The 72089-nt window shown below is 42.7% G+C and overlaps 1 non-coding gene across 1 annotated transcript; it reads left to right on the forward strand.

Moving 5' to 3' along the window:
* The first annotated feature begins 9234 nt into the window (after nt 1–9234).
* On the forward strand, nt 9235–9309 carry trnag-ucc. Its single transcript has one exon. It is a non-coding gene; the product is annotated as a tRNA-Gly (tRNA).
* The last annotated feature ends 62780 nt before the right edge of the window (nt 9310–72089 follow it).

Below are 72089 nucleotides of genomic sequence, written 5' to 3' on the forward strand. Positions count from 1 at the left end.
TCATCATAGGTACACGTCAACCATTTTTTTTTCAGAAAATCACATTGTAGGATTTTTTATGAATTTATTTGCAAATTATGGTGGAAAATAAGTATTTGGTCACCTACAAACAAGCAAGATTTCTGGCTCTCACAGACCTGTAACTTCTTCTTAAAGAGGCTCCTCTGTCAAAGGACACCAGAAACAAAATTGTAGACCTGCACCAGGCTGGGAAGACTGAATCTGCAATAGGTAAGCAGCTTGGTTTGAAGAAATCAACTGTGGGAGCAATTATTAGGAAATGGAAGACATACAAGACCACTGATAATCTCCCTCGATCTGGGGCTCCACGCAAGATCTCACCCCGTGTGGTCAAAATGATCACAAGAACGGTGAGCAAAAATCCCAGAACCACACGGGGGGACCTAGTGAATGACCTGCAGAGAGCTGGGACCAAAGTAACAAAGCCTACCATCAGTAACACACTACGCCGCCAGAGACTCAAATCCTGCAGTGCGAGACGTGTCCCCCTGCTTAAGCCAGTACATGTCCAGGCCCGTCTGAAGTTTGCTAGAGTGCATTTGGATGATCCAGAAGAGGATTTGGAGAATGTCATATGGTCAGATGAAACCAAAATATAACTTTTTAGTAAAAACTCAACTCGTCGTGTTTGGAGGACAAAGAATGCTGAGTTGCATCCAAAGAACACCATACCTACTGTGAAGCATGGGGGTGGAAACATCATGCTTTGGGGCTGTTTTTCTGCAAAGGGACCAGGACGACTGATCCGTGTAAAGGAAAGAATGAATGGGGCCATGTATCGTGAGATTTTGAGTGAAAACCTCCTTCCATCAGCAAGGGCATTGAAGATGAAACGTGGATGGGTCTTTCAGCATGACAATGATCCCAAACACACCGCCCGGGCAATGAAGGAGTGGCTTCGTAAGAAGCATTTCAAGGTCCTGGAGTGGCCTAGCCAGTCTCCAGATCTCAACCCCATAGAAAATCTTTGGAGGGAGTTGAAAGTCCGTGTTGCCCAGCGACAGCCCCAAAACATCACTGCTCTAGAGGAGATCTGCATGGAGGAATGGGCCAAAATACCAGCAACAGTGTGTGAAAACCTTGTGAAGACTTACAGAAAACGTTTGACCTGTGTCGTTGCCAACAAAGGGTATATAACAAAGTATTGAGAAACTTTTGTTATTGACCAAATACATATTTTCCACCATAATTTGCAAATAAATTCATTAAAAATCCTACAATGTGATTTTCTGGAAAAAAAAATCTCATTTTGTCTGTCATAGTTATCGTTTACATATGCTGAAAATTACAGGCGTCTCTCATCTTTTTAAGTGGGAGAACTTGCACAATTGGTGGCTGACTAAATAATTTTTTCCCCCACTGTACCCAATACACTTACGTGTTCCCACTTCTGAAATCAATGAGTCCAGCTCAAAACAAACAGAAAGGAGTGTGACAGGACAGACTTCACATTTAAGTATTATGTGTGGATGCACTTATTGGGATCAGAGAGTGTTCTGATCAGCATATTCTGATTTAAGTAAGAAATGTAGACATAATACATAGATAGCCTAATCATACCTGTAGACGGCTGTTTGTCTTCATGAATGTCTTCTTGCAGGAAGGATTGTACACTCGCAGTCAGTGAGATGTTTGATCCCTCCGACTCTCCCCACTGTATCCCCCTATTATTATTATTATTATTATTATTATTATTATTATTATTATTATTATTATTATTATTATTATTATTATCCCCCTGCTCATTCATGGGCTGAGACTACACAGATAAACACACATACACATATACACACACATACACATTCACACACACACAGACACACACACACACACACACACACACACACACACACACACACACACACACACACACACACACACACACACACACACACACACACACACACACACACACACACACACACACACACACACATACACATTCTCCAGGTTTGCAACATTGTATCATTACTGCCTGGCCAGGACCTCAGTTCCTGTGTCTGTCAATCAACACACCAGGAGACTTGACAGTTTTGATGATGTTCTCATCAGGGCGCCATCCCATTTTTGACAGTCACAAAGACCTAGGTTCATGTACTAGTCAGGCACTAATATCTCATTAAGGTACAAAAATAAACTGATGCCTGTATAATTCTCTACAACCATCTTACTGAATGTATGAAGTAGCTCTATATGTCCCTAACCAGCCAAGCATAAATCATATTATAATAAGATAGAAAAATAAGCTAAAACAATGAATCATCTATACAGGTCCAGTAACCCATTACTAACCGTAACAATGATGATAGACAATCTGCTTGACTATTCTTGTCTAGTTTACATTACATGATTAATGGTAACACACTCCCGCTTTAGACCAGTACAGCAGGACTACAACTTCTACTAGTGTATCATCTGATTCAACCTTCAATGAGTGTACAATAATATCTCTATTCAGTCGTTTTGGCACATATACTGTATTTTGTCACAAGGGCTCAGTTGTGGTCAGTAGTTTTGTGGTTGTGGTCAGTAGTTGTAGTCAGGAGTTGTGTTCAGTAGTTGTGGTCAGGAGTTATGGTCTGTAGTTGTGTTATTGTACTCAGTAGTTGTGGACAATAGTTGTGTGGTTGTGGTCAGTAGTTGTGGTAAGTAGTTGTGAGGTTGTGGTCAGTAGTTGTGGTCAGTAGTTGTGTGGTTGTGGTCAGTAGTTGTGGTCAGTAGTTGTGTGGTCAGTAGTTGTGTGGTTGTGATCAGTAATTGTAAATGTGTTCATGCAGTTACTAAAACAGCTATATCGTTAGAATGGTATAATATACATTATTTTGGTTCCGCAAACAGATGTTAATAGCATAGAAGTAGACGAAGATGGTATACCCTCTAACTTTTCGTCTAACTTGTTGGGGAAGTGGTCAAACTGTCAGCTGTTTATAAACAGCTTGAGAATGTTGTTGATGTGGTTACTTAAACAGCTGTAACGTTTGATCAGTACCAGATAATTATGTTATTATTTCAGATTTGAATAGAAGAGAAGTAGAGGAAGATGTCATGCGCTCTAACTTTTTGTCTAAGTTGTTCGCAAAGTGGTCAAAGTAGCTTATTTGTGTGCAAAAATAAATTGGTTACAGTGAATGTTTGAAGGGATGATGTCACAATGGAGAGCTTTAAAATAACGAGGAAATCTCATGAAAGTGAATGAAGATGAACAAAAAGGACAAAACATGTATAACTTTAAAAAGCATAGAAGATATCAAAACGTTGTATACAAGATTTTCAATCTGGACCGGTCTACCCGATTAAAATTTTGAAGGAAGTTTCTAGCTCAAACGGTGTAAGAGTAGAGTGCCTAATAATAATAACTAGATGGTACCTTTACAAGTACAGTTGTGGGGCTTGTGAAAGCTCTTTAAACATATTTGTGTTGTAGTGGAGGATGTTTTAAAAGTGACATTTTTTTCAAATGCCCATCCCTAGTCACTAATGGTCAGTAGTTTTGGTCAGAAGTTGTGTAGTTATGGTCAGTAGTTTGTATCGTTAGTAGTTGTGGTCAGTGGTTGTGTGGTTGAGGTCAGTAGTTGTGGTCACTAGTTGTGTGGTTGTGGTCAGTAGGTTACTCAGTAGTTGTTGTCAGTAGTTGTGTTGCTAGTAGTTGTGGTCAGTAGTTATCATCAGTAGTTGTGTGGTTGTGGTTGTGGTCAGTAGTTGTGTGTTTGTGATCAGTAATTGTGGTCAGTAGTGGTGGTCAGTAGTTGTGTTGTTGTGGTCAGTAGTTGTGTGGTTCAGTAGTTGTGTGGTCAATATTTGTGTGGTTGTGGTCAGTAGTTGTGTGAATGTGTACTTGTGTGGTTGTGGTTAATAGTTGTGGTCAGGAGTTGTGGTCAGTAGTTTTGATCAGTAGTTGTGGTCAGTAGTTATGTGGTTGTGGTCAGTAGTTGTGTGGTTGTGTGGTTGTGTGATGGTGGTCTTTAGTTGTGGTTTGTAGTTGTCTTGTTGTGGTTATTAGTTGAGTGGTCAGTAGTTGTGTGGTCAATATTAATTGTGATCAGTGGTTGTGGTCAGTAGTTGTGGTCATCAGTTGTGGTCAGTAGTTGTGTGATGGTGGTCTTTAGTTGTGGTTTGTAGTTGTCTTGTTGTGGTTATTAGTTGAGTGGTCAGTAGTTGTGTTGTTGTGGTCAGTAGTTGTGGTCAGTAGTTATGTGGTTGTGGTCAGTTGTTGTATGGTTGTGGTCTGTAATTTTAGTCACTCTTCACCCTCGTCATAAGTTGTCCCTCTGCTGCCACATGCTCCTCTGCGTCTCTGAGTATCCATAGCAATGGCTCTGTTTGGGCTGCTTAATGATGAGACAGAGAGCTGTTAGCTGACGTTAGCTAGCTACTTTTTGTCAGTCAGACAAACAGCTGTAACTTCTTATTAGTAGAATATATTTCTGTTTGGATTTTTGATTTGAAAAGTAGTGAAGTAGACAAAGATTTCATACGCTCTAAGTATTTGTCTGACTTGTTGGGGGAGTGGTCAAAACGGCAGTTGTTTATAAACAATTTGAGAATGTTGTTGATGATGTTACTTATTAGTTGTGTGGTTGCGGTCAGTAGTGTTGCAGTTCAGTAGTTGTGTGGTCGATATTTGTGTGGTTGTGGTCAGTAGTTGTGTGGTTGTGGTCAGTAGTTGTGAGGTTGTGGTCAGTGATTGTGGTAAGTAGTTGTGGTCAGTAGTTGTGTGGTCAGATGTTGAGTGGTTGTGGTCATTAATTGCTGTCAGTGGTTGTGGTAAGTAGATGTGATCATTAGTTGTGGTCAGTAGTTTTGTGGTTCTGGTCTTTAGTTGTGGTTTGTAGTTGTCTTGTTGTGGTCATTAGTTGTGTGGTCAGTAGTTGTGCAGTTGTAATATTCTAACGTTCTGTCTAACTTCTTGGGGAAGTGGTAAAAATGTATGTTGTTTATAAAAAGTTACAGAAAATGTTATTGTGATTACTAAAACAGCTGTAACTTTTTATCAGAATAAGATATTTTTGTTCTCTGAAAATATTTAATATGTCTAACTTTTTGTCTTAGTTGTTAACAAACTCATCAAAGTAGACAACTTGTGCAAAATGCGCAATGTTTATCGGCAGAATGGGACCCAGCTTCTTCTGCACAAAAAGTACATAGAAAAGATTGCTCATGAAGGAAGTTGTGTTGCCTGCTTTCACACCAGTTTCAAGTCCTGTGACCCACACATTGAATTTACAGGAATGATTTTCGAGTGATTTTGTTTAATTTTTTAGTAGATTGATTTCCCCTTCTAGCTTAGTTTACGCTGTTTCCAGGTCATGGAGTTGCACATCTGTCACATTGGCCGTTGTCTCCTAATGTCTACTTTAGTTGAGTAGGTATCCACTTTAGCAGTGAGCAGTGCAAGAGATAATTTACTGGTTTTAATTGGAAGTTGAGGGCAGAGGTAATTTCCTCACAAACAATCTCTTAGATAGTAGCGGCCAACTCTTTCTGTTGTCTAGTGTTGAGAGCCGCCATGTTCCCACCGGTGAATTCTGGACAGACATGTTATAATAATAATAATATGCCATTTAGCAGATGCTTTTATCCAAAGCGACTTACAGTCATGCGTGCATACATTTTTTTTTTTTGTGTATGGGTGGTCCCGGGGATCTAACCCACTACCTTGGCATTACAAGCGCCGTGCTCTACCAGCTGAGCTACAGAGGACCACAATAGTGCTAGCTGCGGAACGTCCCACACCTTAATATTGTGTTAAATGTTGACAATTATTTGAAAACAAGTCCATTAATTCATAGTTATTTCGCAAAACAAAGCCACGAGAAAGTCCACACGTTTCAATGCATGCTACAAAAATGCAATGAATGCGCTCTCTCTCTCATTCTCTCTCTCTTACATGCAAACAATATTTTTTACTCTTTCTCTCTGAAAATGCTGTCTATTTTCATTCATATCCTACACACAACAAACTACTTGTGTTTTACATCATGAGGTCTTGAAACAATAAGAATCAGACAGAGAATAAAATAATCTGCTGTTTAACAAAGTGAGTAAACTGAACTATCTTCTCCCTTTCTCTTCACAGTCGGCCGACTCAGAGCAGGTCACAGATCCCGTGTCCATTAGACACTATTGACTGGTCCCTCAGTGAGTGGTATAAGCTGTGATTACAAATGGCATGTTGGTTGCACTCTAAAATGCCAGACACAATTCCGCCGCTTGCTATTTATCCTTAAACAGAGACGTAATGAGGATATGATAAACAAACAAAACAAACAGACCATGTAATTGAGACACTAGTTATCCAACTTTATACAACGGGTCGGTCTAATCCTTAATGCTGATTGGTTAAAACTGCATTCCAGCCCGTGTCTATTTCACAAGTTATCACCGGCTAAATCTATGACGTCAAAATGCCTATTTACTCTGTTCCATCTGACTGCGCAATCCACTGTCTCATCAGCCCAACCAAGCAATTTATAAAGTTGATCAGAAGCATCTAGACATTATCTCACATTTCTTTTAGACTAACATTTAGTTTATCAACAGCAGAGATTTGTATAGACCTTGCTGTCTGTCTCTCCGACATTTGCAACATTGTTTCAATAGTCAAATTCGATCTCCAGCTGTCCTATAGCAATGAAGGAGTCGGGACGAGACCGACAGGCAGGCAGCGTTTCTCAGCCAGTCGAAATCATGAATCAGCTGGCATAATTTTTATGGATATATACAAAGAAATGTAAATTTAAAAAAGGTCAAACGAAACGAAGTGCAGCTAGTTTGCGGTCTTTCCAGCTTCAGTTTGAAGTGATTGTGTTAGCTGTGTGGTTGGCTAGCTCCTCTGAACAACAGGGTCCTGAAGAGAGACCACATTTTCTAGGACAGGCGAAATCGCGCCTCATTAGCTCATTGTTATGGTTGTGTCCAAATCAATATCACTAGAAAACAGCTTAAACAAATGCAAATGCAGCTACGGTTGTTATTCTGGCTGCACTGTTTGAATTTACTATAAATTAGCTGTAGTTGGCTAGCTAGCAAGCAAGGGATAAGAACGTTGCCAGCCAGAATGGCAATGTAACATTTAGAATGAACGACTGGGTCGCATCCATAGATACAGAACAAAACGACTGAATGACTGGGTCGCGTCTCTGGCAACCGAACCGATAGAACGAACGACCAGCCGGCTTGGGTAGCAACCGTAGATTTGTGTCAGGACTATATCTTGTGGAAGGATGAAATAGTATTAATAAATTCATCAAAACAAAGTTTTTAATGAAAATATGTCAATCATTATTTGAATATGTTGGTAACCCGTTGTATAAAAGTGATAATGCCCTCGAAGGCGATGTTTGGAGGATATATTGGCATGGTTTGCCAATATATCCTCCAAACACCGGCTTCTCAGGCATTATCACTTAAACAACCAGGGTAGGTATTATTCCTAATCTCAGCTTGTTACCTGTATAAAGGACACCTGTCCACAGAAGCAATCAATCAATCAGATTCCAAACTCTCCACCATGGCCAAGACCAATGAGCTCTCCAAGGATGTCAGGGACAAGATTGTAGACCTACACAAGGCTGGAATGGGCTACAAGACCATCGCCAAGCAGCTTGGTGAGAAGGTGACAACAGTTGGTGCGATTATTTGCAACTGGGAGAAACACAAAAGAACTGTCAATCTCCCTCGGCCTGGGGCTCCATGCAAGATCTCACCTCGTGGAGCTGCAATGATAATGAGAACGGTGAGTAATGAGCCCAGAACTACACGGGAGGATCTTGTCAATGATCTCAAGGCAGCTGGGACCATAGTCACCAAGAAAACAATTGGTAACACACTACGCCGTGAAGGACTGAAATCCTGCAGCACCCGCAAGGTCCCCCTGCTCAAGAAAGCACATATACAGGGCCATCTGAAGTTTGCCAATGAACATCTGAATTATTCAGAGGAGAACTGGGTGAAAGTGTTGTGGTCAGATGAGACCAAAATCAAGCTCTTTGGCATCAACATGCCGTGCTTGGAGGAGGAGGAATTCTGCCTATGACCCCAAGAACACCATCCCCACCATCAAACATGGAGGTGAAAACATTATGCTTTGGGGGTGTTTTTCTGCTAAGGGGACAGGACAACTTCACCGTATCAAAGGGACGATGGATGGGGCCATGTACCGTCAAATCTTGGGTGAGAACCTCCTTCCTTCAGCCAGGGCATTGAAAATGGGTTGTGGATGGGTATTCCAGCATGACAATGACCCAAAACACACGGCCGAAGGCAACAAAGGAGTGGCTCAAGAAGAAGCACATTAAGGTCCTGGAGTGGCCTAGCCAGTCTCCAGACCTTAATCCCATAGAAAATCTGTGGAGGGAGCTGAAGGTTCGAGTTGCCAAATGTCAGCCTCGAAACCTTAATGATTTGGAGAAGATCTGCAAAGAGGAGTGGAACAAATATATATACCTCCTATACCTCCTCAGGACCAGCACTACCCAGGACCCCACCAGCACCAGCGTGCTCCACAGGTGGGACCCAAACCCAGACCGGCCCACTCCCCTAACCCCACTAATGGCAAGCCTGTTGACTTCAGCTCACCTCCCCAGATGTACAATAAACCAGGGCGATGGGGGGGCGCAGGAGCCAAAGCCTTCCCAGGGTGAGCCTCCACCCCCAGTCCCAGCTCCAGCCCCAGAGACCGATCGGGCCTCAGTCCCTGATCGACAACCCTAGCCTGGCCAAAGTACAGCAGTTCATTGCCCGGGTGCTTTTGCTCCATGAGGATGTGGACAAGTTTGTGGGTAAAAAATCGGACAAGAGTTACAGGTACCTAGAGGAACTGCTGACCAAGGAGCTGCTGGTGCTGGACTCAGTGGAGACTCAGGGACAGGAAGTGGTAAGGCAGGCCCGAAAGGAAGCTGTGCAGAGGATCCAGGCCATACTGGACCGGCTGGAGAAAAAGGCCTTCTGAACTGAACCGGTTCTGTATATGGACAGGTCTTACTGTTCTTTTTGTTGTGACATTTGAATCTTCCACAGTCAGGTTGTGGGCCTTATTTCAGATTTAAACTGGTCCCTTAGAATTCATTGGAGTACTAAGTCCTTGTTTGTTGACTACACCTCCCGGATCGGAAAGGTTTAGATAGGCTGATTGTCAACAAGGGCGTAGGGGTTTGGTTTGGTTTGGAATCGGGCCAGTTTGGGCTACTTTATGCAGGTGTGATCACAACATAGTCCTCTGTAGCTCAGTTGGTAGAGCATGGTGCTTCCAACGCCAGGGTTGTGGGTTCGTTTCCCACGGGGGGCCAGTATGAAAATGTATGCACTCACTAACTGTAAGTTGCTCTGGATAAGAGCGTCTGCTAAATGACTAAAAAATGTTTAAAAAAATGAGATGTGTGCAAACCTGGTGGCCAACTACAAGAAACTGACTTCTGTGATTGCCAACAAGGGTTTTGCCACCAAGTACTAAGTCATGTTTTGCAGAGGGGTTAAATACTTATTTCCCTCATTAAAATGCAAATCAATTTATAAAAATTTTGACATGCGTTTTTCTGGATTTTTTTGTTGTTGTTATTCTGTCTCTCACTCTTCAAATAAACCTACCATTAAAATTATAGACTGATCATGTTTTTGTCAGTGGGCAAACTCAGCAGGGGATCAAATACTTTTTTCCCTCACTGTAAAACAAGTTTGTATGTTGGGTTCTTATGGGGTACAAGCTATATTCTTCAAGAATCAATGGGATCAATTGGTATTCATAATTCATTTATGGATGTATCAACTAAATATTCTAGCTTTAACATATAAACACACAGACATGGATTTTTTTAATAAATATGGTGTCTCTCAAAAAGGCCTTTGCTTCTGCTTCTGCTGAGCTGCTTGCTGCCTGCAATGCCTGCCTGCCTGCCATCAGAGGAGTGGACCTGTGAACATTGAAAAGTTATTAATTCACAGCAGACCGTAAAGACATGGCGAGGCAGCTGAGAAATGAAGTTTTTTTTTCTTGTTAATTCCAGAGATCAGTCTCAAACCTGCCCCACCTACCCCATGCCAATTGCTGGACTTTCACATAGAGGTTACTAGGTCACACCCAGTTCAAACAACATTTCAAAAATAATAATACATTATTTTAAAACCAGCAAATACTTACATAGGTTTTGATTAATATTAAAAGAACAATGACAATTATTTTTTGTACTATAATGGTATTAACAAACATAATATTATTACTAAAATAGTTTCTAAAAGTGTTGTAGGCTACCCTACCCTAGAATTAGGGTTATGGCTAGGGTTATTGTCTGTTCAGGGTTAGGGTTAGGGCTAAAATAGGTTATACTTAACTTTTTTAAGGGATAGACCTAAGGTTAGGGGGTAGGGTTAGGTTTTTTCAGGCAAAAAACAGTATGGATTTATAGCTCTCTTGCTCTTCGCCGTTTCCATCTGCGGGTACTACAGACCTCTTTAACTACACTGGCTGGGCTCAGTTTAGAGGGAACATTGCTCATAATCTGAGGTAGCAACTGTGTCCATTTGGCTTGCAACTCAGTGAATCTCCCCAGCATATTCGATGCCTACGAACGAACAGATGTCGACGTATATCAAATGACCCAGCAGCCATTTTGAAACAACAAAATCATCCCCAAAATATAATCTGCCGGTTTAAATTGGCCACATCTGGAAGAAGAAGACAGGGACACACGTTTTGATTAGGTTTAACACCTTTTTCTGAAAATATTATTGTTAACCATGACCAGAATTTCTTTTCTCTTTTGATGGGCCATCTCTATCACTGTGGGTCACCCCAACGTGTAACCAGGTGAACAGTGATATTGTGCACCAAGTAGCCATAACCTTGTTAATATCAAGTCACCGGAGGTAAACCCACAAGGTTTATGCAGGTAATCTCATTACTAACAACAGCGAAGCTGGCATTGTGACGCAGAACAATGGGCTGGGAATAGAATGTTTGGAAGGCGAGTTGGTGCCACGGTGCTCAATAGAGCTAATAGGAGCTGGCAGCGTGAAAAATGCCCTAAAATATGACCTGATTATTTAAAAACTGGGACATACAGTGATATTATGAGACGCCATGGCGGATGCAATGAACAGATTTCTATCAGTAAAAGGCATTGTTAACAATGTCATGTGTCCAGCCTCCTAGTGAATCTGACACAGAACTAATTGATGAATCGACAAAAACTCACACACACATTTCATACTGAATCTCCATACCTGGTTCACATGGGCAAAAGGGACATCAGGGCCTGACGTCATCAATACTGTACATTAGCTGCCTCCCCTGTCAGAAGATGAAAATGAGAACTAGCTAGCCACCGAACTCTGGACACTGAATGCTAGCAAGGTGCTAACACTCAGAGCGCCATAACTACTAGAATGGCCATGACCGTTGATATTTCAATTTTATAAATATTACATAATAAATAATACATTGCTAAATTAATGCATTTATTGTTAAACTAGGTCACAAGAAACATCATGACACCAAATGCAAATTGTCAGAAAATGTATTGATTTATCCAGAAGCACATTTAAATACTAAAATAAGATGAGTGTATTTTCTGACTGCAGTTGCCCGCCCAGCTGGCACGTCCAAACTACGCCTAAACTACACTGATCAAAAATATAAAGGCAACATGTAAAGTGTTGGCCCCATGTTTCATGAACTGAAATATAAGATCCCAGAAATGTTCCATCTGCACAAAAAGCTTATTTCTCTCAAATGTTGTGCACAAATTTCTTTACATCCCTTGTTCTGAGGATAATAAAATGCCAATCTAAAATGTTTTGTCACACAACACAATGCCACAGATGTCTCAAGTTTTGAGGGAGCATAAAATTGGCATGCTGACTGCAGGAATGTGCACCGGAGCTGTTGCCAGATAATTGACTGTTATTTTCTCTACTATAAGCTGCCTCCAACGTCGTTTTAGAGAATTTGGCAGTATGTCCAAACGGCCTCACAAACACAGACCAGGTGTAACCACACCAGCCCAGGACCTCCACATCTGGCTTCTTCACCTGCGGGATCGTCTGAGACCAGACACCTGGACAGCTGATGAAACAGTGGGTTTTCACAAATTGTCATCAATCTTCTCAGGGAAGCTCATCGGCGAGCTCGTCGTCCTCACCTGATCGCAGTTCGGCGTCATAACCAACTTCAGTGGGCAAATGCTCACCTTCGATGGCCACTGGCACGCTGGATGGGGCAGATGGCAACAACTGTACCGGGAAGATGGCATCGTGTGGGCGAGTGGTTTGCTGATGTCAACGTTGTGAACAGAGTGCCCCGTGGTGGCGGTGGGGTTATGCTATGGGCAGGCATAAGCTACGGACAACGAACACAATTGCATTTTATCAAATGGCAATTTGAATGCACAGAGATACCGTGACAAGATCCTGAGGTCCATTGTCGTGCCGGTCATCCACCGCCATCACCTCATATTTCATCATGATAATGCACGGCCCGATGTCGCAAGGTTCTGTACACAATTCCTGGAAGCTGAAAATGTCCCAGTTCTTCCATGGCCTGCATACTCACCAGACATGTCACCCATTGAGCATGTTTGGGATACTCTGGATCGACGTGTACGACAGCGTGTTCCAGTTCCCACCAATATCCAGCAACTTCGCACAACCATTGAAGAGGAGTGGGACAACATTCCACAGGCCACAATCAAAAGCCTGATCACCTCTATGCGAAGGAGATGTCTCATGCTGCATGCAGTAAAATGTGGTCACACCAGATACTGACTGGTTTTCTGATCCACGCACCTACCTTTTTTTAAGGTATCTGTGTCCAACAGATGCATATCTGTATTCCCAGTAATGTGAAATCCATAGATTAGGGCCTAATTTATTTATTTCAATTGACTGATTTCTTTATATGAACTGTAACGCAGTAAAATTGTTGAAATTGTTGTGTTTATAGTTTTGTTCAGTGTATAAACATTGAGTTGCGTATCACATTTAACAAACTGAACATTGATATACAATTATAGAAGGTAAAAATGTAAAAACTAAAACCAGTCTGTGCATAATACCGGTATATAGTAAAATACAGTACACTGCCCAGCCCTACCGTGTTACAATCTTAGTCAGATATCACTGTACTGTGCAGCAGAGCACGAGCGAGTGGCTCAGCTTCAAAATGCTAGTGATCAATTTAGGTGATACCCGAGCCCTACCAGTACCCTAGTTATTAATGAAAAACAGGCCCTACCCGGCCCTAACCTTAATTATAATGTCTGGCCCCGTTGGGCTCAGGTCAGGTAGCTGACGAACTCTGCCTCAACTCTGCCTATTTCTACAGATGGACTGGAGATGCTTTTGCCAGACCGCAACCTCAGTCGTAATTGAGTAGGTTTTATCTGACCTGTTTAAACTTCAACATAGTACCTGTTTGTGTGTCAGATATTATCTATCCTAACTGCCATAGGTAATAGAACAGTGACTATATGTGTATGTGTTCACAGAAACATGTATGGAGCCAGAACATAGAGACTTGCAAGATGATGTGATGAAGTGCAGACTGACCGATGGACTTAATACTGATGTCCCTGAATGGAGAGAGACCTGGCAGTCGGCATTAAAATGTTACTAGACACTGCGTTTCTTGTCTTTTTTTATTATTGAATTGAATGGGATCAGTCAATATGGGGAGGGAGACACTGTGTATTCTGCACCAGGATCAGGGAACTCCTGTTGTATGATGACTATTCTGACATGTTTGCCAAGGTAGGCCCATTACTACCAGACAAAATGATGTTTAGGCACAGTATGTGTATCTGCTGGGAATGACAATGAAAGATGAAAGTTGCACATTATATCAGCAGAACACTGTTTCTGTGGTATTATGTTCAGGGTTGTTTATTCTACATGGACCTGTTACTACATTTGAAAGTTATTAAAACACTTCAACAATTGCATTCTTCTTATATTACTCTGTAGGTTACTGACCTATTCAAAGCTTCCTCCGGCATCTCACCATCCATCGGCCTACAGTTATTGAACTCAACCTGCAGGAGGTATGTTTGCTATGATTTAATGGGGGAAAACAGCTGCGGGCAAGGTTCTGACAGATGGGTGTGTCTTGATGGTGGCAAGGACACACCCAAGAAACACCCACATCAAACCACACCCCCAAGTCAACTCACGTTGGGCTTCTGTCATGGCCACCAGCATTTCTTAAGGAGCAAGCCAAAAAATTAGGCCAAATCAGTGGGTGCAGTTCCCCTTTAATGTTAGCTTGCTATGAAGTTAGCTTCGTCATGGTAGCTACCTCAGGAACACAATAAACGTATAACATGAATTCCTGACACCACACAAAGACATTGTTTACACAGTATTTGACTAATATTGATAAAGTACAACGTTTTCAGAGTTACAAACTCCATTTAGTAACTTTTACACATTTTAAAAGGGGGATGCGGGAGAGAACACAGCCTACCTCTCGTTCAGATGGTAACAGCACTGAACGAGCTCGCCTCGTGTGCGATTCAACCCAAAACAGATTAGGAAAAAGGGGGGACTTTGGTGAATATTCATCACAGTTTACAAACTCTTGTTACACACACACACACACACACACACACTGCTACCGCTTGGTTAGTAGCATATGGCGCGCTCCTCTGCTCGGCGAGGATGACGTCAGAGTTGGGACGTCCCTAGGATCCGGGATTCAGCTTATGTCAAATTGACATGGAAAGTTGAATTGTTTTTGTATTTTAGCTAACCCTAACCCTTTTCTTAACCTTAACCTAATTATCTTAACCTGTTACGTTAATTATCCTAACCTGCTGGGTAAGTTCTCCTAACCTGCTACAAAAAGTACATTCTGGTCATTTCTGACATAATATCCCATCTAGTCAAAACCCTGGGATCCCGTTTAGACTTTTCCAAAGTCGGAGCTCTAGGATGATGCCGCATTCAATTCAACTGGGAACTTGGAAATCTCCGACATCTGACTTCAGTGTTTTTGCCGCATTCATGTGCAAGTCGGAACTAGGAAACTCGGAAATGCATGACTTGCTAACTGGTTGCTGTTAATCACGTGCCACGTTCAACGAATTAGCAAGTCAGTTTCCTTGTCCCAACTAGCATGTAAACTCGGCATTTTAAGACAACTGGGAACTCAGAAAAATAGAGCTCCGACTGGGGAAAATCTTTTTGAACTGTCATCCAACACAGAATTCCAAGTCGAAAACACTAAAATCATCCTAGAGCTCTGACTTTCTGACCTGAAGATCAATGACTGTTTTTTTCAGAGTATCCAGTTGTCTTGAAAGCACCATGATTCCAGAGTTTCCGACTTGGATTTCTGAGTTGGATGACCGTTCAAAACTATTTTTCCCAGTGGGATGCTCGTTTTTTTCTGAGTTCCTAGTTGTCTTGAAAGCTGTGTTCTTAACCAAGTGGGAAGGTTGTAATTAGCATAAAGCACTGAAGTCGGAGGTCAGAGTTTTCCGAGTTCCCAGTTGTCTTGAACGCAGCTTATGTCAGGTAACGCACAGTATGGTGACATCATGACAAGGCACCTTGGCATGTCAAAAGTGCCAGTTCATGGGTGAACGTTTTCGAGAAGAATAAACAATAACTATTCAACAAATTATGTTAGGGAAAGGTAAAGGGGGATACCTAGTCAGTTGCACAACTGAATGCATTCAACCGAAACCTGTCTTCTGCATTTAACCCAACACCTCTGAATTAGAGAGGTGAGGGGGGCTGCCTTATGTCTTGTTCACATGCTAGTCGGAGCTAGGAAACTTTGAAATGTCAGACTTGCTAACTGGTTGAACGCAGCACGTGTATAACTACAACCAGTTAGCAAGTCTGAAATGACAGAGTTCTGACTAGCACATGAACGCGGCATTAATCAACGTCCACGTCATTGGCGCCAGGGGAGCAGTTGGTGCTAGGGGATAACTGCCTTGGTCAAGGGCAGAACGGCAGAATGACATTGTAGTGGCGTTGCAAGAACCTAGTGAGAAGCTTCTCAGATGCCAAGCCTGTTGGGACATGGGAAAGCTACGGCTTTGTGATCTCAGGGGGATCCTGTCATGTTGCATGTGAAGAAGGTGGATTTTCTATTTTTATTTTTATTTATTTTTTGTTGGGGGGGGGGGGGGTTGGGTAGATCAGCTTTAATATTGCAGATAGATTGTAACTTCCATCAATGTAACTGTCTGCATCACTTCCAATCCCCCATATAGGTTTTTATCTCACAAATATATATATATATATACACATACATACACAGTGGGGAGACAAAGTATTTGATACACTGCCGTTTTTGCAGATTTTCCCTACTTACAAAGCATGTAGAGGTCTGTAATTTGTATCATAGGTACACTTCAACTGTGAGAGACTGAATCTAAAACAAAAATCTAGAAAATCACATTGTATTATTTTTAAGTAATTAATTTGCATTTTATTGTATGACATAAGTATTTGATCACCTACCAACCATTAAGAATTCCGGCTCTCACAGACCTGTTAGTTTTTCTTTAAGAAGCCCTCCTGATCTCCACTCATTACCTGTATTAACTGCACCTGTTTGAACTCGTTACCTGTATAAAAGACACCTGTCCACACACTCAATCAAACAGACTCCAACCTCTCCACAATGGCCAAAACCAGAGAGCTGTGTAAGGACATCAGGGATAAAATTGTAGACCTGCACAAGGCTGGGATGGGCTACAGGACAATAGGCAAGCAGCTTGGTGAGAAGGCAACAACTGTTGCCGCAATTATTAGAAAATGGAAGAAGTTCAAGATGACGGTCAATCACCCTCGGTCTGGGGCTCCATGCAAGATCTCACCTCGTGGAGCATCAATGATCATGAGGAAGGTGAGGGATCAGCCCAGAACTACACGGCAGGACCTGGTCAATGACCTGAAGAGAGCTGGGACCACAGTCTCAAAGAAAACCATCAGTAACACGCTACGCCGTCATGGATTTTAAATCCTGCAGGGCACGCAAGGTCCCCCTGCTCAAGCCAGCGCATGTCCAGGCCCGTCTGAAGTTCGCCAATGACCATCTGGATGATCCAGAGGAGGAATGGGAGAAGGTCATGTGGTCTGATGAGACAAAAATATAGCTTTTTGGTCTAAACTCCACTCGCCGTGTTTGGAGGAAGAAGAAGGATGAGTACAAACCCAAGAACACCATCCCAACCGTGAAGCATGGAGGTGGAAACATCATTCTTTGTGGATGCTTTTCTGGAAAGGGGACAGGACGACTGCACCGTATTGAGGGGAGGATGGATGGGGCCATGTATCGCAAGATCTTGGCCAACAACCTCCTTCCCTCAGTAAGAGCATTGAAGATGGGTCGTGGCTGGGTCTTCCAGCATGACAACGACCCAAAACACACAGCCAGGGCAACTAAGGAGTGGCTACGTAAGAAGCATCTCAAGGTCCTGGAGTGGCCTAGCCAGTCTCCCGACCTGAACCCAATAGAACATCTTTGGAGGGAGCTGAAAGTCCGTATTGCCCAGCGACAGCCTCGAAACCTGAAGGATCTGGAGAAGGTCTGTATGGAGGAGTGGGCCAAAATCCCTGCTGCAGTGTGTGCAAACCTGGTCAAGACCTACAGGAAACGTATGATCTCTGTAATTGCAAATAAAGGTTTCTGTACCAAATATTAAGTTCTGCTTTTCTGATGTATCAAATACTTATGTCATGCAATAAAAATGCAAACTAATTACTTAAAAATCATACAATGTGATTTTCTGGATTTTTGTTTTAGATTCCGTCTCTCACAGTTGAAGTGTACCTATGATAAAAATGACAGACCTCTACATGCTTTGTAAGTAGGAAAACCTGCAAAATCGGCAGTGTATCAAGTACTTGTTCTCCCCACTGTACATATCTTTTATAAAAATATATTTCCCTTTATTACTTTCCAACCCCACCACCCCTTCTCTATTTGGAGTAAACTAGTGAACAACAATGATTAGGCCTCTACTTCCAGTTTATACATACTATGTACATTTTATGGACACAGTCAATTTTACAATAATTATATTTTGTTTGTTTTTACTCCTGAACTTCCTCTACCCTCAACCTCTCCGATCATTTTCATGATGTCCATCCGGTTTGCTTCTATATGCCATATCTTTCTAACTGTGCTCTTTCACAAAAGCTCTCAACCTATAACCTATTGTCACGGTTTCGGCCGAGGCTGCTCCTTCTCCTTGTTCGGGCAGGCTTCGGCGGTCGTCGTCTCCGGAGTACTAGCTGCCACCGTTCTATGTTTCTATGTTTGATTGCTTTTGTCTGTTTGTTACACCTGTTCCTTGTTAGTGTTCATTATGCGTCCTATTTAGTTCTCTTGTGTTTGGTCAGGTGTTGTGTGTAATTGTTCGATGTCACGTGTTGTATTAGTTCATTGTTCTGTTCTCTCTGTATTCGTTTTTGTTAGAGAGAGTCCCGCACGTTGTGCGCTGTTATTTTTGGTACTTACCAGTGTGCGTATTGTTCGCCTGTGGCCTGTTGCCGTGGTTGGCTTGTTTTCTTGGACTTCACTAAGACATCTGTTTCGAACCTCTGTGTGTCCTGCGTGTGATTCCACGTTACCTCTACACTCAACCCTGACATAATTACACACCATCTCAATGGAATCAGCAGGAGCAACCGCACCCACGGAGATCATCGAGGAGCGCCTTCGTGGACAGGAGGACAGGATTAACCAAATTGGGCACGCCCTGGACAGAGTGATGAACACCCTCCATCGATGGGAGACCAGCGGAGTACCCACACCCCCACCTACCACACCATCACCATCAGTCAGCCCGCCTGTCCAACTTCCGGAACCCAGTGGGATTCGGCTCTCGCTCCCGAGGGCGTACGACGGCACCGCTGCCGGGTGTCAGGGGTTCCTGTTGCAAGTTGAACTCTACCTCGCCACCGTACACCCGGCGCCCTCGGGACACGAGAGCGTTTCCGCCCTCATCTCCTGTCTCACCGGCAAGGCGTTGGAGTGGGCCTACGCCGAATGGAGGAGAATAGACGCCGCAACTATCACCTATGCAGAGTTCTCCCGCCGCTTCCGTGCAGTGTTTGACCATCCACCCGAGGGGAAGGCGGCGGGGGAGCGTCTATTCTACCTCCGGCAGGGGATGAGGAGCGTTCAGGAGTTTGCACTGGAGTTCCGGACTCTAGCGGCAGATGCAGGGTGGAATGAGCGGGCACTCATAGACCACTTCCGCTACAGCCTCCGGGAGGACGTCCGCAGAGAGTTGGCGTGCAGGGATACCATGCTTTCATTTGACCAATTGGTTGACATGGCCATTCGGCTGGACACCCTGCTCGCTACCCGTGGGCGTCCCGCGTGGGGGTCGCCCATTCCACCCTCCAGCACCTCCGAGCCGAGCCCTATGGAGCTCGGAGGTGCTGGCGCTAGAGGACGGAGGAGAAGGAGCCCGAGGGGGGCCGTCCCCTGCACCAACTGTGGCCGTGGAGGGCACACCGCGACTAGGTGCTGGGGAGGGTCTCCTGGTGAAGGAGAAGGCAGGCCACACATTGGGGAGTCCTCCCAGGTGAGTAGGCGCCCCACTTACCCAGAGCTTTCTGTTGTACACATAACCATACCTGTTTGTTTTCCACAGGTTGCACCTCGTTCCCAGCATAAGGCGCTAGTAGATTCAGGCGCAGCTGGGAATTTTGTAGATCGCAAATTCTGTGTAGAGTTAGGGATTCCCCTCCTTCCGGTAAATAATCCTTTCCCTGTACATGCCCTAGATAGCCGTCCGTAAGGATCCGGGTTGATTAGGGAGGTCACAGTGCCACTTAGGATGGAGACGCAGGGGGGTCATGAGGAGACGATTCAGCTCTATCTGATTGACTCTCCTGCGTATCCGGTGGTGCTGGGGCTTCCCTGGTTGATTACACATGATCCTACTATTTCGTGGCGAGAGAGGGCTCTTATGGGGTGGTCTGCTCAGTGTGAGGGGCTATGTCTGGGTGTTTCCGTTGGGGCGACCTCGGTGGAGAGTCCGAACCAAATGCCCGCACTACACATTCCCCCCGAGTATGAGGATTTGGCACTCGTGTTTAGCAAGACGAGAGCGGTGCGGTTTCCACCTCATAGACAGGGGGATTGTGCGATAGACCTCCAGGCAGGAGCTGTGCTCCTGCGGAGCCATGTGTATCCTTTGTCACAGGAGGAGAAGAGGGCGATGGAGACATACATTGCCGAGTCTCTGAGACAGGGATACATACGGCCCTCCACTTCACCCGCGTCCTCGAGCTTCTTTTTTGTGAAGAAAAAGGATGGAGGTTTGCGCCCGTGTATTGATTACCGCGGTCTCAATCAGATTACTGTGAAATATAGTTATCCACTCCCTCTGATTGCGACTATGACGGAGTCATTACACGGGGCACGGTTCTTCACAAAATTGGACCTCAGGAGCGCATATAACTTGGTGCGCATTAGAGAGGGCGATGAATGGAAGACAGCATTTAGTACTACCTCCGGTCATTACGAGTATCTCGTCATGCCATACGGGTTAATGAATGCTCCATCAGTCTTCCAATCCTTTGTAGATGAGATTTTCCGGGACATGCAGGGGCAGGGAGTAGTCGTGTACATAGACGATATTCTGGTGTACAGTTCTACCCGAGCCGAACATGTAGCCCTGGTGCGCCGAGTATTGAGGAGGCTGTTGGAGCATGACCTGTATGTCAAAGCAGAGAAACGTCTGTTCTTCCAGGAGTCGGTCTCCTTTTTGGGTTATCAGTTGTCTGCGTCAGGGGTGAGGATGGAGGTTGACCGTGTGTCAGCCGTGCGTAATTGGCAAACCCCAACCACGGTTAAAGAGGTGCAGCAGTTCTTGGGGTTTGCGAATTACTACCGGAGGTTTATCCGGGGTTTTGGACAGGTGGCAGCTCCCATAACGTCCCTTCTGAAGGGGGGTCCGGTGCGCTTGCGGTGGTCAGCTGAGGCGGACAGGGCTTTTGGGAGACTGAAGGACCTGTTTACCTCGGCTCCAGTGCTGGCGCACCCGGATCCCGCTTTACCATTCCAAGTGGAGGTGGACGCGTCTGAAGCAGGTATCGGGGCCGTTCTCTCACAACGGTCCGGCACACCACCTAAACTCCGCCCCTGTGCTTTTTATTCGAAAAAGCTCAGTCCGGCGGAGCGTAATTATGACGTAGGGGACAGGGAGCTGTTAGCCGTGGTACAAGCCCTAAAGGTGTGGAGGCATTGGCTTGAGGGGGCTCAACACCCTTTTCTCATTTTGACTGACCACCGTAACCTGGAATACATTCGGGCAGCTAGGAGACTGAATCCTCGCCAGGCTCGGTGGACTATGTTTCTAGCCCGGTTCGTGTTTAAGATCACTTACATCCCTGGGTCCCAGAACGGGAAGGCAGATGCCCTGTCTCGGCAGTATGACATGGAGGAGAGGTCTGTTGAGCCCACTCCCATACTACCTAAGTCTTGTCTGGTTGCACCGGTGGTATGGGAGGTCGATACGGAGATCGAGCGGGCGTTACGCACCGACCCTAGCCCTCCACAGTGTCCGGTGGGTCGGACGTACGTCCCGCTCGAGGTCCGGGATCGACTCATTTATTGGGCTCACACGTCACCCTCCTCTGGGCATCCAGGTATTGGCCGGACAGTGCACTGCCTTAGCACAATGTACTGGTGGCCAACGTTAGCCAGGGATGTGAGGATTTATGTCTCCTCCTGCTCGGTGTGTGCCCAGTGTAAGGCGCCCAGACACTTGCCCAGGGGTAAGTTACAACCCCTGCCCGTTCCACAACGACCCTGGTCTCACCTCTCGGTGGATTTTGTTATAGACCTTCCCCCCTCACAGGGGAATACCACCATCCTGGTCGTTGTGGATCGGTTCTCGAAGGCCTGTCGTCTCCTTCCCATGCCGGTTCTTCCTACTGCCCTACAGACCGCTGAGGCTTTATTTACCCACGTCTTCCGGCATTACGGGGTACCCGAGGATATAGTGTCTGATCGAGGCCCCCAGTTTACCTCCAGAGTCTGGAGAGCGTTTATGGAACAGTTGGGGGTTTCGGTGAGCCTTACCTCGGGTTACCACCCGGAGAGTAATGGGCAGGTCGAACGTGTCAACCAGGATGTGGGTAGGTTTCTGAGGTCGTATTGCCAGGGCCGGCCGGAGGAGTGGGCGAGATATGTTCCCTGGGCCGAGATGGCACAGAACTCTCTCCGCCACTCCTCCACTAAACTAACCCCTTTCCAGTGTGTGTTAGGGTACCAGCCGGTTCTGGCACCTTGGCATGAGAGCCAGATCGAGGCCCCTGCGGTGGATGAGTGGGTGCGGCGCTCGGAGGAGACGTGGAACGCTGCACACATCCATCTGCAGCGAGCCATCCGTCGACATAAGACGAGCGCCGATCTCCACCGCAGTGAGGGGCCAGTGTACGCACCTGGAGATCGAGTCTGGCTCTCAACCAGAAACCTGCCCCTCCGCCTGTCCTGCCGGAAGCTGGGTCGGCGGTTTGTGGGGCCTTTTAAAGTCCTGAGGAGATTGAACGAGGTGTGTTACAGGTTACAACTGCCCATTGATTACAAGAATATTAACCCCTCGTTCCATGTGTCTCTCCTCAGGCCGGTGGTAGCTGGTCCACTCCAGGACTATGAGATAGAAGAGACTCTTCCGCCCCCATTCGACATCGAGGGGGCTCCGGCGTACACTGTTCGGTCCATCCTAGATTCGAGACGCCGGATGGGGGGTCTCCAATATCTCGTGGAGTGGGAGGGGTACGGCCCGGAGGAGCGGTGCTGGGTGCCGAGGAGGGACATCCTAGACCCGTCTCTTCTGACCGAGTTCCATCGTGGTCATCCTACGCGCCCTGCTCCGCGTCTTCCTGGTCGTCCCCGAGGCCGGGGTCGGCGCACGGCTGGAGCCGCGCGTCAAGGGGGGGGTACTGTCACGGTTTCGGCCGAGGCTGCTCCTTCTCCTTGTTCGGGCAGGCTTCGGCGGTCGTCGTCTCCGTCTATGTTTCTAGGTTTGATTGCTTTTGTCTGTTTGTTACACCTGTTCCTTGTTAGTGTTCATTATGCGTCCTATTTAGTTCTCTTGTGTTTGGTCAGGTGTTGTGTGTAATTGTTCGATGTCACGTGTTGTATTAGTTCGTTGTTCTGTTCTCTCTGTATTCGTTTTTGTTAGAGAGAGTCCCGCACGTTGTGCGCTGTTATTTTTGGTACTTACCAGTGTGCGTATTGTTCGCCTGTGGCCTGTTGCCGTGGTTGGCTTGTTTCCTTGGACTTCACTAAGACATCTGTTTCGAACCTCTGTGTGTCCTGCGTGTGATTCCACGTTACCTCTACACTCAACCTTGACACCTATATACTTATTATGGATTTTTCAACTGTACTGTGATGTTTTACAAAAGTTCTGAATCTTTCTATTCTCATTGTTTCTACAGATTGTAAATTGAAAATAAACATTTTTGCTAAAAGTATTATTATATTATTGATTGATTGACTATGACTTTTCAGATCACCCAGTAATGCTATCTGCAGGGTTAGCTCCAGGTAAATATTGCAATCGTTTAGCCATTCCTGGACCTGTGTCCAAAAACAAGCTACAAATGGACAGTACCAAAACAAATGATCTAATGATTCTGTCTCTTCACAGCAAAATCTGCAGAGCTGGGAAGATTGTATCCCCCATACAAATAACATTATATTGGTATATGCTTTTATATAATAATTTAAATTGAAAAATTCTAAGTTTTGAATCCGGCGTAGTTTTGCGTATCAGTTCATAAACACTATGCCATGGAATCGGTACGTCAAAAATCTCTTCCCAACTATTTTGCAATCTATGTGCGACATAACACCACCAGTCCTACCGATGATATCATTTTTCGAAGATTATACATTTATTAAACATTTCGTCAAAAAAAGTTTTTTTATCAATTAGTGTATTTGAGTTTAACCACAATATTTTTTGCATTCTTTGTTCTGTCGTTTCTGGAGGATTAAATTGAAATTGCAACCAACCTTCTATGGCTTGTTTTATAAATAGGGATATTTGGGAGATTATTTCCTTTTCAAATAACTGAAAGTGAGGTTGTAATCTGAATAAAGGGAAAAAGGCCATTCTTGAACATTGGGTGAGACAATCTTACTAATTTTCTAGAGAACCAGTTCGGATTTAAGTATAACTTTTGTATGATTGAAGCTTTTAGTGATAGGTCTAATGCTTTAATATTTAATCATTTCTGTCCTCCGAATTCATATTCGCTAGGCGTAGGCAAGACCATAAGCAAATAGGTAAACTGGGATAATACTAAAGAGTTAATCAGGGTGATCTTTCCACAAATTGACAGGTATTTACCTTTCCATGGTAGTAAGATCTTATATTTTTTTGCTAACTTTCTATTCAAATGTATTGAGGTGAGATCATTTATTACATTTGGGATATGTATTCCGAGTATATCCACATCACCATCTGACCATTTTATTGGTAAACTACATGGTAATGTAAATTTTTAATTTTTTAGTGATCCAATAAGTAATATAATACATGTATCATAATAATCCTAAGAAGGTGGACTTTGTAATATTGAATACTTTGGTTATCAACTGCACAGCGCAAACGGAGAGGAAATCTGAGAAAATACACTATATCTATAAAAGTATCTGGACACCCCTTCAAATTAGTGGATTCGGTTATTTCAGCCACACCTGTTGCTGACAGTTGTAAAAAACTTTTCATGGTTTGTGCTTCTTAGTTCCAGTGAAGGGAAATCTAAACATTCTGTGCTTCCAACTTTGTGGCAACAGTTTGGGGAAGGCCCTTTCCTGTTTCAGCATGACAATGCCACCATGCACAAAGTGAGGTCCATACAAAAATGGTTTGTTGAGATAGGTGTGTAAGAACTTGACTGGCCTGCACAGAGCCCTGACCTCAACCCCATCGAACACCTGTGGGATGAATTGCAAGGCCGACTGCGAGCCAGGCCTAATCGCCCAACATCAGTGCCTGACCTCTAATGCTCTTGTGGCTGAATGGAAGCAAGTCCCCGGCAGCAATGTTCCAACATCTAGTGAAAAGCCTTCCCAGGAGTGGGGACTGTTATAGCAGCAAAGGGGGGACCAACTCCATATTAATGCCCATTATTTTGGAATGAGATGTTTTCAACGAGCAGGATCCACATACTTTTGGTCATGTAGTGTATGTATCATTGTGAGTGCGGCTGAGTGTTTTTCGGGACTAAGGGACTTTTCTGCAGAGGCATTACATGGAATCCTGTCGAGGAATTCTCCGTCCTCACAGGCACCTGAGCCTGTGTAGGGATGGGATTTTAATGTGACTGAAGGAGTGGGATGGTTGTTTGATTATTTATTCATGTATTATTATCTCCGGTACCCCCTTCCTGTAATGGAATATATCATTTTTGTTTTGTTTCAATACCCTGTACAGGAGGTGGTGGCAATACACCAATAGGTGGAGTCTGTCATGAAACTTTAAAGAAGAAGGGCAGAATTTTCCACCTTGCTGGCTCAGGGATTCGAACCAGCGACTTTTCGTTTACTGGCCCAATGCCGTTAACCGCTAGGCTGGTCATCAACATACTTTCATATGAATGTTACATTCAATCATTAGGACATACAACGCCGATTCAGCCTTTTAGCTAAGCTTTGGCTAGCAAGCAAGCTAGCTAGATAGATAGCAAGCAAACATTTCATGTTTATGCTATGAACAACTCATTGTCAATTCAGTAATGTGTCAATTATGAAGGAGCGCAAGTTTTTTAATCCTGAAGTGGTGAACTTGGTAGCCAGCTAATGACAAATGTTACAAATCATATTTTTCGATTTGTTTTCATTGAGGGACTAAAGAGGACATTGTGTTTGCAGAACAAAACACTCCTGACTAGTTTGAAGGTAAGAAATTGGAACATTATCTGATTAAAAAGGAAGAAATGCTGCTAGCTGTGTTCTGCTCCATCTAGGCTTACTTGCTAGTTAGCCAAGTAATTTGTTGTGCATTGTTTGATTAATGTAGTGTTGCCTAGTCAACGATCATGCATGCTGTGTCTGTTTACTTCCTCTTGTCAGTCACCATTGGGTAGAGGGCAATGTTACCAGTTAAATAAAAGGCTAATTGTAATCATACTGTTAAGACTTTGATCTGTACAAATTTTATCCTAACAATAACTTGAGGGTGCAATTGTGTATCAGTTAATGCACAGGCTATGTTATGATCATGGTTCAAAGTTACCTAAATAATAGATGGTAAATCAAGTTATAAGATACAGTATATATGCTACCTAAGGTAAGGAAGGTATTGTTATGAAGAAAATGTTTTAACCTTTTCACACCTACCAACAAACGAGTGTGATCATTCTACAGTGGTCCCTGCAGCATACGCTCAAACCGGTGTGATTAGAACGCTTATTTAGAACATCCAGTTTCGATTGACGCAACAGTCAACATTTAAGCTAACCCCACAGTTTTTTCACAGAAACATTTTTCACAAACACAGTCCTTACAAATTTATGCCCTGAATGTGACCAGTTTATTTTTGGATGCAATGTTCAGACATTCACAGAAGAAGCAACAGCATACACAATCATCCAAACCGTAGGCTACATTAGTCCTATGCTAACTGAGGAAAGATTGACGTAACACAAGCGGTCATATTTAGATAACTCTCGGCTGTCAGAAACCACAGAAACCACAATATGAATTAGCTAATAGCAATTACTATTTATATTTCATATCACATCACGGGTGAGCTCAAAATTGATCAAAATAATTGAGTAAAACACTTTCTAGAAATCTAAAGTAATCCTATGATGGGTAGTTTGTGCGCGCCGCCATGTTTGTTTTTTCGCGTTAACCAAAGATGAGGAGACAAGATGAGTATGGTCTGTTTGCAGTAAGCATGTTGAAGGGGGTGTGTCGTCTACGATCATTCACTTCCCTTCATTCACTTCCGGAAGTTTAACCTTCACCTCATTATAAAATATTTGGTCTGACAGACATTTACGTGACACCCAGAATGCATTGTATAATGTCAACAAACATTGAGCTGGCAAATAGCTTAGTATTAGCTCATTATAATCAGTACAACTTTCAAAAAAGTGTTTTACACACATCATAGGTGTCCATTACAATATATGCAATAATCGGAATGCATTATTTGTCACCAGTACTTGAAAACATGTGAATAAAACTGTGAATACATTATGCTCCATACATACATACATAAATACATACATACAGTGAGGGAAAAAAGTATTTGATCCCCTGCTGATTTTGTACGTTTGCCCACTGACAAAGAAATTATCAATCTATAATTTTAATGGTAGGTTTATTTGAACAGTGAGAGATCTGCAAAGAGGAGTGGGACAAAATCCCTCCTGAGATGTGTGCAAACCTGGTGGCCAACTACAACAAATGTCTGACCACTGTGATTGCCAACAAGGGTTTTGCCACCAAGTACTAAGTCATGTTTTGCAGAGGGGTCAAATACTTATTTCCCTCATTAAAATGCAAATCAATTTATACAATTTTTGACATGCGTTTTTATGGATTTTTTTGTTGTTATTCTGTCTCACACTGGTGTGGTATCTAAATAACGATGCTAATTATGCTGTGATGACAAGAAATCTGCTGACACTGTCCTTGATTATAATAGTTTATTACACCAAAGATTTCAGCGTCAATTTACAGACTCCTGCAGACATCTGGAGAACAACTGACCCAATCTCTAATATGTTGTTCCTCCTCGTCCTTTGTCCCAACCATGGTATTTATAATCTGTAACATGATATGGGTGGTTTTCCCATAAACCAATCCCAGGACTCCACATAACAGACTTCCTCTAACACACCATTTGCAAACATCAGCAAAGTCATAAACTGTGAAAAGCCTAGGAAAAAGACTTGCTGGCACGAAAATAGGCATGAATGATCAGTTCCCGAGGGAGATTGTAGAAAGGCGCAAAGTTCTGTATCCAATCTTCAAGGAAAACAGATTAAAAGGGAAACGTGTTGCACTAGTGGTGGATAAATTATATATTGACAACCAAATGTTCAGAGACACAAAGACTACTCCATGGCTATTCTAAAAGTTGTAATAGAGGAGTCAAATATTGGAGCACCTGATACTAGCAATGATAGGGATTGTAATATTAAATAACATTTATAGTAAGTTTAGTATTTTATAAAAGGATAAAACGATATAACAAGCAGAATAATACATATTTAAATACAAATAATTAGAACATGGCTTTTTTGGCGGGAGGTTGTTGTTTTGGCGGATGGTTGTTGTGGTTGGTCCTGTGTTCTCTCTGGCGTCTTTTCCCCCTTGCGGCAGATGTGGATGCGGGTGCGTTTGCACGCTCGGCCCATTTCTTCCCCAGTCAACCATGTGGTGTGCATTTTTGTGTTTGAAAAGGTGCGCCGTTAAGTGAGTGAGAGGGGAAATGGTTGCATATCCCAGAGCCGACCGGGGGTCTATGAGCAGGGGTACTGAGAGAGAGCTTTCAATTTTGTGTAGATGAGGGATATACATTTTTAAATATAGTATACATCTAATCAAATGTTTCATTGTCCTATCATGATGGAAAGATCCCTAACCCTATAACCTGGACACCCACCTGAGCGACCCATACACGAAAGAGAAGTTCCCATCTCTTTTATGGACCTGCTGTGAATATGCAGCCTAAACAGAGAAATAAATGTGGTCAGAGACCTACTTGAGCAGCACCGCCCCCTCAAGATTCTGAGCCTGCCTGGCAGGGTTGGTCCTACAAAGCCAGAGCCCCCTGATGGGAGAGCATAATATACATTCTCAAAGCTGCTAATGAGAACCTTGACGACCTTTTACCTAGCCGGTGGGGATTCCGGTGGGGTACGCCCACCCAGGTAGTGGCAGTGCTGGCAACAATGGCTGCAGTAACCCATGGGGAGGGGGTCACACTCGGACAATCAGAGAGGGGGTTTATCATTGTAGCCCAGGTGGCACAAAATAATCAAAGGTCTGACCGCATGGAGATGCTTGGGAAAATGGTTACAACAGGGGATCAGAGTGTTTGTGTCTCAGGTGAAGTAGGTGGATCTGATCTCCATCAACTAGGACTTGACATAGATTAAGTAGATTAATCAAATCTCACATTTTTATCAATTTCTGCTCAATCTGCATGCTTTCTCAATCAGCTTTAACTGTATGTGCACTCGTAAATCAAGTTATTTCTCGAGTTGGGCTCTGGGATATAACAGCCGTTGAGTATCTGATTTTATGGTGGACTGTGGAGGAGGGGGGTTGAGTGTGTTGGAGTATGTGAGTATGTGCGTGTGTGCTTGTCTGGCATCTGTTGTGGGGGGGTGGGGATGTTGGGGGGGAGGGTATGGGATGGACCACGGGAATTATTTGCTAGGATAATAATTGCTTGTCAATGAATTAAATGTAATACAATGGCAATCCGGGTTATATGTTAGAATCCTACGCGTGACCTGCCGACATTATTACGCATATTAATTGATAATGATGGAAAATAGGATATGCATAATTTAAAAAAAATAGTTATATAGATATATATATAGAGAGGTGAAAGCATTGGAAATGCTTTTGGCGGTTAATCTGCTTCTGTTTTGTGGGTGGCACTGTGTGCTGTTTTCGATGGATGGGTCCTGGCCTCTCGGGGCCTTAGGGATACGGAGGGACGTGGGTGGGATGCTGATCACTGGGATGACGGCTCAACTTGGGATGGGGAGGGGCTTTAGCAGGGGAATTAGTGGAGAACAATTGAAGGGTTACTCCGTAGCAATGCAAATATCACGGTACAGCTATATGGACACTCAATCATTACGCTATTTTTTATTGGTAAATGTACAAACATATATAATGATAAATAGACTTGAAACTTGTATCTCATTATGGTGTATGGTGAAATAAGTATAGCCAGTTATAATTGTAATGGCTTAGCTGATAATAACAAAAGAAGAACAATATTTACATGGCTCAAAGAGAAGGAATATGATATCTATTGTATACAGGAAACTCATTCAACAATTCGAGATGAAGTAGCGTTGAAAAAAGAATGGGGGGGGGGGGGTGAAATATACTTCTCCCATGGGCAAAGAAATTCAAAAGGGGTGATGATATTAATTAATAGTAATTTCGATCCGAATGTGCAAATTGTACAAATAGATACACAAGGTAGATGGCTTATTTTAAATATGTTATTGGACCATAAACAGATATGGCTCATTAACCTTTACGGACCAAATAATGATGATCCACAATTATTTGACAATATATATAATAAATTATCAAGCCTGCAAGCAACTCAAGACAATATTATTATGGTGGGGGATTATAATACTGTTTTAAATAGCTCAATGGACCGTAAAGGAAATCACACCACAAACAATCACCCACATGCTCTTAAGGAAATTGTGAATGTCATGGATACATTAGAACTAGTAGATATATGGAGGCTTAAATATACTGATCTAGTGAGATATACATGGCGGAGACTGAATCAAGCTAGTCGTCTTGACTTCTTTCTTATCTCATTCTCGTTGGCACCAAAAGTTTAAAAAAAGTGTTGATAGGGGACAGAATGCGGTCGGACCATCATATAATAGGCATATACATTACTCTTCCTGAATTTCCACGTGGGCGAGGATATTGGAAATTAAATCAAAGCCTATTGGATGATAATTTATTTATAATTAGAACAAAGGAATTTATAACTGACTTTTTCCAACATAACATAGGTACAGCGAATCCCCTTATTGTATGGGATACCTTTAAATGTGCCTTTAGAGGCCATGCAATTCAGTACTCATCTCGAAAACAAAAGCAATTTAGGTCAAAAGAGTTTATACTAAGAAAGGAAATAGAAAGTCTAACAGAACAGATAGATGGCAATAAAAACTGTAACATAGAGGCTCAGAATAAATTAGAGGAAAAACAAAAAGAAATGGAGAAACTTATTCAAGAAAGATCAAGTGTAATATATTATAAAAATAAAGCAAACTGGATGGAATATGGGGGAAAATGCACAAAATTATTTTTTAATCTTCAACATAGGAATGCTACCAAAAAGAACTTAATGAAACTGGTTACAATTGACGGAGTCACCCATAATTCACCAAATGATATTTTGAAAGAAGAAACAAAGTACTTTAAGCATACGTTTTCTTTTCAGTCGCCTCCATCTCCTCTAACTAAAGCTAATTGTAGAGATTTTTTTTTTCTATTGATAATGTCAAATTAACAGCCACACAGAAAGACTCATGTGAAGGTGAAATTACAGAGGAGGAACTTCTGGATGCAATTAAAGACTTTAAGTCTGGGAAAACTCCAGGGTTGGATGGCATACCAGTCGAGGTATACCAAACCTTTTTTGATATACTAAGAGGACCGTTATTAGCATGTTTTAACCACTCCTATGTAAATGGTAGATTATCTGACACTCAAGAAGAAGATCTGATCTCATTATTACTGAAACAGGATACAAGTGGAAAATATAAAGATCCAGTCCATTTACAAAATTGGAGGCCCCTTACACTTCAGTGTTGTGATGCAAAAATCCTAGCAAAATGTATAGCGCATAGAATTAAAAAGGTATTGTCGGATATTATTCATTCTAATCAGACAGGTTTTTTACATGGAAGATACATTGGAGATAATATAAGGCAAGTATTGGAAACAATAGAACACTGTGGAAAATATGGGAAACCAGGCCTGCTATTCATAGCAGCCTTCGAAAAGGCATTTGATAACGTTCGACTGGGGTTTATATATAAATGCCTGGAGCATTTCAATTTTGGAGAATCTCTAATAAAATGGGTCAAAATCATGTATAGTAACCCTATGTGTAAAATAGCAAATAATGGCTATTTCTCAGAAAGTTTTAAACTGTCAAGAGGAGTGAAACAAGGTTGTCCACTATCGGCATATCTATTTATTGTGGCCATCGAGATGTTAGCTATTAAAATCAGATCCAATAATAATATCAGAGGATTAGAAATACAGGGCTTAAAAACAAAGGTGTCATTGTACGCTGATGATTCATGTTTTCTTTTAAATCCACAACTAGAATCCCTCCACAGCCTCATAGAGGATCTAGATACATTTTCTAACCTCTCTGGATTACAACCAAATTATGACAAATGTACTATATTACGAATTGGATCACTAAAAAATACAATTTTTACATTACCATGTAGTTTACCAATAAAATGGTCTGATGGTGATGTGGATATACTCGGTATACATATCCCAAAGGAAATAAATGATCTCACTTCAATACATTTTAATAGAAAGTTAGCAAAAATAGATAAGATCTTACTACCATGGAATGGAAAATACCTGTCAATTTGTGGAAAAATCACCCTGATTAACTCTTTAGTATTATCCCAGTTTACCTATTTGCTTATGGTCTTGCCTACGCCTAGCGAACAGTTTTTAAATTATATGAGAAAAAAATATTCAATTTTATTTGAAACGGCAAGCCAGACAAAATTAAAAGAGCATATTTATATAATGAATATGAATTCGGAGGACAGAAATTATTAAATATTAAAGCATTAGACCTATCACTAAAAGCTTCAGTCATTCAAAAGTTATACTTAAATCCGAACTGGTTCTCAAGCAAATTAGTAAGATTGTCTCACCCAATGTTCAATAAAGGCCATTTTCCCTTTATTCAGATTACAACCTCTCACTTTCAGTTATTTGAAAAGGAAATAATCTCCCAAATGTCACTATTTCTAAAACAAGCCATAGAAAGTTGGTTGCAATTCCAATTTAATCCTCCAGAAACGACAGAACAAATAATGCAACAAATATTATGGTTAAATTCAAATATACTAATTGACAAAAAACCTTTATTTTTTGACAGAATGTTTAAAAAAGGTATAATCTTCGTAAATGATATCATCGGTAGGACTGGTGGAGTTATGACGCACATGCAGCTAACAAAAACATATGGAAATGTCTGCTCTACCCAAAATTACAACCAAATAATTGCAGCCTTACCGCAAAAGTGGAAGAGGAAAGTGGAAGGGGGAGAAAGTAAGGAACTTGTCTGTCGGCCTTGCATTAAAAACATAATTGGTTAAGGAAAACTGTGATAAATAAAAAAGTATGTCAGTTTCACTTAAGGACCAAAGGATTGACAGCCGTCCCATATAGATTGCAAAATAGTTGGGAAGAGATCTTTGACGTACCGATCCCATGGCATAGTGTTTATGAACTGACACGCAAAACTACACCGGATTCAAAAATTAGAATCTTTCAATTTAAATTATTATATAAAATTCTTGCTACCAATAGAATGTTATTTATATGGGGGATACAATCTTCCCAGCTCTGCAGATTTTGCTGTGAAGAGACAGAATCATTAGATCATTTGTTTTGGTTCTGTCCATTTGTAGCTTGTTTTTGGACACAGGTCCAGGAATGGCTAAAGGATTGCAATATTTACCTGGAACTAACCTTGCAGATAGCATTACTGGGTGATCTGAAAAGTCATAGTCAATCAATCAATAATATAATAATACTTTTAGCAAAAATGTTTATTTTTAATTCACAATCTGTAGAAGCAATGAGAATAGAAAGGTTCAGAACTTTTGTAAAACATCACAGTACGGTTGAAATATATATGGCAAATAGAAATCCTATATGGATGGTGTTAAGAGATAGATGGGAGGTATTGAATAGAGTTGAAGGATGGGACTATTAACAAATAACAACAAATAATAACAAAGATAGCTAATAATGTAAGCATACTGTGTCCATAACAAGTATATAGGTTGTATGTTGGGAGCTTTTGGGAAAGAGCACAGTTAGAAAGATATGGCATATAGAAGCAAACCGGATGGACATCATGAAAATTATCGGAGAGGTTGAGAGTAGAAGAAGTTCAGGAGCAAAAAAAAAAAAAAAAAAATATCTATATAATATAATTATTGTAAAATTAACTCTGTCCATAAGGTGTAGATAGTAAGTATAGACCGGAAGTAGAGGCCTGGGCATTGTTGTTCACTAATTTACTCCAAGTAGGGAAAGGATGGTGGGGTTGAAAAGTAATAAAGGGGAGTATATATATAAAAATAAAATAAAAAAACATGGGGCATTGGAAGTGATGCAGACAATTACATTGATAGAAGATACTATCTATCTGCAATATTAAGCTGATCCATTCCCCCCCCCCCCAAAAATAAAATAAAATAAAAAATAAAAATAACTGTTTAGACACTACACTGGTAAAATAAACCTACCATTAAAATTATAGACTGATGTTTGTGATATGAGAAAACTGAGTATGAATCAACATTGTAGTTACTCCACAATACAATGTATGCAAAGCGTGATGTTTGGGGCAAATCCAACACAGCACATCACTGAGTACCACTCTTCATATTTTCATGCATGGTGGTGGACGCATCTTGTTTTGGGTATGCTTGTCATCGGCAAGGGAGTTTCTTTTAGGATAAAAGTAAATGGAATACAGCATAAGCACAGGCAAAATCCTGGAGGAAAACATGGTTCACTCTGCTTTCCAACAGAGACTGGGAGGTGAATTCACTTTTCAGCAGGGAAATAACCTAAAACACAAGGCCAAATCTACACGGGAGTTGCTTAACAAGACGACATTGAATGTTCCTGAATGGTCCAGTTACAGTTTTGACTTAAATCAGCTTGGAAATCTATGGCAAGACATGAAAATGGCTGTCTAGCAATGATCAACAATCAACTTTTAAATTTTAAAAGAATAATGGGAAAATATTGTACAATCCAGGAATGCAAAGCTCTTTGAAACGTACCCAAAAAGACTCAAAGCCGTAACCGCCAAAGGTGACTCTATATTTCATTTTCAATACATTTGCAGAACTTGCAAAAAACATTATTTCACTTTCTCATTATGTGGTATTGTGTGTAGATGGGTGAGAAAAATATATTTAATCCATTTTGAATTCAGGCTGTAACACAACAAAATGTCAAATAAGTCAAGGTGTATGAATACTTTCTTAAGGCACTGTGTGTACTGTTGCATTGGCCTATAGGCTATCTCTGAGTTCCATGCACTCGTTTCTTTAGCCGCCAATGGACCATGGTGTATCAATGTGTCCATATGGCAGAGGCTGGTGCTCTCACATTAGTTTAATGTTTTATTTTAGATTTTAATAAAGATTTTTAAGATTAACCAAGTGACAATGATTTTGAGAAACAAAAACGTTATTATTGAAATGAAACTGTTCCACAAAAATGCGCGTAAGAAAATTATCATAACCGCCACGCAGATCGGTAGAAATGGTAAGATAAATTGTAAGCTTCCCCAAACTTGAAACTCATGCACCGCCTATGCTCTTTACTATAACACCCATTTAAAAAATGTGTGCACACGCAAATGCACGCAGACATCAGAGGTCCTGTGAAAATAACGTGCCCCCCTGTGCAAATCAAATGCCCAGCCAACTGATTTGTTCTGGTGTAGGCCCTACTCAAGCACCAGTTTCAAAACTACTGGCTGCATCACTTCAACAATTATCATGATCAAGGAGTTTTTCCACGAGGGACCGAACCAGGAAAACTCTGGGCTCCAGTAATAAGATAACTAGGGCTGCTACAGGCTATAGGGATTTTAAAGGTATTCCTTGTCAGGTAGTGGCCCCAGTTATGATATCCATCTGACTGCAGTACTACTTGTCAGTTGTACCAATACTGCTGCTGTATGTCCTGTAACAGATGCTGATAAAACAATTATTATACTAACACTTTTATGTAAATCTGTAAATTCCTGAAACTATCCTTGGAAATTGGCCATGGCATTTCCAATTTTCACAACGTCAGATTTTTTTATGCAAAAACCACTTAACCAAGATGACATTCTTAATTCCTTAGTGAGTCAATGGAATTCAGCTCATTATTGTCGTAATTTGTAGATGTACGTTCTTATTAGGACCACGGACCATCTCTCATCATAATTCAATTACAGTTTAGTGACCCTCACTGGATGAACTGGATGGGGAAGAGATATGTCTGTCATGTAAAAAGTGTTAGGATGAGGTTCAGAGCAGATTTCAGAGCAGAGAAATCAGACAGAGAAATCACAGGACATAGGGGTCTGATGAAAGGAAGAGAGAACACTGGGGAAAGTTTTGTTGAACTGCACTCTTCCAGATTGTCTGTCTATCATCATAACATCATAAGCTTGTCACTATAGCTGAAAAAAATGACATTCTTTAGTTGCTGTGTAGATGCAGTTTCATACATTATCCATCCATACAAGCGAACATCTGGTGAGGCGACCACAGGCTAAGAGCTCTCGCTCTGGGCCACTCTGCGCCGGACCTCGTGGGACCTGAACCAAAAACCTCCTGATTACACGTACAGTGTGTCTCTCAAGTTCAGTTCACTCTCTGTTGCCCACTTCAATTACAACCTCTCCATATTGAAGAGGCTCGGAGTTCTTGTATTAACCACAGTCATCACTGGGTGCCATGTTGCTACGTCTGAGCAGTCAATTCCTCTATTCACCATCAGTACATGGAATTGACTTGTAATTTTATTGGTTGGGTTTGTGTTCTTCCTCTGCTGTGGACTTAAAGATGCACTCCAGGATCTTAAGCGCAACAAATTCGTAACTTATAGTACGAATTGGATTTGTAACATATCATAAGAATTGCAGAAAAACAAAATGTTGGAGGACGTAGGACATAATTTGATGACATAGTACACAAAAAACTCGGACCACTTTTGGTTTGTGAGCTCCACTTTCAAAACTACTGGCTGAAATGATACAAAAGTTAGAAAGTGCATCTTTAATAGTCAATACTGCCAGGAGGCACTCAAATGGCTGTCATGGGATTATGTTATAGTGTCCCTTACAAAAAAATATTGCATTTTTGAAACTACAGTAAAAGTGCAGTAACTGCAGTCGACTGTGGTATTTTAGACGCAGTAATTGCAGATTAACTGCAGTTACACTGCAAAATTACTGTAAAAAAACAGTGTTATTTTGGACGCAGTATTTGCAGCATACTGCAGTTAGACTGCACTTTAACTGCAGTTATAGTACATTGTACTGAAGTTAAACTGGACTCTGACTGCAATCTTTTTTCGTAAGGGTCAAAGAGCACCACTGGCTCTGTTTCCAACCACACTTTCCTTTATCTACATTGGGGCTTTTATTATTCTAATTCACATCCCATTATTTCCCATAGCTCAGAGTGTACAGCAACATCTCCCCAGACTCCCCAATATACAATTCAGAGGTGCCATTACAAAGTAATGATATCGTGTTCATTTCCACTGCTGTTTTTATCTTCTGAGTAAGTGTTGCTTCTGTGGTGTTAAACAGGCTGATATTTCTTTGTGTTGCGCAACGTAAACTAACGCAGAGGCCTCTCCTTGGGGTGTGTGTGGGGTGTGTTTGTGTGTTCCAATTCACATCCCATTATTTCCCATAGCTTTGAGTGTACAGTAACAGATCCACAGACTGGACCTGATATCAGAGAGCATGCTAAATGTCATGACACCCATAGCCTTCCTCATGTAATCCATGTAACATTGACATACTCTGAGGCAAGGAGATATCGTTGTTGACATTTCATCAACATGCCATGGCTGTATTCGGGTAATGTTCTTCAACAATTAGCACTATGTTTACTGTAGGTGAATTTAATATGTGGTATAATAAGATACACAAATTACTTACCAAATGCAATCAGAGTAGTCACAATTAAATTAAAGTGGAAGTCTTAAATGATAAAGATTTGAGCAGCACAGCAATTTTGTTGTAATTAAGAATCATTAACACCATGGTAGCTAAATACACACATTTTTGTTATTTTTGTTACATTAATTGAACTGAATGTGACATTCTCTCAATGAAGGTAATATTCAAAATAATGTTAGAAGTAATATAACTATTAAAAGCAGAACTGATCTCTTGAATTATGTTTTAATCTGTGCCTATAGAACCCATATCTGTTAGACAGAATCCACATGTCAGCTTGAGAATGTCATGCCTGGCAGGATGAGTTGCATGCCACAGGACACAGTGCTACAAAATAATGCTACACAGGGACAACAGCAGACTTGAGCTAGAGCTCCGACACAGGAACTGCTGAAACCACCCGCAAACTCTGTATGTTTGAATGAGGGCTGGAGGGTGAGTCATCGCTGTAAGTGTTAAAAAACAGCAACCTGTATTTTAAAACGGGGGTGGCAGGTAGCCTAGCGGTTAAGTTTGTTGGTCCAGTAACTGAAAGGTTGCTGGTTTGAGTCCCTGAGCCGACAAGGTGAAAAATCTGTCAATGAGCCCTTGAGTGAGGAACTTAACCCTAATTGCTTCTGTAAATCGCAATTAGTGTCTGCAAAATGACTAACATGTAAAACCTCTTAGATGTTAAGTCCCCTATTTATGGGACTTGGACTGGTTCTGACTGTTTTTATGGTGTACAGCGCGCTCTGTGAACGTCGCAGGGTCCAGTGCCGTATACTGTCAGAAAGCCCCATTTGTCTTCTTTGCGTTACCACTCTGTCAGCGGAGCTGATTTTAAGTGTCAGGTTTCACACCCCACATTTGCATAGAGAGTGACGTATCACATTTTCTGGCCTATCCAGACAAATAATTGATTTCCTCTGCCTCTGAGCGAAGGAGCCAAGCCTGGGAGATGGCATATAAAAAGGAGACATTCGCTGTGATATTCTCAGTCGGATTTAGAGTTCTCAACATGAAACAAACACTAAATCAACCAGCTTCATGACGAATACTTTTCCAACAGTCTTGAAGGAGTTCCCACATATGCTGAGCACTTGTTGGCTGCTTTTCATTCAATCTGCAGTCCAAACCCTCTCAATTGGGTTGAGGTTGGGTGATTGTGGAGAACAGGTCATCTGATGCAGCACTCTGTCACTCTCCTTCTTGGTCAAATAGCCCTTACACAGCCTGGAGGTGTATTTTGGGTCATTGTCCTGTTGGAAAACAAATGATAGTCCCACTAAGCACAAACCAGATGCGATGGAGTATCGCTGCAGAATGGTGTGGTAGCCATGCTGGTTAAGTGTGCCTTGAATTCTAAATAAATCACTGACAGTGTCACCAGCAAAGCACCCACACACCATCACACCTCCTCCTCCATGCTTCACGGTGGGAACCACATATGCAGAGATCATCCGTTCACCTACTCTGCGTCTCACAAAGACACGCCGGTTGGAACCAAAAATCTAATCAGACCAAAGGACACATTTCTACCGGTCTAATGTCCATTGCTCGTGTTTCTTTGCCCAAGTAAGTTTCTTCTTATTGGTGTCCTTTAGTAGTGGTTTCTTTGCAGCAATTTGAACATGAAGACCTGATTCAAGCAGTCTCCTCTGAACAGTTGATGTTGAGATGTGTCTGTTACTTGAACTCTGTGAAGCATTTATTTGGGCTGCAATTTCTGAGATGCAGTTAACTCTAATGAACTTATCCTCTGCAGCAGAGGCAACTCTGGGTCTTCCTTTCCTGTAGCAGTCCTTATGGGAGCCAGTTTCATCATAGCGCTTGATGGTTTTTGCGACTGCAATTGAAGAAAATCTCTTGAATTTTTTGCCAGATTGACTGACCTTCATGTCTTAAAGTAATGATGGACTGTTGTTTCTCTTTGCTTATTTGAGCTGTTCTTGCCATAATATGGACTTGGTCTTTTACCAAATAGGGCTACCTTGTCACAACACAACTGATTGGCTCAAATGCATTAAGAAGGAAATAAATTCCACAAATTAACTTTTAAGAAAGCACACCAGTTAATTGAAATGCATTCCAGGTGACTACCTCATGCAGCTGGTTGAGGGAATGCCAAGAGTGTGCAAAGCTGTTATCAAGGCAAAGGGTAGCTACTTTGAAGAATCTCAAATATAAAATATATTTTGATTTGTTTGACCTCTATGGAATCGGTGTCCCTAATACTTATAAATTCTTGTTAATCTAACTGCACTGTCCAATTTACAGTAGCTATTACAGCTAAAATATACCATGCTATTGATTGAGGATAGTGCACAACAACAAAACACTTTTATCACAGCAACTGGTTTGGTACATTCACCTCTGAAGATAAATAATGTACTTACATTCAATAATCTTGCTCTGATTTGTAATCCTGAGGGTCCAAGAGATAAAATTACCATAGCATTTTTGTACGTTCTCTATAGTTATGTACTTGAAAACCAATTGGGCACATTTGGGAAAACTCCTGGCAGACTTTATACAAAATATTGTGTAGTGATGTACAGTTGAAGTCAGAAGTTTACATACACTTACATTGGAGTCTTTAAAACTAATTTATTTTCAACCACTCCACAAATTTCTTGTTAACAAACTATAGTTTTGGCAAGTCGGTTAGGACATCTACTTTGTGCATGACACAAGTAATTTTTACAACAATTGTTTACTGACAGATTATTTCCCTTATAATTGTAACACCCTGGCTCTGGGACTCTATATGTTGAGCCAGGGTGTGTTCTTTCTATGTGGTGTATTTCTATGTTGGGAGTTCTAGTTTGTTTATTTAAATGTTGGCCTGAGTGACTCCCAATCAGAGGCAACGAGTGTCAGCTGTGGCTGGTTGTCTCTGGTTGGGAGCCATATTTAAACTGTCTGTTTTTCCCTTTGTGTTTGTGGGTTCTTGTTCCGTGTTGGTCTATGTTACCTAGGACGTTACGAGTCATTTGTTGTTTTTGTTTACTGTCCGTGTTTATCGCTAATGATAAATAAACATGTTCGTTCATCACGCTGCGCCTTGGTCCTCCTCTCTTAACGACGATCGTGACAGAAGAACCCACCATACCAGGACCAAGCAGCGTGTCCAGGAACACACGCAGGAGGTGACTCTTGTGGATGTCCTCCTCGGTTGGGGGCAGATTACTGAGGAGGAGGCCGTCCGGTACCGGAAGGCGATAAAGGGGGAGACCCAGGCAGGAGAGGAGAAGCGGCGTCAACCGGGCCGTGGTCGGACAGGCGAGAGGCAACCCCAAAAAATGTTTAGGGGGGGCACACGGCATGGGCGACTGGGCAGCAGGAGGCTGCCACAGGTTGTATTGGGAGATTAGGAGAGGAGGCCACCGGGTTTGGGGGGCCAGAAGGCAGGTTGGCGGAGCCTGGATGGAGAGCAGAGCCAACTCCCCGTACTCAGGCATGGCAGCATGAGACTGGTCAGGTTCCGGGGTATGCGGAGCTGCGTACTGTGCCACGAGTGGTCCGGCATAGTCCGGTACGTCCTGTGCGAGCACCCCGCACGTGTTGTGCGAAGGTGGGCATGCAGCCAGGACGGAGTGTGCCGGCTCAGCGCTCGTGGCCTCCAGTGCCTCTCCTCGGTCCCGGATATCCTGCGCCAGTGTCACGTGCTGTTATGCCAGTATGGGTACACAGCCCTGTACGTCCTGTGCTGATGCCTCACACAGAGTGTGTGAAGGTAGGCATTCAGCCAGGACGGGTTGTGGCAGCTCTTCACTCCAGGTCTCCTATCCGTCTCCACAGCCCGGCCCGGCCTGTCCCTGCTCCACGCACCAAGCCTACAGTGTGCGTCGCCAGCCCGGTCCGGCCTGTCCCTGCTCCTCGCTCCAAGCCTACGGTGTGCGTCGCCAGCCCGGTCCGGCCTGTCCCTGCTCCACGCACCAAGCCTACGGTGTGCGTCGCCAGCCCGGTCCGGCCTGTCCCTGCTCCTCGCTCCAAGCCTACGGTGTGCGTCGCCAGCCCGGTCCGGCCGGTCCCTGCTCCTCGCACCAAGCCTACGGTGTGCGTCGCCAGCCCGGTCCGGCCTGTCCCTGCTCCACGCACCAAGCCTACGGTGTGCGTCGCCAGCCCGGTCCGGCCTGTCCCTGCTCCTCGCACCAAGCCTACGGTGTGCGTCGCCAGCCCGGTCCGGCCTGTCCCTGCTCCACGCACCAAGCCTACGGTGTGCGTCGCCAGCCCGGTCCGGCCTGTCCCTGCTCCTCGCACCAAGCCTACGGTGTGCGTCGCCAGCCCGGTCCGGCCTGTCCCTGCTCCACGCACCAAGCCTACGGTGTGCGTCGCCAGCCCGGTCCGGCCTGTCCCTGCTCCTCGCACCAAGCCTACGGTGTGTGTCGCCAGCCCGGTCCGGCCCGTTCCTACTCCACGCACCAAGCCAGGGGTGCGCATCGTCAGCCCGGTCCGGCCCGTTCCTACTCCACGCACCAAGCCAGGGGTGCGAGTCGTCAGCCCGGTTCGGCCCGTTCCTACGCCACGCACCAAGCCAGGGGTGCGAGTCGTCAGCCCGGTCCGGCCCGTTCCGGCTCCACGCACCAAGCCAGGGGTGCGCGTCGTCAGTCCAGCACAACCCGTGCCTGGGTCACCGGTGCCTGGTAAGGTACCGGTCAACTGCTCCACTACGGAGCTGAAGCTAACCGCTCCTGCTACGTCCAGTTCAGCTCCAGCCAGCGGGGCCAGACCGGACCAGGGGCGCTATGGGGGGTTTATTGGAGGGTGGTGGGCAAGGCCGGAGCCAGAACCGCCGCCGAGGAGGAATGCCCACCCAGCCCTTCCCTGTTTTGCTCTAGTTGAGGCGCGGTCGCAGTCCGCGCCTTTAGGGGGGGTACTGTAACACCCTGGCTCTGGGACTCTATATGTTGAGCCAGGGTGTAGTACGTTGTAGTACTTAGAGCCACGTGACTTCCGTCTCGCTTCCGCATTGTCTCCGTGCTGCTCTGCTGTTTGTTGCTACTTGGCTACCTAACAAACTATTCACGTTTTACTTTTAATAAACGTTTAATCAATCTCTGTGTTCAACAAATTTACCAACTTTTTAGTTTTGTCCTCACTCATCTTTTTTCGTTAAACTTTTTCACCCCGGACGTTTATCCCGAGACAGAAGAGTCATTTTCCTGTGCGTTTTAGCTGCCAACTTTACGTTATTTTCCTTTTTTCCATCGCAACTTTTTTCCCTTATTCAACTTTTTCACTCCGGACGCTTTATCTGGACATGGTTCATCAACATCTTCAACAGCCGAAGCTAAGTAGTAACATTAACATGATGTCTTCTAATTGCAGTCGCTGTACTCGCTGTACTCATAATATACAGGAGAATTCTCGCCTTACGGCGAGAATAGCTGTGCTACAAGCCCAGCTTCAGACGCAATCGTTAGGCAAGGGTAATATCAGTGTAGGAAAGGAAGAAACAGCGTCTGTGCCACCAGTAAGTACAGACAGTAATGTTAGTATAAATCCCCCCGCACAGTCCCCGCAGCCGGACAACTTTCTCATGGCTTCTGGAGGGAAATACTGTTGGAATGCTCAACCGGTGTCGCTCATTCAGCCGACAGAAACCTTCAACCGGTTTTCCCCATTATGTAGCAAGTCGGAGTCTGAGTCTGAGTCTTCTCTAGTCTCTACTCCTCCCGTTACGGGGTCTGAGACTCGAAGGCTCCCACCATTAGCTCTGACAAATTGAAAACCCTAGTCATTGGCGACTCCATTACCCGCAGTATTAGACTTAAAACGAATCACCCAGCGATCATACACTGTTTACCAGGGGGCAGGGCTACCGACGTTAAGGCTAATCTAAAGATGGTGCTGGCTAAAGCTAAAACTGGCGAGTGTAGAGAGTATAGAGATATTGTTATCCACGTCGGCACCAACGATGTTAGGATGAAACAGTCAGAGGTCACCAAGTGCAACATAGCTTCAGCGTGTAAATCAGCTAGAAAGATGTGTCGGCATCGAGTAATTGTCTCTGGCCCCCTCCCAGTTAGGGGAAGTGACGAGCTCTACAGCAGAGTCTCAGCACTCAATCGCTGGTTGAAAACTGTTTTCTGCCCCTCCCAAAAGATAACATTTGTGGATAATTGGCCCTCTTTCTGGGACTCACCCACAAACAGGATCAAGCCTGACCTGCTGAGGAGTGACGGACTCCATCCTAACTGGAGGGGTGCTCTCCTCTTATCTACCAACATAGATAGGGCTCTAACTCCTCTAGCCCCACAGTGAAATAGGGTGCAGGCCAGGCAGCAGGCTGTTAGCCAACCTGCCAGCTTAGTGGAGTCTGCCAATAGCATAGTCAGTGTAGTCAGCTCAGCCATACCCATTGAGACTGTGTCTGTGCCTCGACCTAGGTTGGGCAAAACTAAACATGGTGGTGTTCAAAAATGATGCAGAAAAATTAATCCATGCATTTGTTACTTCTAGATTAGACTACTGCAATGCTCTATTTTCCGGCTACCCGGATAAAGCACTAAATAAACTTCAGTTAGTGCTAAATACGGCTGCTAGAATCCTGACTAGAACCAAGAAATTTGATCATATTACTCCAGTGCTAGCTTCCCTACACTGGCTTCCTGTTAAGGCAAGGGCTGATTTCAAGGTTTTACTGTTAACCTATAAAGCGTTACATGGGCTTGCTCCTACCTATCTTTCCGAGTTGGTCCTGCCGTACATACCAATACGTACGCTACGGTCACAAGACGCAGGCCTCCTAATTGTCCCTAGAATTTCTAAGCAAACAGCGGGAGGCAGGGCTTTCTCCTATAGATCTCCATTTTTATGGAACAGTCTGCCTACCCATGTGAGAGACGCAGACTCGGTCTCAACCTTTAAGTCTTTACTGAAGACTTATCTCTTCAGTAGGTCATATGATTGAGTGTAGTCTGGCCCAGGAGTGTGAAGGTGAACGGAAAGGCTGGAGCAACGAACAGCCCTTGCTGTCTCTGCCGGGCCGGTTCCCCTCTCCACTGGGGTTCTCTGCCTCTAACCCTGTTGCAGGGGCTGAGTCACTGGCTTGCTGGTGCTCTTTCATGCCGTCCCTGGGAGGGGTGCGTCACTTGAGTGGGTTGAGTTACTGACGTGATCTTCCTGTCTGGGTTGGCGCCCCCCCTTGGTTTGTGCTGTGGTGGAGACCTCTGTGGGCTATACTCGGCCTTGTCTCAGGATTGTAAGTTGGTGGTTGGGGATATCCCTCTAGTGGTGCGGGGGCTGTGCTTTGGCGGAGTGGGTGGGGTTATATCCTTCCTGTTTGGCCCTGTCCGGGGGTTTCTTCGGATGGGGCCACAGTGTCTCCGGACCGCTCCTGTCTCAGCCTCCAGTATTTATGCTGCAGTAGTTTATGTGTCGGGGGGCTGGGGTTAGTTGGTTATACCTGGAGTACTTCTCCTGTCTTATCCAGTGTCCTGTGTGAATTTAAGTATGCTCTCTCTAATTCTCTCGTTCTCTCTTTCTCTCTGAGAACCTGAGCCCTAGGACCATACGTCAGGACTACCGGGCATGATGACACCTTGCTGTCCCCAGTCCGCCTGGCCTTGCTGCTATTCCAGTTTCAACTGTTCTGCCTGCGGCTACGAAACCCCTACCTGTCCCAGACCTGCTGTTTTCAACTCTAAATGATCGGCTATGAAAAGCCAACTGAGAGACCTGAGCCCTAGGACCATACGTCGGGACTACCGGCCGTGGTGACTCCTTGCTGTCCCCAGTCCGCCTGGCCTTGCTGCTATTCCAGTTTAAACTGTTCTGCCTGCGGTTATGGAACCCCTACCTGTCCCAGACCTGCTGTTTTAAACTCTAATGATCGGCTATGAAAAGCCAACTGAGATTTATTCCTGATTATTATTTGACCATGCTTGTCACTTATGAACATTTTTGAACATCTTGGCATGGTTCTGTTATAATCTCCACCCGGCACAGCCAGAAGAGGACTGGCCACCCCTCATAGCCTGGTTCCTCTCTAGGTTTCTTCCTAGGTTTTGCCTTTCTAGGGAGTTTTTCCTAGCCACCGTGCTTCTACACCTGCATTACTAGCTGTTTGGGGTTTTAGGCTGGGTTTCTGTACAGCACTTCGAGATATTAGCTGATGTAAGAAGGGCTATATAAAATAAAATTGATTGATTGATTGTTCTTTCTATGTGGTGTATTTCTATGTTGGGAGTTCTAGTTTGTTTATTTCTATGTTGGCCTGAGTGACTCCTAATCAGAGGCAACGAGTGTCAGCTGTGGCTGGTTGTCTCTGGTTGGGAGCCATATTTAAACTGTCTGTTTTTCCCTTTGCGTTTGTTGGTTCTTGTTCGGTGTTGGTCTATGTTACCTAGGACGTTACGAGTCGTTTGTTGTTTTTGTTTACTGTCCGTGTTTATCGCTAATGATAAATAAACATGTTCGTTCATCACGCTGCGCCTTGGTCCTCCTCTCTTAACGACGATCGTGACAATAATTCCCTGTATCACAAGTCCAGTGGGTCAGAAGTTTACATACACTAAGTTGACTGTGCCTTTAAACAGCTTGGAAAATTCCAGAAAATGATGTCATGGCTTTAGAAGCTTCTGATAGGCTAATTTTACATCATTTGAGTCAATTTGAGGTGTACCTGTGGATGTATTTCAAGGCCGACCTTCAAACCCAGTGCCTCTTTACTTGACATCATGGGAAAATCAAAAGAAATCAGCCAAGACCTCAGAAAAAAATGGTAGATGTCCACAAGTCTGGTTCATCCTTGGGAGCAATTTCCAAATGCCTGAAGGTACCACGTTCATCTGTACAAACAATAGTACGCAAGTATAAACACCATGGGACCACACAGCCATCATACCGCTCAGGAAGGAGATGCGTTCTGTCTCCTAGAGATGAATGTACTTTGGTGTGAAAAGTGCAAATCAATCCCAGAACAACAGCAAAGGACCTTGTGAAGATGCTGGAGGAAACAGGTACAAAAGTTTTACTGTGTATATCCACAGTAAAACGAGTCCTATATCGACATAACCTGAAAGGCCGCTCAGCAAGGAAGAAGCCACTGCTCCCAAACCACCATAAAAAAGCCAGACTACGGTTTGCAACTGCACAAGGGGACAAAGATCGTACGTTTTGGAGAAATGTCCTCTGGTCTGATGAAACAAAAATAGAACTGTTTGGCCATAATGACCATCGTTATGTTTGGAAGAAAAAGGGGGTCTCTTGCAAGTCGAAGAACACCATCCCAACCGTGAAGCACGGGGGTGGCAGCATGTTGCTGTGGGGGTGCTTTGCTGCAGGAGGGACTGGTGCACTTCACAAAATATATGGCATCATGAGGAAGGAAAATTATGTGAATATATTGAAGCAACATCTCAAGACATCAGTTAGGAAGTTAAAGTATGGTCGCAAATGAGTCTTCCAAATGGACAATGACCCCAAGCCTACTTCCAAAGTTGTTGCAAAATGGCTCAAGGACAACAAAGTCAAGGTATTGGAGTGGCCATCACAAAGCCCTGACCTCAATCTTATAGAACATTTGTGGGCAGAACTGAAAAAGCTTGTGTGAGCAAGGAGGCCTACAAACCTGACTCAGCTACACCTGCTCTGTCAGGAGGAAAGGGCCAAAATGCATCCAACTTATTGTGGGAGACGTGTGGAAGGCTACCTGAAACGTTTGACCCAAGTAAAACAATTTAAAGGCAATGCTACCAAATACCAATTGAGTGTATGTAAACTTCTGACCCACAGGGAATGTGATGAAATAAATAAAAGCTGAAATAAATAATTCTCTCTACTATTATTCTGACATTTCACATTCTTAAAATAAAGTGGTGATCTAACTGACCTAAGACAAGGCATTTGTACAATGATTAAATGTCAGGAATTGTGAAAAACTGAGTTTAAATGTATTTGACTTCAACTGTAATCCTTCCCTGGATAAGTCTGAAACTTTGCCTACACACTGCTTCCATCTGTTGGACAACATTTAAATTACATCTAGAATCCTATATCACTGTCTGTTCTCTCTCTTGCATTTCAAAGATGATGCAACAAAAAAAAACATGTGTTATATTCTCCTACATTAATATAACATTTCCACAAACTTCAAAGTGTTTCCTTTCAAATGATATCAAGAATATACATATCCTTGCTTCAGGTACTGAGCTACAGGCAGTTAGATTTGGGTATGTCATTTTTCCATGATGCGGAATCAGAGAAATTGTTAACGTTAGAGAGACTCATTAAATGATTAAATTAACTGTTCTTAATCTACTCTGATGCTTTCCTGTTGATCTGTGACATTACTTTTCTCATACAGTAGGAAGATAATGTGCTTTGGGAGCTAATGCTACATAAGATTATTTTGCAGACCCATTCTAACCTGAAAATAAATAAAGACACAAAAACTATTGCTTAAAGTACTTCAGTTTATGGATTTTGTGCAATATAAACACACTGAAATCACTATGAATGACGTTCCATACTGTTTTAATAATAATAATACATTCCCACTCAGAAATGATTGACAGGGCCCAATTTCAGCTCTGCAGTCGGTGTCAAAACTATGAATTAGTGCCCAGTTTAACACAGTGAAGCGATTAATTATTGTGTGTGTGTGTGTGTGTGTGTGTAGGGCCTGCCCTGGGCATGTGCGACATAGGCGGTTGCCTAGGGCCCCAGTCGGTGTCTCAACTGGGTACGAAGGGCACGAAGGGCACATGCCGAGGGGCCCTGACCTTCTTGGGGCCCACATTGATTTTGTTAATCACACTCACTCAGATATCATGTTAAAATGGCATAAGTTATGGAAAAATTTGTAGAATTTCAGGACATTTTATTTAAAACTGCAAATTCTTCTCTCCACCCCATGGCAAAACAAGTAGAATTGCATGACATTTTTTATAAAATTGATAAATGTTCTCTGGGCCCATGGCATAATGTGTAGAATTGCAGGAAATGTACTTTAAAACAACAACAAAATCTCACTGTCAAGAGGGGGGACACTTTGGGACCCCCCAATTAAATCTAGTCTAGGGCCCCCAAAAGGCTAGGGCCGGCCCTCTGTGTGTGTCTTACCATGAATGTATTCCTTTTTAGGCTCTGAGGTTCCTTCTCCTGGTGAACATAGTATGAATATTTATAATACTATGACGCATTCCGAGAGAGAAGATAATTCCCTCATAAGAGTTTGTAAGTGTATTTATAAATGGATAATAACTGGAGGTAAATATTGGCTCACTATTTGGCAAACACTGACCAGTTATTGCACTATTTTGGCCAATGTGATATAACAGTTTATTAATGGCTTATAATGCATTTACAAATGATTAAATCATCGTTACTAACTTAATTATAACCCCTTTATAAACCTTTTACAAATGGAACCTTATTGTTAAGTGTTATCATAACCATACTAGTAACTCTTACTGTATGTGTTGTCGTTTCTACTCATTGAAATGTAACCATTGTTTTATGTTCCTTATCTGCTGTTACCATGTGCTGTAAATCCGTTCTGGTTACCATTGTAGTTATAGAGAAGCCTAATGACATACCATGAGGCCAACCAGTTTTTACAATACTAGAAGTGAATCAGGCTTCTGATTGTCTTGGGGGCTCTGATGGCCTGTCTATTCCTCAGATATAGAATACATTTTGTCGTCTGCATTTGCCAGTAATGAGATGCAGGGTGTTGAATAGATTAGGAGTTGTCAGGGTAAAAATAATCCCACAGTCACGGTTCAGCACAGTTCAGCACATAGTCTTGGCAGAAGTGATGAAATATGGTAATTAATATGGTAATTAATAGCAGGATCAAAAAGAAAATGACGACTTATGAGGCATAGAACTGAACACTACATATTTATTTAAAGTTGTATAAGGAATTTCACTATGTCCAAAAACATTTAATAATAAGTTCTGCTTATAAATATTGTGATCCTGAACAAAGTACAATGCTGTTGAACTTAAACAACAACTCTGAGCCAACACGCTGACCACTTTCAAGAGATCTTTGGGTCTCACTTAATATAAAGTGTCCATAAAACATATGCATTTACATTGTAGCTACTGTATATAGATAGGTATGGGGTAAAGAGGGACCAATCTTTGAAGTGACCGCCTCAACTCCTTACTCTAGACAGTAAGTAGACTGAGGAGGAAGATACTTCTTTTGTATGCTACGGAAAGGGGGCTTCCATAATAAGTGCTTTACAGATTATATATTTTAATTTTAATTTTTGTTGTATTTTACCCCCTTTTTCTCCCCAATTTCATGATATCCAATTGCGATCTTGTCTCATCGCTGCAACTCTCCAACCAGCCTGGGATAGGCGAAGGTAGTCTGTAGTGACGCCTCAAGCACTGCGATGCAGTGCCTTAGACCACTGCGCCACTCGGGAGGACACGGATTATTTATTTTATGCAATTTTCACTCTTCAGAGTTGAACTCATTACATTAGCTTACATTTAATTTCATTGGCTTTAAGCAAAACTCTGGAACAGAGGATCAAAGAGCTTATTAACTTAGTCTCTTGCGCCGACAGCTCCTGGAATACTCCGGTCCCACACGACATGCTCAATTCTCTGTCTCCTGTCTATCTCTGCCATTCTCCTATATGGTTGGGGGGACAGTATTAGAAATGGGTGGTCCCAGTGAGGCCTGCTGACAAAGTTAACCCATGGCTTTCTTTTAATTAATGAAGAGCCGGAGTGGTCCTGTCTGCGATCTAAAAGGAAGGGAGCAGGCAGATGTCAGAAGATATTATCTAGGACCGGACATGGTCATTAATCACATTGGTGGGCCTTGATTTGTAAACATGGCTAATTTAGAGAGGTTTTTTTCCACTCCTGTGGTAATGGCAATGATGCTAGGTGTCTATCACCAGCCTGATGAGTTAAACTGTCCCTCAGATAAAGAAGCCTCTCCCCTGACGCTAGGACCCCTGTGGCTCAGTTGGTAGAGCATGGCGCTTGCAACACCAGGGTTGTGGATTCGTTTCCCACGGAGGGCCAGTATGAAAATGTATGCACTCACTAACTGTAAGTCGCTCTGGATAAGAGTGTCTGCTAAATGACTAAAATGTAAAAATGTAAGAGTCCCTGTCCATCTTCCTAAAATGTCTGAAAACCCACCTCTTCACAAAGTATCTTGATGAATGCACTAACTGTAAGTCACTCTGGATAAGAACGCCTGCTAAATGACAAAAATGTTAATGTAAGCCAAACATCCAGACATATGACACACATGCATTGTTTATGTTGAGTTTAAGACCATTATCTTTTTGTTTGGATGGATGGTTGAGAACAATATCATTCCATGTTCTCCTGTATTCCTTGTACTTCTACGACTGATCATGATTATTAAAAAAATGGCAAGGAATCCTGTCTAATGCAGTGTATTTGATTATAGTATTTTTCTAAGTAAGATCTCAATACTACAGGTTTAGAGTTCATAACCTAACTGTTCCAGAAGTGGATTTAAATTAATATCCCTTTATAATAAATGTAGAAGAAGACAGGATTAGATGATTTTCATTAACTGTCTCTCATCATTTTCAACAACGCTGATAGTTATCTACAGAATTGTACTACTCTCTTTGTATAACTGAATAAAATTACAGCTCACTGTGAGTAGGAGTAGAAGTTCAAGCTAAAGTTTGAGCTCCATCTCCATTGACCAGAGCTGGACTCAGAGCCTTGAATGTACAATATAAGGGTCTGCTGCAAACCATCCACCATGTTGGCACCAAACATTCTAAGATAATAACGTTCTCATTTGCATTCTCTGTAGAACGTAATTTTCTTGGAACTTCCATCCGGAGTGCACCCTTCCATTTCCATGTGCCTTAAACTCCTCTGTTGAAGGATGCCTTTAAACCAAGGTCACACTGACTATCGCACAGAAAGAAAATCAGCTTCCAGAGATATGTTCAGTTGAAGCCCACAAAGGAAAAACGATAGAGCCGAAGGGAAAGATTGTTCCTACAGTATATTAGAATTGACTGCAGTCCCAGGCCTATACTTCCAGCAATTAAAAAAAAATCATGGCTTATATCAATGGACACTCGGGATGTTCAAAGACTTCAAATTCACAATGCCATAAATGATTCATATAAATGCAGGATAATGTTTTCTAAGAGAATAAGAAAATACATTGATGACATTTTTCACCCTTCTCCCATAGCCTTTCACTGACCACTGCTTCGTTCTGTCATCTTTACTGTCTGCCATGAGGATTAGAGATGCTGATTATGTACGTGTTCCTGGTAATTTGATCCCATGATGCAATCTACAGTGTGTTAGCAGGGAATATAGGACGGTGACAAACTGTCAATCTTAAAGATGAGTGACAGAGTTTTGCTATGTAGCTGTTCCCATAGAACCAACCCATGTGGGGTAGGTGCAACATAAGTCCATTCACCTGAATGGCGCCGGAGAAGATGGCTGCCGTTTTACAGCCCTCTAACCAATTGTACTATTATGTGTGTTTTTCCGCGTTATTTGTAATTTATTTTGTACATAATGTTTCTGCCATCGTCTCTTATAACCAAAAAGAGCTTCTGGATATCAGGACAGCGATTACTCACATCGTATTGGATGAAGATTTTTTCTTCAACGAGGCGGCCGTGAAGGATATCCTACAGACACCCAACAAGGCCCAAATCCCCGTCATTCGCACGAGGAAGAGACAGAGATATCGTGGACGTAGGTCGGGGTGCCTTGTAAGGATCCGACGGCGAGCGAGTAAACTGCCTCTCCCATCAATCCTATTAGCCAATCTTCAATCATTTGAGAATAAATTGGATGACCTAAGATTACGGTTATCCTACCAACGGGACATTAAAAACTGTAATATCTTATGTTTCACCGAGTCGTGGCTGAACGACGACATGGACAACATACAGCTAGCGGGCTATACGCTACATCGGCAGGATAGAACGGCTGACTTCGGTTAGACAAGGGGTGGCGGTCTGTGTATATTTTTGTAAACAACAGCTGGTGCACAAAATCAAATACTAAGGAAGTCTCAAGGTTTTGCTCGCCTGAGGTAAAGTATCTTATGATAAGCTGTAGACCACACTATTTACCAAGAGAGTTTTCATCTATATTTTTCATAGCTGTCTATTTACCACCACAAACCAATGCTGGCATTAAGATTGCACTGAATGAGCTGTATATGGCCATAAGTCAACAGGAAAACGCTCATCCAGAGGCAGCGCTCCTAGTGGCCGGGGACTTTAATGCAGGGAAACTTAAATCTGTTCTACCTAATTTCTACCAGCATGTTAAATGTGCAACCAGAGGGAAAAAAACTCTAGACCACCTTTACTCCACACACAGAGACACATACAAAGCTCTCCCTCGCCCTCCATTTGGCAAATCTGACCATAACTCTATCCTCCTGATTCCTGCTTATAAGCAAAAACTAAAGCAGGAAGCACAAGTGACTCGGTTAATAAAAAAGTGGTCAGATGACGCAGATGCTAAGCTACAGGACTGTTTTGCTAGCACAGAAGCCATGGATTACAGGAAACATCCGCACTGAACTAAAGGGTAGAGCTGCCGCTTTCAAGGAGCGGGACTCTAACCCACATGCTTATAAGAAATCCCGCTATGCCCTCCGACGAACCATCAAACAGGCAAAGAGTCAATACAGGACTAAGATTGAATCGTACTACACCGGCTCTGACGCTTGTCGGATGTGGCAGGGCTTGAAAACTATTACAGACTACAAAGGGAAGCACAGCCGCGAGCTGCCCAGTGACAGAAGACTTCCAGACGAGCTAAACCACTTCTATGCTTGCTTCGAGGCAAGCAACACTGAAGCATGCATGAGAGCACCAGCTCTTCCGGATGACTATGTGATCACACTCTCCGTAGCCGATGTGAGTAAGACTTTTAAGCAGGTCAACATTCACAAGGCCGCAGGGCCAGACGGATTACCAGGACGTGTACTCCGAGCATGTGCTGACCAAATGGCAAGTGTCTTCACTGACATTTTCAACATGTCCCTGACTGAGTCTGTAATACCAACATGTTTCAAGCAGACCACCATAGTCCCCGTGCCCAAGGACACGAAGATAACCTGCCTAAATGACTACCGACCCGTAGCACTGACGCCTGTAGCCATGAAGTGCTTTGAAAGGCTGGTCATGGCTCACATCAACACCATTATCCCAGAAACCCTAGACCCACTACAATTTGCATACCGCCCCAACAGATCCACAGATGATGCAATCTCTATTGCACTCCATACTGCCCTATCCCACCTGGACAAGAGGAACACCTATGTGAGAATGCTATTCATTGACTACAGCTCAGCATTCAACACCATAGTGCCCTCAAAGCTCATCACTAAGCTAAGGATCCTGGGACTAAACACAAATTCTACAGCTGCACCATCGAGAGCATACTGACTGGTTGCATCACCGCCTGGTATGGCAACTGCTTGGCCTCCGACCGCAAGGCACTACAGAGGGTAGTGCGTACGGCCCAGTACATCACTGGGGCCAAGCTTCCTGCCATCCAGGACCTCTATACCAGGCGGTGTCAGAGGAAGGCCCTCAAAATTGTCAAAGACTCCAGCCCCCCTAGTCATAGACTGTTCTCTCTGCAACCGCATGGCAAGCAGTACCGGAGTGCCAAGTCTAGGTCCAAAAGACTTCTCAACAGCTTCTACCCCCAAGCCATAAGACTACTACCCAGACTATTTGCACTGCCCCCCCCCACCCACCCCCCCACCCCCCACCCCCACCCCCACCCCATCTTTTTACGCTGCTGCTACTCTGTTAATTATTTATGCATAGTCACTTTAACTCTACCCACATGTACATATTACTTCCACTACCTCAACTAGCCGGTGCCCCCGCACATTGACTCTGCACCGGTACCCCCCTGTATTCAGCCTCCCTACTCTTATTTATATTACTTCTGCTCTTTTTTTCTCAACACTTTTTTGTTGTTGTTTTATTTTACTTTTTTATTAAAAATAAATGCACTGTTGATTAAGGGCTGTAAGTAAGCATTTCACTGTAACGTCTGCACCTGTTGTATTCGGCGCATGTGGCCAATAAAATTTGATTTGATTTGATAGAAAGTCTCCATTTTATGGCTGAACAACTGTAGCAGCTTGCCTATAGCTAGCTGGGCAGTTTTGATGGCTATTGTTAACATCCCTGCACAGCTGGCAAAGGCTGCTGGGTTTACCCTTTACACTCATGGGAATTGGTCTATATGGATAGGGCTAAATTGAAATATTTCTTACAGAAGAAATATGAAAATCATATGCATAAGCATAGTAGCAATTGAAGGGGAACAGTTTGGAGATTATGGGGAAATTATTATACACAAGACTGAATCCAAACATTACACTGTTGATTTTGTGCATTTTACATTTACTGTACTTTTCGCTACGTTTATTGATAACGAAATCTGAAAATACTCTGGATACATTCAGTAACATAATAACAATATTCCTGGAAAATGTGGGTTAGGTGCAACATAAGTGAGAGGACAAATGGGTGTCTCCAAGTGGCCACACACCTTTCCACAGTTCCTAAGTAATTGCAATGCACTTTTATGATTCAAAGAAGAGTCTTCAACTATAAGGTGCTTTTTTTTAGCTCTCTTAGCTGTGCCGTTGAGGAACTAGAGCAAGTACACTTGTAGTTGTTTTGTTTGGAACACAGCCCTACATCCCCACCATCACACAATTACTGTTGTTCTTTACGCAATCCAAAAAAGTCCCATTATAAATTGCAATCTGGGTCAGGTGGACATCATTTGAAAGCTTGTTCTATTGCCAAATTGACTAGCTAAGTTCTAAATACGATCTTAAGGTGTTAGGCTTTCTCAGGGCAGTTCAGAGAAACAGATCATAATTTTGTTGCATAGAAAGGAGTCATGAGTGCATTCAGGTGTGTGTTCCTTTGCAAATGTTCTTCACAATACACAAACATAGGCTCATTCTGTTCAGAACAACCCAGGGTATGACGCCATGTCATCTTGTAACTGTACATCAAACATAGGGATCATAAACGTTGACACTGTATTTGACATTAGTGCACATTTGGACTCACGGGTGTTTGGCTTGCTTGTATGACATCATCTCATCTTTCTAAATACATACAGTCCTCTTAATTTACAGCATGCTCAAGTTCAGAATGGGTGTCAGTCAAAACCCATAAAGTGCTGTGAAGCGCAGAGCCTGAGCTCTGACGTAATTCATAGCTTGTTACTGAACAGCCACTGCATTCCAATTTAGGCTCTTATCACTGACCAAATCTGCCATTTTCAACCCATATACGGGTATGAGTGTAAAGGGCTCTGAAACACTTTCATAGTCAAACCACCCATGTTTCTTTAGATATGTAATTATGTAGTAACACCACATGTACTTTTCATAAACAATTAATTTAACCATGCAGGGCATTTTTCCCTCTGTATTGCCTAGCAGATGCATTTGAGAGCAGAAAAATTCCAGGTCAGACAGAAAATTCCACATATCCATTTAACCATTTATTAGAAAGTACATGACAATACATTAGGTCTTGGCGTTAATAAACTACAGGCAATAAACTAATAACAATAAACTATTAATAAACTAATAAACTACAGGCAGTGTGGTATAGCTATACAAACCTCCCGACTGAAACAAAAGCAGAGCCCAAACAGATATTTGCTGTTGGGGTAATAGAAAACAGACATGCATGGCGAGTAACGCATGTTACAGCGACAGCATGTCAACAAGCGCATAGCTTCCGCACGGCAACCATCAGAGGACGTGTGTGCAGAAACTGGTCAACTAAATATACATCCATATTAAGGTAGAGATATTAATCTAATTGGTGCAATATCAACTGTATGAACTGGTTTTGCCTTATTTCAGACAGAAAACACCACCTATTTGTTTAATCATTTATTAGAAATGTAATTACAACAAATGAGATATTGGCTGTAGGCTCTGTAGCTTGAGGGTAGCTCACTGCCATTGCAAAGCTAAACTATGTGTGCGGCAGCATGTGCCATATAAGAGCTCTAAAATAGACAGGAGAAGGTAATTCTACTATTACGTGATTAATACTACGTGAAGCATGATAATGAACAATATGTAGCTTACGGAAGCACACGCTATTCTGGGATAGCTTCCCAGATAGACTGCAGGTAATTCCATTGCAGTGTTAGCTGTGCCACTAGAGATCCTGGTTCGAATCCAGGCTCTGTCGTAGCCGGCCGCGACCGGGAGACCCATGGGGCGGTGCACAATTGGCCCAGCGTCGTCCAGGGTAGGGGAGGGAATGGCCGGCAGGGATGTAGTTCAATTGGTAGAGCATGGCGTTTGCAGGGTTGTGGGTTCGATTCCCACGGGGGGCCAGTATGAAAAATAAAAAAATTATGTATGCACTCACTAACTGTAAGTTGCTCTGGATAAGAGCGTCTGCTAAATGACTAAAATGTAAAAAAAATGTAAGGAGTTTATGGCAGGCACACACAATTTTGAGATAGCTTCTCAGAAACTATGGACTTATTTCTCATGTGACACAGTACCCGGTGCCCTCGCTGAGGCAAGATGAACCTGCCATTTTAGTATGTGAGAAATAATTCACCCATCTAACAGCACCGAAAATACACCATACTGAGATAGCTTCCCAGAAACAATGGGCTTATTTCCCATGTGATGCACCTCCCGGTGCGCTCGCTGAGGCAAGATGAACCTGCCATATAATCCGAAATAGCTGTCATCTTTGTACATGACAAATATTATTCCTATGAACCAAGCCAACCACCTGAAGATATATATATATATATATATATATATATATATATATATATATATATATATATATATATACAGCTATATAGTTGTATATAGTTATAGTACATTCGGAAAGTATTCAGACCCCTTGACTTTTTCCACATTTTGTTCAGTTACAGCCTTATTCTAAAATTGATTAAATCATTTTTTCCCTCATCAATCTACCCCATAATGACAAGCAAAAACAGGTTTTTAGAAATGTTTGCATATTTATATTTAAAAAAAATAGGAAATATTATATTTAAATAAGTATTCAGACCCTTTACTCAGTACTTTGTTGAAGCACCTTTGGCAGCGATTACAGCCTCAAGTCTTCTTCGGTACGACGCTACAAGCTTGGCAAACCTGTGTTTGGGGAGTTTCTCCCATTCTCCTTTGCATATCCTCTCAAGCTCTGTCAGGTTGGATGGGGAGCGTCGCTGCACAGCTATTTTCAGGTCTCTTCAGAGATGTTAGATCGGGTTCAAGTCCGGACTCTGGCTGGGCCACTCAAGGACATTCAGAGACTTGACGCGAAGCCACTCCTGTGTTGTTTTGGCTGTTTGCTTAGGGTCATTGTCCTGTTGGAAGGTGAACCTTTGCCCCAGTCTGAGGTCCTGAGTTCTCTGGAGCAGTTTTTCATCAAGGATCTCTCTATATCTTTCCCTCGATCCAGACTAGTCTCCCCTGCCACTGAAAAACATCCCCACAGCATGATGCTGCCACCACCATGCTTCACCGTAGGGATGGTGCCAGGTTTCCGCCAGACGTGACACTTGACATTCAGGCAAAAGAGTTCAATCTTGGTTTCATCAGACTAGAGAATCTTGTTTCTCTTGGTCTGAGAGTCCTATAGGTGCCTTTTGGAAAACTCCAAGCGGGCTGTAATGTGCCTTTTACTGAGGAATTTCTTCCATCTGGCCATTGTACCATAAAAGCCTGATTGGTGGAGTGCTGCAGAGATGGTTGTCCTTCTTGAAGGTTCTCCCATCTTCATAGAGGAACTCTGGAGCTCTGTCAGAGTGACCATTGGGTTCTTGGCCTTGGTCACATCCCTGACCAAGGCCCTTCTCCCCCGATTGCTCAATTTGGCTGGGCGGCCAGCTCTAGGAAGAGTCTTGGTGGTTCCAAACTTCTTCCATTTAGGAATGATGGAGGCCATTGTGTTCTTGGGGACCTTCAATGCTGCAGAAATGTTTTGGTACCCTTCCCCAGATCTGTGCCTTTTACACAATCCTGTGTTGGAGCTCTACGGACAATTCCTTCAACCTCATGGCTTGGTTGTTGCTCTGACATGCACTGTCAACCTTATATAGACAGGTGTGTGGTTTTCAAATTATGTCCAATCAATTGAATTTACCACAGGCAGACTCCAATCAAGTTGTTGATGATCAATTGAAACAGGATGCACTTGAGCTCAATTTCGAGTCTTATAGCAAAGGGTCTGAATACTAATGTAAATATGGTATTTATTTTTATAAATTTGCAAAGATTTCTAAAAATAAGTTTTCGCTTTGTCATTATGGGATATTGTGTGTAGATTGATGAGATTATATATAAAAAAAACAATTTTAGAATAAGTCTGTGTGGAAGAAGTCAACGGGTCTGAATACTTTCCGAATGCACTAAATAAAAATCAATTTATAACATTTTTGACATGCGTTTTTCTGGATTTTTTGGTTGTTATTCTGTCTCTCACTGTTCAAATAAACCTACCATTAAAATTATAGACTGATCATGTCTTTGTCAGTGGGCAAACGTACAAAGTCAGCAGGGAATCAAATACTTTTTTCCCTCATTGTACATGGTTATATAAACAGAAAACATCATAAAGAGAGAAGAGCAGAAATTAGACTGCTGCAGAGCAGCACAGCTCAGTCATGACCAAACCTTTATATAGCATAAAACAACATACAATGTACTAAGAAGCCACCCAAAACTCCAACCAAACGGTGGCTACATATAACCACCTGCACTTTGTAAATAGCCTAATGTCACTACTGATACCGCTAAGTAGTAGCTGATGCAAGCACGAAACTAGGCCTAAAATAGAGTCTACCAGAGATGTAGGCTTATGCCAAACCATATATGCCAGTTAGCCATGAGAGAAGAATAGATTACCTGATAACAAAAATAAATATATTACCCCATAGATTAATAGAATAGAACTGCAGATTACAGTAGTCTGGAATAAACTCTCGCTAACAGAACATTTAATTAAAGGTGATCAAACGCCAACAACTCAGCATGCTAGGTAACGCTAGTATCAACAGTCAGTTCAAGCTGGAAGCAAGTAGCGAGCCTTGATTGGTCATTGCACTACGATATAGCGGCAGCTTCCCCACTAAGGTCCAAGGCGATAACTTGAAATATGAGGAAAAAAGGTTAGGGTTAGCAGTAGTAATACTTTTAAGTACTTTTTAGTACTTCTGTCAATATGCTTAGTGATGGAAACGACCCAGTAATAATGTTTAGGCAGACTGACACCATCCAATAGCACACATAGTGGCCCACAGCATTTGGGCCAGCACAATAATATGAGTCACACTCAGCTACTCTTTACAAAGCTCGTGACCCACAGCATGATGAAATGCTTGCAGTAGAGTGAGCTGAATAAGGGCATAAGATACCTTGCATAAGTGCAATGTACAAGCATGTATGGTATGCACGCGTAACTAGGCTTACTGCTATCCTTAAATATAGTACACTCCTAAGATATTGCCTAACGTAGATGTGTCATGTGCACTACAGCGAAAATGAAAGATGACAGAACAAATGAATAGACAAACTGTAAGAATGCATGTTTTATCCTGAAAAAGGCAGAAGAAAGTGACCACTAATGTACTGAACATTTTCTACTTTTTTTCACAAATGTTTTTCTTAATATTAACAACTTGATTGTTTGTTTAATTCTAACATTAGATTATACAAATACGTAGTACAGATCTCCAAACTTATTTTTGTTTTATTTTATAGCGCTATATAATGCTCCGAGACAAGATTGTGTCGAGGCATAGATCTGGGGGAGGGTACCAAAACATTTCTGCTGCATTGAAGGTCCCCAAGAACACAGTGGCCTCCATCATTCTTAAATGGAAGAAGTTTGGAACTCCCAAGACTTTCCTAGAGCTGGCCGCCTGGCCAAACTGAGCAATCGGGGGAGAAGGGCCTTGGTCAGGGAGGTGACCAAGAACCCGATGGTCACTCTGACAGAGCTCCAGAGTTCCCCTGTGGAGATGGGAGAATCTTCCAGACGAACACAGCTTTACTAATGCTGCAGAAATCTACTCTAAAGCAGTATCCACATCCATCAGATGTAGTAATATAACCAAAAATCCAAAGGCTGGGCCTAATAGTGTATAAGAGATCATACAAGATATTTTGTAGTAATTCCTATGTTGAAGATGTAAAGAATATGTGCTGGTCTGTGGTGTGTAATGAGGAGCAACCAGACGCTGCACTTGACACATTTATGAAAATGCTTATTCCAGTTACTAATAAGCATGCACCATTAACAAAATGACTGTAAAAACAACTAAACCCTGTGGCTTGAGGAGGAATTAAAAAATGTTATGATTGAGAAGGATGCATCAAAATAAATGGCAATTAAGTCTTTCTGCACAACCGATTGGCAAATTTCTTAATCTGGATGTCATGACTGACCAAATTATGAAAGACAAGCTTTGTAATTTAGAATTGCGTAAAGTGAGTGTGGAACAGGTGAAAAAAAGTATTGTTATCAACAATGATACTGAGGATGATAGCGGACTATATTGCCACTCCTATTTGCCATCTCTTCAATCTACGCCTACAGAAAAGTGTGTGTCCTCAGGCCTGGAGGGAAGCAAAGGTTATTCCGCTACCCAAGAATATCAAAGCACCCTTTACTGGTTCAAACAGCCGACCAATCAGCCTGCTACCACCCCTTAGTAAACTTTAGGAAAAAATGGTGTTTGACCAGATACAATGCTATTTCACAGTAAACAAATTAACATTTTACTGCAGTGGGCTAAATCAGGGTCACACAGAGTGTTTCTTGGTAGTCTTAAACAAATCTACTTTGAAACAGAAGTATACACCTCACACACATGGTTATGGGCTTTAAAAAATGTCAGATATAGTGCTGAAATATATTCAATTTTGAGTTTACATCCGAATATTTCACTTTATACATATCACAGAAGACTGAAATATAACAAAATCCTTTTACATTAAAACACTGGATTTTCGGCGAAAAAACTAAACAAAAATATATGAATTATAATATTAATAACATTCCACTCATGAGGCCACTAGAGGGCGATTGTTCATTTGACTGCAGGAAAGGGTTACCAACAGATTTTCAGCATGCTTATAGGGAAGGGCACTCAACATGTACGGCACATACGCAAATGACTGATGATTGGCTGGAAGAAATTGATAATAAGAAGATTGTGGGAGCTGTTTTGGTAGACTTCAGTGCAGTTTTTGACATTATAGATCATAGTTTGCTGCTGAAAAAATGTGTTATGGCTCTACATCTTCTGCTATATTGTGGACTGAGAGTTACCTGTCTATCAGAACACAGAGGTTGTGTTCTTTAATGGAAGCCTCTCTAACATAGTCCAGGTAGAGTCGGGCATACTACAGGGCAGCTGTCTAGGGCCCTTACTTTTTTATATTTTCACTAATGACCTGCCACTGGCACCGAGTAAAGCCTGTTTGTCCATGTATGCTGATGACTCAACATTATACATATCAGCTACCACATCAAGTGAAATCCCTCCAACACTTAACAAAGAGCTGCAGTAAGTTTTAGAATGGGTGGCAAGTAATCAGCTTGTGCAAAAACTAAAAGCATTATATTTGGGAGAAATCATTCACTAAACCCTAAACCTCAACTAAATCCTGTAATGAATAATATGGAAATTGAGCAAGTTGACACCAAGTCTGCTTGGTGTAATCCTGGACCGTAAACTGAAGATGAAAACATATTGATGCAACGGTAGCTAACATGGGGAGAGGTCTGTCCGTAATAAAGAGCTGCTCTGCTTTCTTGACATCGCTATCAACAAAACAAGTCCTACAGGCCCTAGTTTTATCGCACCTGGACTACTGCCCAGTCATATGGTCAAGTGCCACAAAGAGGGACATAGGCTAATTACAATTGGCCCCAGAAAAGAGCAGCACAACTGGCCCTTAAATGTACAAGTAAAGCTAACATCAATAACATGCATGTCAATCTCTCATGCATCAAAGTAAACGAGAGACTGACTGCATCACCACTTGTCTTTGTGAGAGGTATTGACATGTTGAATGCACCGAGCTGTCTGTTCAAACGAATAGCACACAGCTCAGACACCCATGCATACCCACAAGACATGCCACCAGGGGTATCTACACAGTCCCCAAGTCCAGAACAGACTCTGGGAAACGCACAGTACTACATAGAGCCATGACTACATGGGACCCTATTCCACATCAAGTAACTCAAGCTAGCAGTAAAATCAGATTTAAAAAACAGATACAACTACACCTTATGGAACAACGCCGACTGTGAAGAGACACACACACACGCATACGCACACACATGCTAATACACGCACTCTACACACACATACATTTTAATGTTGTTCTATTTTGGTATTATGAATGTTTTATTGTAGATATGTAGTGGTAGAGTAGTGGCGTAATAATGTGTTGTATGATATACTGTTTTTTTTGTGTGCGATGTAATTGCCTTAATCTTGTTTGGACCCCAGGGAGAGTAGCTGCGGCCTTGGCAGCAGCTAATGGGGATCCTTAATAAATACAAATACAAATCCCACCTATCCACCAGGCTCATTAATGCACTGTAAATGCCATGTACGGATGATATTTAATTATTTATGTTCTATTTTATTTTTTATTATTATGTTTTATTTTGTTGTGTATTATGTTACGCTTTTATGTTGGTGGACCACAGGAAAAATTGCTGCAGCTTATGCAACAGCTAATGGGGAGCCAAATAAACTAAACTAAACTAAACACATAGGCCTATGCATCATAATAAGGAAACATGGGAGAACTTTGGCCCTAGATCTCTGGCACCGATCATTGTAGGTGGTTGTAGTGTTGGTGCTACTCCATTGCTACTTCAGAGTGCATGGAGAGAATACAGTGTTAAAGAAGCTGTCAAGTCCTCTTTCTACAACAGTGATCGTGTGATGATAATGTGGCCAGCTGGCCTGCTTTATTTGCTTGTGTTTATTAGGTTTATTTGTACCAGCCCTTACTACACTATCCCTCATGTCTTACTGCTGAGGCAGGACATGGGACAGGGGTGGGCTTGGCAGATTTTGTGCACCTCCCTTGCAGCCTGCTCTGGTTAGCATCATGAGCTAATTAGGCAGCATTTCTGGCTGGATTTAGGGCCTGCTGGGCAGGGATTGAAGGATGTGTATGGAAGCATAGGAATCCTCTGTAGCATGGGTATCTAGTGATGACCACCACTACAGGTCACTTTGGCATTATGTCCATTTCCTTTATGTGACCCGACTCTTAGCATCTGTGCGAGTTCAAAGGGTGAACCCTCTGGGAAGCAGTGTTCTCCAGCACAGAGATGCATTTCTAAAGGCTCCCATGGCATACCAGGACCTTGCTATATGGATGTAGACTCTGGCCAGACAGTTGTCCCTGAAGTCAGGAGCCTATACAGAGCTATATACATTTCTTCTCTGAGCTGCTTCATGTGTCCTTAAAGGGAATATGGGGAACTTTGGTCTCCCTTTGAGTGGATGTCACATTGTCACTAGTTATGCACTTTCCACACAATGCATACAATATAACATGGTTCCAAAGTCATTTGTTTCTCTCTGTCCATATCTATAATGTTAACTGTTATGTAGGCCTAAAGGTGGCGGTGGATTACCTTTTTGCACTTGGAGGACATCAACCACAGTCATTCATCCACCCAAATCATGCCCAGCCTGTGAAGTAGGTTTGGCTCCATCTAAGAGTTCCAAATAATGCCAAAACATATATATACACAATGCCTTACTCTGGCATCAAAATATAGTACAGGACTAATTTGCAGCCAGCCTGATAGAGAGGCCCTGATTTCCATATAAAGTCTGTGCTCTCTCTTCATTAAAGGAGAGGAGAGAGAAACAATAATGTGCATAGTTTAACTGGCTTCACTGTCTGAGCCTTATCATACCAGACATCAGCCAGACGCTGGCAATTTACATCCAATTTATAACCGAGCTAAACTTCTTAAAGTGTCATCTAATGGGCCTGAGCTTCCCTTTGTTCAGGCAGGAGCAGACGGTTAAGTACCTCTGACGCAATGTTCACAGAGTTACATTCACACTTTCTATGTGCATCATACAATACAATGCAGCCTAATACCAGGAATTAAGGATTATTAAAGATCCAATGCAGCCATTTTTATTTCAACATCAAATCATTTCTGGGTAACAATTAACTACCTTACTGTGATTGTTTTCAATTAAAATGGTCAAAAAGAAACAAAAATAGCCTCTTGGCGAAGAACAATTTCTCAAGCTGTTATTGGCAGAGAGGTTTGGAACTCTCTTTCTTATTGGTCTATTAACACATTACAACAAAACTCCATCCCACCGAAACAGGCAGACATTTCAGGCGGTCTTTTCAAACAGCTCTTACACTAAAAGGGTGTTATCATAATTTTCACAATTTCAAAGTATTATTCAAACCTCATAGTTTGGAAATATACACTCAGTGGCCAGTTTATTAGGTACAGCCATCTGCACTTAACAAAAATATCAGCGCAACATGTGAAGTGTTGGTCCCATGTTTCATGAGCTGAAATAAAAGATCCCCAAAATTGTCCATTTTCACAAAAAGTATATTTCTCTCAAATGTTGAACCCAAATTTGTTTACATCTCTGTTAGTGAGCATTTCTCCTTTGCCAAGATAATTAATCCACCTGACAGGTGTGGCATATCAAGCATCTGATGAAATAGCATGATCACTACACAGGTGCACCTTGTGCTGGGGACAATAAAAGGCCACTCTAAAATGTGCAGTTTTGTCACACAACACAATGCCACAGATGTCTCAAGTTTTGAGGGAGCGTGTAAATTGGCATGCTGACAGCAGGAATGTCCACCAGATTTAATGTTCATTTCTCTACCATAAGCCACCTCCAACGTCATTTTAGAGAATTTGGCAGTACGTCCAACCGGCTTCACAACCGCAGACCACGTGTAACCATGCCAGCCCAGGACCTCCACATCCGGCTTCTTCACCTGCGGGATCGTCTGAGACCAGCCACCTGGACAGCTGAAGAAACTGTGGGTTTGCACAACTGAAATTATTTCTGCACAAACTGACAGAAACCGTCTCAGGGAAGCTCATCTGTGTGGTCATCGTCCTCACCAGGGTATTGACCTGACTGCAGTTCGGCGTCGTAACCGACTTCAGTGGGCAAACGCTCACCTTCGATGGCCACTTGCATGCTGGAGAAGTGTGCTCTTCACTGATGAATCCCGGTTTCAACTGTACCGGGCAGATTGTGTGTACGGCGTCGTGTGGGCAAGCAGTTTGCTGATGTCAACGTTGTGAAGAGAGTGCCCCATGGTGACGGTGGGGTTATGGTATGGGCAGGCATAAGCTACGGTCAACGAACACAATTGCATTTTATCAATGGCAATTTGAATGCACAAAAATACTGTGATGAGATCCTGAGGCCCATTGTCGTGCCATTCATCCGCCGCGATCACCTCATGTTTCAGCATAATGCACGGCCTCATGTCACACGGATCTGTACACAATTCCTGGAACCGGAAAATGTCCCAGTTCTTCCATGGCCTGCACACTCACCAGACATGCCACCCATTGACCATGTTTGGGATGCTCTGGATCGACATGTACGATAGTGTGTTCCAGTTCCCGCCAATATCCAGCAACTTTGCACAGCCATTGAAGAGGAGTCGGACAACATTCCACAGGCCAAAATTAACAGCCTGATCATCAGTACGTGCAAAGACACAACTTTCATGCTCACCGCTGTGAGAGGATTTTAAGGAGGACACATATTTTTGTTTTTCAGATTTTGCAAATTGTGTAAGCTATTGTTGTTCACTTAGTTGAGAATTCCATGTAAAGAGAGAGACACGAAAGCCCAGCTAGCGTAGTTCGCCGGCTGTCTCAAATGGAGATCGCTGTTGAATGTTTTCAATGCTGCAGGAGCTGTGTTTATTTTGCTGTATTCCAGGACAATGTGGACCACCTGGACTTTCAAAGAAGCAACTGTTTGCTTGCAGAGGACTACAGGGCCGAAGTGGCTACTCTAAGCAAACAAGTAGCGAACCTACACAAGCTACTGGGGAATCCACTCCCGACCTACTTTTTATTTTTCTTCTACGCCAGTAGCAGGACGCCACTCTGGTCTGGTGGAAGTATCGCCGCCGTGTCAGCTCTCCACAGCCGACTGGCCGGTACTCTGCAGGGATCCCTCCCCGAACGGGTCTTCCCCTTCCCTGGAGAACGGAGCTAGGCAACGGGGGCCTCCTTGGAGATGTTAAGCCCGGACCGGACACAGACCAGAAATGGCTTTGCCACCCTGGATCCAGAGGTTTCGGCACCTTCTTCCCTGGGGGCTTCCGATTCGATATCGGATCTGGAGGTATCTGCGCCTTCGTCCTCTGTTCTGTCTCCCTTTCCAGTGGCTTCTACCTTGGGTTCAGATCCTCAGAGCTCCCACCCTCATCAGACCGTGAGGCTGCCTGAGACACTCGCCCATTCATCATCCACGATGGATACTACAGCCGGCGAAACCACTCGAGGCGAAAGAACAGCCGGACCTCCTCAGCCATTGCACTAGCTGTCATCATCGGCAGCTCTATTGTAAGAAACATCTTGGTACCTGGGGCAAAAACCCTGTGCTACCCAGGAGCACGAGTACAGGACATTACAAGGCTGCTTCCAACCGTTCTCCGACAGATGCCGGGAGCTGAAGCTGTCATAGTCCATGTGGGGTCAAACAACAGCAGGAGGACTAGCTCGGAACTTCTGAAAATGTATTTTAAAGAACTGATTCTAGCACTGAAAGATTCCAAAAAGTGGCCAATCATTTCAGGTCCTGTACTCTTTTCTAATTTTTACCAATGATCTGATGACTTGCATTCAGCAAAGCACTTGTGTCCATGTATGCTGATGATTCAACCATATACGCATCAGAAACCACAACTAATGAAGTCACTGAAACCCTTAACAAAGAGTTGCAGTCTGTTTTGAAATGTGTGGCCAGTAATATACTGGTCCTGAACATCTCTAAATCTAAGAGCATTGTATTTGGTACAAATCATTCCCTAAGTTCTAGACCTCAGCTGAATCTGGTAATGGGATGGTGTGGCTGTTGAACAAGTTGAAAATACTAAATTACTTTGCGTTACCTTGGATTGTAAACTGTCATGGTCAAAACATATAGATTCAATGATTGGAAAGAGGGGGAGAGGTCTGTCTGTAATAATGAGATGCTCTGCTTTTTTGAAACCACACTCCGAAAAGCAAGTCCTGCAGGCTCAAGTTTAGTCTTATCTTGATTAGTGTCCAGTCGTGTGGTCGAGTTCTGCAAGGAAAGACCTAGATAAGCTGCAGCTGACCGAGAACAGAGCGGCACGTCTTGCTCTTCATTGTAATCAGAGGGCTGATGTAAGAGTTGAGGAGAGACTGACTGCATCTCTTCTTCTTTTTATAAGAAACATTAATGTGTTGAAAATCCCAAATTGTTTGCATAGTCAATTTACACACAGCTCTGACACACACACGTATGACCCCGTACATCACTGGGGCCAAGTTTCTTGCCATCCATGACCTATATACGTGGCGGTGTCAGGGGAAGGCCCAAAAACTTGTCAAAGATTCCAGTCACCCAAGTCATAGACTGTTCTCTCTGCTACCGTATGGCAAGCGGTACCGGAGCGGCAAGTCTAGGTCCAAAAGGCTCCTTAATAGCTTCTTACCCCAAGCCATAAGACTGCTTAACAATTAATCAAATGCCCCCCCTCCTCGACTAACCTGTACCCCCGCACCTTGACTCGGTACCGGTACCCCCTGTATATAGCCTCGTTATTGTTATTTTATTGTGTTACTTTTTATTTTATTTTTTACTTTAGTTCATTTAGTAAATATTTTCTTAACTCTGTTTCTTGAACTGCATTGTTGGTTAAAGGCTTGTAAGTAAGCATTTCACAGTGTTGTATTCGGCGCATGTGACAAATACAATTTGCTTTGATTTTACCCCACCAGACATGCCACCAGGGGTCTTTTCACAGTCCCCAAATCCAGAACAAATTCAAGAAAGCATACATAGTATATAGAGCCATTATTGCATGGAACTCCGTTCCATCTCATATTGCTCAAATGTACAGCAAACCTGGTTTAAAAAAAACTAATAAAGCAACAACTCACCGCACAACGCCTCTCCCCTATTTGACCTAGAAAGTTTGTGTGCATCTATTGATATGTATGCTACGTGTACCTTTAAAAAAAAATTGTTGATGTAGTTCTGTCCTTAAGCTGTTCTTGTCTATTAATGTTCTATATTATGTCATGTTTCATGTTTTGTGTGGACCCCAGGAAGAGTAGCTGCTGCTTTTGCAACAGCTAATGGGGATCCTAATAAAATACCAAATACCAAAATACCATCGTTGGGCCGCGGGTGTGAAAGATTCAGCAGGCTACTGGCATTACACACCTATCTAAAATATTACTGTAGCTCTGTTGGAATCTGTTGGAATCACTTTTTTAGATAACTTCGACACCTTCTGGAAACAGAAGCTCCTCTACAGGAATGAGAGAGTCCATCCAAATTATCTTGGCTCCTGTCCACGCATTTCAAAACTGCATTGAGACAATGACTTATCAATGACCCAAGACCAGCTCAGTTAATCCCTACCATTGTGTCACTGAGTTGTCATAATGCAGCATTAAAGATACATTATCCCAGGGGCGTTGGCAGACACAATGTAAGTTACTTAATTGATGTCCCCCTAACTGTCCTGAATACCTCTGTTGATCCTACAGCTATTGTATGCAGTAATCATGTGTCTATGAACCAGAGTTATACTGTTAGCACTGAGGCGGTGTGCCATAGTAGGAAGTACACTGTGTGCAGCTCACCCTGCACTATCAGCTCCAATATAAATAAGATGAGCAAGTCCACTTCTGATAAGCTTCCCAGTAAAGCATTAAAAACAATCAAGCAACCCAGAAAAGTGCTAAAAAATAGCCCATATTAACATATGCATCCTAAGAAACAAGGTTAATGAAGTCAATAACTTGCTTGTAACAGATTATGTTCATATTCTGACTATCTCTGAAACTCACTTAGATAATACCTTTGATGATACATTTGCGTCAATACATGGTTATAGCATCTACTGAAAAGACAGAAATGCCAATGGGGGCGGTGTTGCGGTCTATATTCAGAACCACATTCCTGTAAAGCTTCAACTGTTGAAGTGATATGGCTACAAGTGATATGGCTACAGGTTCATCTGCCTCACCTAAAGCCCATTCTTGTGGGAAGCTGCTATAGACCACCAAGTGCTAACAGTCAGTATCTGGATAATATGTGTGAAATGCTTGATAATGTATGTGATATCAACAGGGAGGCATATTTTCTGGGTGATTTAAATATTGACTGGCTTTCATCAAGATGCCCACTCAAGAAAAAGCTTCAAACTGTAACCAGTGTCTGCAACCTGATTCAGGTTATTAGTCAACCTACCTGGGTAGTTACAAACAGCACAGGAATTATATCAACAACATGTATTGATCACATCTTTACTAATGCTGCAAAAAAATGTGCTTTAAAGCAGTATACAAATCCATCGGATGTAGTGATCAAAATATAATTACCATATCTATGAACACCAAAGTTCCAAAGGCTGGGCCTAATATAGTGTATACAATAAGTTTTGTAGTGATTCTTATGTTGATGATGTAAAGAATAGTTGCTGGTCTGTGGTGTGTAATGAGGAGCAACCAGACGCTGCACATTTATGAAATTGCGTATTCCAGTTACTAATGAGCATTCACCCATTAAGAAAATGACTGTAAAAACTGTTAAATCCCCTTGGATTGATGAGCAATTGAAAAATAGTATGGTTGAGGGGGATGAGGCAAAAAGTATGGCAAATAAGTCTGGGAGCAGAACCGATTAGCAAACGTACTGCAAATTGAGAAATCAGATGACTAAATTAAATAAAAAGAAGAAGAAACTATACTATGAAACCAAAATAAATGATATAAAGAATGATAGTAAAAAAGCTTTGGAAGACCTTAAATGAAAAAGGCAAACTCGGCTCCATCATTCATTGAATCAGATGGCTCATTCATCAAAAACCCCACTAATATTGCCAACTACTTTAATTATTTTTTAATTGGCAAGATTAGCAAATTTAGGCATGACATGCCAGCAACAAACGCTGACATCCAAGTATATCTGACCAAAGTATGAAAGATAATAATTGTACTTTTGAATTCCGTAAAGTGAATGTTTGTTGTCTATCAACAATGAAAAGCCACTGGGGTCTGACAACCTGGATGGAAAAATACTGACGATAATAGTTGACGATATTGCCACTCCTATTTGCCATATCTTCAATTTAAGCCTACTAGAAAGTGTGTGCCCTCAGCTTGGAGGGAAGCAAAAGTAATTCCGCTACCCAAGAATAGTAAAGCCCCCTTTACTGGCTCAAATAGCCGACCAGTCAGCCTGTTACCAACCCTTAGTTAACTTTTGTTTGACCAGATGCAATGCTATTTTACATTAAACAAATTGACAACAGACTACCAGCCCGCTTATAGGGAAGGACATTCAACAAGCATGGCACTTACACAAATGACTGATGATTGGCTGAGAGAAATTGATGATAAAAAGATTGTGGGGGCTGTTTTGTTAGACTTCAGTGCAGCTTTTGACATTATCGATCACAGTCTGCTGCTGGAAAAAAGTATGTGCTATGGCTTTACACCCCCTGCTATATTGTGGATAAAGAGTTACCTGTCTAACAGAACACAGAGGGTGTTCTTTAATTGAAGCCTCTCAAACATAATCCAGGTAGAATCAGGAATTCACCAGGACAGCTGTGTAGGCCCCTTACATTTTTTTCAGTCTTTACTAATGACACTTCACTGGCTTTGAGTAAAGCCAGTGTGTCGATGTATGCGGATGACTCAACACTGTACACGTCAGCTACTACAGCAACTGAAATGACTGCAACACTTAACAAAGAGCTGCAGTTAGCTTCAGAATGGGTGGCAAGGAATAAGTTAGTCCTAAATATTTCAAAAACTAAAAGCATTGTATTTCGGACAAATCATTCACTAAACCCTAACCCTCAACTCAATCGTGTAATGAATAATGTGGACATTGAGCAAGTTGAGGAACTAAACTGCTTGGAGTAACCCTGGATTGTAAACTGTAATGGTCAAAACATATTGATACAACAGTAGCCCCCAGCTGTGCCCTGGAATTACGTGAATTTATTGCCCCCCATATATCCTCAGAGTTTTTACTGCTTGGTGACCTAAACTGGGTTATGCTTAACACCCCGGCCATCCTACAATCCAAACTAGATGC

Source organism: Coregonus clupeaformis, chromosome 26, assembly GCF_020615455.1.
Source record: "Coregonus clupeaformis isolate EN_2021a chromosome 26, ASM2061545v1, whole genome shotgun sequence".
NCBI lineage: Eukaryota > Metazoa > Chordata > Actinopteri > Salmoniformes > Salmonidae > Coregonus > Coregonus clupeaformis.